Genomic DNA, 72089 nt, shown 5'->3' with positions numbered 1-72089 from the left:
GGTGGGTGTTTGCATTTGCATGTGTTTCACTACTCCCCTCCTTAGCCTTCCCTACTACCCTCTGTACCCCATCTTAAATACCTCAATTTAGTAGTAAGTACTTCACATATTCCAGTCAGTCCCCCAAGCTCCTCGCATATTCACTGCTATAACACATACCTTTGTAAGAAAAGACCTCTGCAGCCGGGACGGAGGACCCCCACATAAAAATTATAGTAGAGGAAGAGGTCTCTGCCATGTGGTTTCTGAACAGCATTTGGAGTATTTGAGGAGTACTTTTGTAGTACTGCTAAATATATTACTAAGTGGAGTTTATGGATAAGAGCCAAAATGCTGATAGCATGACCATGCTAAAAATTAATATGTACTTGCTACAAAAGGTTTATGCTTTGACAGAAAAAAGTGGTGTATTGTGAGAAGTTTCAGACATAGACATCATTTCTGAACCTGTGTGTGATGCCTCGGCTGATAAAAAAAGATTACAATATCCAGTAAACATTTTTGTACCTTCACTGTCCTCTGGAACAACACTTACTTACTGTACAAAAGAATAGAGGCTCTCATTATGACATTGGCAGTAAATCCCACTTACCGCCATGCTGACTGCAGCCAACATACCGCCGCCATTGCGGATGTCTGTTCACCATATTATGACACACACACACACCAATCCGTCAGTATTCAGCCACAGACACAAATCCTCTACACCTAAGGTCAGTGATAAACTGGTGGTATCCAAACCCACCGTGTTACACCAACAGAGCAACTCCCATCACACTATGACTCACGAATCACCACGGCAGACAATGGCAGTAAACCATTGGTGGTACATACCGCCACGCTTAAAATACACACACTAAAACAAAACAACACCACAATGGACAATTCAAACAACACACATCTGACACCCATACACACATCACTATCAAACCCCCTCCCATTACCCACAACCCTTTACGAATACAAACCATTGGCATGAGACAGACACCACGACTACAGACAAAACCAGAGCCACACATGAGGAGCTAAAATGGCGTCCGGGACGGTCGCTTGAACTGAGCGCTCCGTCCCGGGCTTCACCTAAACCATCCTGAAAGGTGCCCCTCAGGGCCTCGCGGCCGCGCTCGAGGCGGGGGTCAGCCCGGGACGGTCCGGCGCTCTTGCTGGGGGCCGGGCTCGGGCCCGTCAGGAGCTCGGAGCCGAAGACCGGCCAGGAAGGACTCGCCCTGAACAAGGCGATCGGGTGGAGTCGCTACGGCGGCTCTACCCGCACCTTCATTTTGCGCGGCCGGCGCCGCCCTGCTTCTGGAGCGATCGCGGGTGCCGTAGCACCGCGGTCGCGTTTAGTGACTTCGGGCCGCCGACCGGGCCCGGTACATTGCTGGCCGGGACCCGGGGGCGGCGCCTTGAGCCCTCGTGGCGCGGCGGTCGGCCGGCGCGGGGTGGGAGCAGGAGCTGTGGGATCAGGGCAACAGGTCATCGAGGCGGCATTTAAGGAATCCCTGCGGCGGCCCAGAAGGGGCTCATCTCGTTGGGCAGTAAGGGCACTCCTGCCCTGGATTAATTAAAAAAAAAAAAAAAAAAGAGAAAAAAGAAAAAACACAACGGCTGGAGGACTGCAGGGAAGTGAAGGAGCACATCTACAGGACAGTGTATTGCGGTAAGGGGGGTTGAGCTGGAGGGGGTAGCTTCATCTACGTGGCCGGGTCATTATTGAACCTCTGGGCACCCCCCTCCCCCCCCGAATTGTTGGCCCCACAACAGTCCTGTGACCCTTATAGTGGAGGCAAGCAGCGCCAGAGGGCTTATGCCCAGTGCGTGCCGCAGACCTTTGCAGACTCTGCCTAAGTAACTCGCACGGCGCCGTCGGCCGGCGCGCGCCTGGGCCCCACGGACTGTACTTGAACAGCAAGCATCTAACTCGCCAGCGCAGTGGCTGCCCGTGGTCCCGGGCATCGGCTCCCCTTGTCGAGCTTACCGGGTTGCGCTGCCCTGTGGGGCACGGCGGCGGTGGCGTCTACCACTGACCACGCCGCCACAGACACCACTCACGCAACAACAGAAATATCTCTTTCTCGCTCCTGTCGGATACTCTCACACTCCCAGCGCCAACGCTCACACCATATCGGGGACACAAAACAAAAGGCTAAGTAGTTAATCGAAAGCGCCCAACAGTGTGAAACAATTGCACGCAAGGTAATCCAGGGACAGCCAAAATGGCCGGCAGAGCCAAGTCAGCTAAGAACCAGGACCGTAGCACCCATGGATCAACACCTATAGACCAGCAGCCCAGCCCGTCCCTACAGTCACTGGAAAACACCCTCATACTGCACTCTGCTCAGTTTGAGAAAGTATTACAGGCGATTATGGACACTCTGGGGGTGATTTTGACCGCGGTGGACGGCGGTCGCCGCCCGCCAAGCGGTTCCCGCCGAAAGACCGCTCCGCGGTCAAAAGACCGCAGCAGTCATTCTGGCTTTCCCACTGGGCTGGCGGGCGACCGCCGAAAGTCCGCCCGCCAGCCCAGCGGGAAACACCCTTCCCACGAGGAAGCCGGCTCAGAATGGAGCCGGCGGAGTGGGAAGGTGCGACGGGTGCAGTTGCACCCGTCGCGAATTTCAGTGTCTGCAAAGCAGACACTGAAATTCTTTGTGGGGCCCTCTTACGGGGGCCCCTGCAGTGCCCATGCCATTGGCATGGGCACCGCAGGGGCCCCCAGGGGCCCCACGACACCCCTTACCGCCATCCTGTTCGTGGCGGGTGAACCGCCAGGAACAGGATGACGGTATGGGCTGTCAGAATCCCCATGGCGGATTCCCATGGGCAGCGGAAAGTCGGCGGTACACCGCCGGCTTTCCGCTTCTGGCCGCGGCTGTACCGCCGCGGTCAGAATGCCTGGCGGAGCACCGCCAGCCTGTTGGCGGGGCTACCGCCAACCTCCGCCATGGCGGTAATTACCGCCAGGGTCAGAATGACCCCCTAAATCATCGCTAGAACACAGAATTGACGTAGTTGCACAAGACTTAAATCTCCTGCGCGTAGACCATTGTAATTTAGCTGAGCGAGTGAAAACAACTGAGGACGAAATATCCGAATTAACCCCAATGGCCCAAGGTAACCAAAAACAGATTCAGCGCATGGACGCGGAACTGAAAGTGCTCTGGAGGAGATCGGAAGAAATGGAGAGCAGGGCGCGCCGCAATAACGTACGATTTTTGGGTTTCCCAGAAAGCATGCGGCAAACAGAATCGGAAATCCCCCTGGAGCAGTGGCTAATCAAGAATGTGTTAAATGGGGCTCCATCCAAGTTCTTCTCCGTGGAAAGGGCATATAGAATTCCGGGCAGACCCCCGGCTCCTGGTCAGCCAGCCAGACCGCTGATCGCCAGATTCCTGAATCATAGAGACCGGGATGCAATACATCAACAATTTCGCAATAAAGGCCCTTTCAAGTACGAAGACTCGACTATTAACGCATACCCCGACTACACTCAGGAGGTGCAGAACCAACGCAACTCCTACGTTAAAATCAAACAACGCTTGCGAGAACACAACATAAAATATGCCTTGCTCTTCCCGGCGAAACTACGGGTAGTGACGGAGGACCGTATCCATATATTCACCAATCCTGAAGATGCTTGGACATGGCTGCATGCCAAGGGCCTAGCTCGCCCGCGGGAAGAGGCGGAAGTGGATGAGGAATGGCAAACTTCTGCTTCAAGGAAGCGATCCAAGAGACGCGCTAGGGGCCAGCCCAATGACTGGCAGGCGGCAGAAGAAAGAGCAAGAGTGCTGAAAGAGAAGCCTCTACACATGCAAAGCAACCTTGCAACTGTCAGGACACCTCCAGAGCAGGGCTCGGAATCCGACACGGCCAGTTCCACATCTACATTAACCGGAGAGCTGGACGGGCCACGGGTCACCCCCAGGTCCGCAGACGAACTTTAAGTCGCATATGCCTACTCCGCTAGCCCGTTGGCTACAAAAATGCTCGAAGTTCGAAGACCTCCAGAGACTCTGAGGCGCTGCTGTAGACCGGAGTGAACATTCCCCAGGCATTGTGTATCTTTAATATAATAGCAAAGCTAAGTTATAGGGGTTGCGCGGGGGATAGACTGCGGGCGGCGGGCGGCGGGTGGCGGGCGGCGTTGGGGAGAGCGGTCTTACGTCCCGGGGGGCGCCTAATGTTATAAGCAGACTAAGTCTGCAGAAAGATGCGTGCCCCTTGTAAGAGCCACATCTGGAAGTTATGAGAATCCCAATATGCAAATCCAACCGGATATGGGTCAGTTTATGTGTGTTTACGTTTAGTAGTGTTACGCTAGTTGTAGGTAGCAATGGGGTTCTAGCGTGGGGAGTTGGGGATTGTAGTTTAGCAGTAATGCATGTATCGTAATCACTCAAAACACAAAATAAACAGCTGCACTTGCTATATCTAATAAATAGCAGCTGTAGAAGGGTAGTGGCCAGGTCGGCCAACACCAAAGTCCAGATCTTAAGCGCAGAGACTTATCCCCTAAACTACGTAGGATGCCTCCCGGGATTAACAATAAAAACCAGTATATCATAGTGACATGGAATGTTAGGGGACTGGGGGCACTGAGCAAGCGGACCAGAGTATATCCACGGCTAAAGCGACTAGGAGTGCACATTGCCATATTACAAGAGACACATATGCTAGAAGGGGACTTACGCGACTTGCGCACAAAATGGGGAGGCCTACTGATAGGCACAACGTACTCGGCCTATGCCAGAGGGGTGCTGGTCTGGATAGCGGCGGGAGTCCCATTCTTATTAACAGCACATAAAATAGACCAAGGCGGAAGGTACGTAGTAGTGGAGGGCAGACTAGATGGCAGGCAAATAGCAGTGGTTGGCATATACGCTCCAAACAGTGGTACTACGGGATTTCTCAGCACCCTCACTCCAACATTATTGTCTCACCCCATGGCCCTGGCCCTCTGTGGCGGTGACTTCAACAGCACACCATCTGCAATATTGGATAGATCCCGTACCCAAGCGAGCTCACCAGTAAATAGGAAACCCACAGGCCCCCAACAAGACTGGGCAAGCGTAATGAGTCTACACAACATATGGCGACTAGGTCACCCAAAGCAAAGGGAATACTCATTCTACTCAGCACCACACAACACCCACACTAGAATAGATATAATATGGGGCACCCGAGATATAGGGACACTGGTCAGCGAGTCGGAATATTTATCAAAAACTCTGTCAGATCACGCACCACTGAGAATAACACTGAACTGGGGTAGATCACGTCAGGCGATTCCCACCTGGCGGTTCCAAGCGGAAGCACTTCAGGACCAGGCATTCGCCGAAACATTGAAAGAATCTATAAGCCAATATTGGGATATTAATGCCATGTCTGCAACAACGCGTGCGACAGAGTGGGACGCCCATAAAGTGGTAGTACGCGGAGTATGCATATCCTCCACGTGGGGAGTGAGACACTCCTTGCAGGCGGAGATCGGCAAACTAGAGAAGAAACCCAGAGCAGCAGAAATAGAGGTAGCACTAGGAGAAATCCCTCATGCTGTCCTAAAAGAGAGGCGCTCAAAATATAAAGACGCCGATAGCAAACTCCGTTGCCATGACTATAACTATCACTTAATGAGGCTGCAAACAGAAGGGGACAGATCAAGCAGATTGTTAGCTTGGCTGCTCCGCGAGGACAGACAGCAATCTCCAATAGGGGCCATACGTGTGGGTGCTCAAGCTATGGCCACCACGCAGGCAGAGATAAACGAGGCATTTAGGAAATACTATTCAAACTTATACACCAAACGCACCTCATGCACTACTCCACAACTTGAGGCCTTTCTCGCTGACTCCCTAATGCCGCAATTATCACAAATAGACAGAGAAAAAATAGAAGCCCCCATGACAATGGATGAAATAGAATTAGCCCTTGCACAGCTGCCTAGAAATAAAGCGCCTGGCGCAGATGGCCTCCCGTCGGAATATTACAAAGCCCATCTAGCTTGCCTGAAACCTCATCTTTTAAGGGTGTTTGCAGAGGCGTGGACTAATGAATGCCTGCCCGCATCCCAAAGAGAAGCTATGATAGTGGTACTCCCTAAAAAAGACCGTGATCCCACTGATGTCAAATCCTATAGACCACTATCACTTCTAAACGTAGACTGTAAAATACTAGGCAAAATACTAGCCAACAGATTAGCCCCCCTCATGCACTCACTGATACATACAGACCAAAATGGCTTCATTCCGAGGCGCAACACCTTTCTAAATATTCGCAGACTACTGGGCATAATGGGGGATACTCCCTGTGACACACAAGAGGAAATAGTGCTTTCATTAGATATCGAAAAAGCCTTCGATACGCTCGAGTGAGATTACCTCTTGGCTACAATGGCCCGCATGGGATTTGGTCCCAACTATATCTGCTGGGTCCGGACATTGTACTCCAGCCCAAGCGCAAGGGTGAAGACGGGTGGGGTGATTTCCGACAGCTTTTCGATTTTCCGGGGTACGAGGCAGGGCTGCCCCTTATCCCCGCTACTGTTTGCTATGGCAATGGAACCTCTAGCGGCAAGATTACGCCTTATGGAACACGAATGGGGAATAACCAGGAACGGGCTCTATCACACGATCTCGCTATACGCAGACGATGCCTTAATATATATCCGAAATGGCCATGCACTCGTTCCCTCGGTGATATCCTTACTGGCTGAGTTTGGAGACCTGTCAGGCCTAGTGGTAAATTGGGAAAAGTCGTGCGCGTTTCCTCTGGCAGGGCGGTCACCCGCGAATCAGGATGCTCCTCAGATAGGGCGTCTAAAGTGGTGCCGGGAAACGTTCAAATACCTCGGGATAAACATATACCACAACACAGAAGACTTGAGAGATGGGAACCTGGGGAGGGCGCTGACCTCCATAAAAGGCTCACTGCAGTTCTGGAACAAACTCCTGCTCTCGCCGCCTGGCAAGGTGGCGATCGCAAACATGTTGATCCTACCCAGACTCCTATACTATTTTGCGGCCCTAACGATAACCGTTCCCAAAAGCTTTTTCCGAAACATAAACACAGCGCTGTTGCAGCTCATTTGGGGAGGAGGCAGAGCACGTGTGGCCCTAGCCACGCTACAACGGCCGGTAGACGCGGGCGGGCTGGGAGCCCCCAACTTCGAACGTTATTATGCAGCTGCACAGCTGCAATGGGTCCAAAACTGGATCCACAGGCCAGCGCAGGCAGAATCTACGGGCTTGGAGTCCTGGCTGAAGGGGACCCCCTTGATAGGATGGCTGACATCTAAACACCCTAAGTCGGAACACGTCAGCCCACTGCTCGCGGTGGCACACAAGTGCTGGGCTAAATACGTGCAAAGTGGAGCGGACACGCTCCCCTATTCCCCACACATACCATTGGACTACCTAATGGGGGGGATTACAGCTGCAATGCGGGCGCCGCGGGCATGGATGGAGATGGGAATACAGACAGTGGGCGACTGCTTTGAGGATGGCAAGCTTATGTCATTTGAGGCTCTTCAGGCCCTCACGGAGATAGGCCCCGGCCAGTTCCTGACATACCACGCCATATGCCACGCAATAAAAAAGATGTGGGGGGCAGGCACCTCGGAACCAGCGGTCTCCCCCGTGATACATCATCTTTTACAAAATAATGACCAAGTAAAAATAGTATCCAATCTGTACAAAATCCTAAACAAATCTCCTGAGCCACAAGCGGAGAAAGCCCGGGAGAGATGGAACGCTGTACTTCCCGCCCCAATCCTACAGGCGGACTGGCCAAAAGCCTTGTATCACGCCCGGGGCGTCTCAAGAAATCCAAGATTCAGGTACACTCAATTTAATTACACGCACCAAACATACTTATCCCCAGCCAGGTTAAAGCGAATGTTCCCTGGCTCTGAGCCAGTATGCCCCAGATGCAAAGCAGCGTCAGCATCCTTCTACCACATGGTATGGGACTGCCCCAACATACAAACAGCCTGGTTGGAGGTGGTACGGGAGATCTCCGAATTAACGGGGCTTGTGCTGATAGCAGACCCAGGGTCTTGTTTACTGGGATTAAGGGAGAGACCTAAAAAACAAAAACACTTGCACAAATTCGTTGACCTTGCCTGTTTAATGTATAAGAGATTGATAGCGATGCATTGGAAAGCCTCCAGTGCTCCTGATCGTAAATCTTGGTACATCCTAATACTGCGGTGGGCCCGCACCGAATACCAGGTACTAAAGAAACTGACGCGCGAGGGGCGGTATCACACAGGTTGTTCCACCTGGGACACCCTGGTATCTAAACTTGAAGCCAAAAACGACTATATGCCCCCATGAATCAGTGAATACACACCTGCAACACACACAATAGAAATCTCCCCACGTCTCCCATAATAGAGGCGCAGCCCGCAGGGTAGTCAGCCACAACGGCTCCAATATCTCCCTCCCCCTTTCCCACTGTATTCATGCCCCATCAGCTCTCTAATGTAGGATCACCAACAATGCACAGGGCGTGGTATCACTCTTGGGGCCTCCCACACCCACTAGCCTAAACTGGGCCCCTGGCAGAAGGCAAAATACATAGGCCCGGCAGCACTTGGTCCACGCTGGGCACTCGCGAACACCCCCCAAAGATAGTCCACACACGTCAAGCATCAGGCAATTGCAGCAAGAAATGATACTGTAGGATTGGTAGGATTCCAAGATGTATTCAATGGGGGGGGGGGTTTGTGGTTGTTGTTAAACGGTTAAACACTGTATAATGCTTTAAGTGATCCTGCTATTGATAATCGTAGTTTGTATTGCATACTTGAAACATACTGTAAAACCAATAAAAATATTTAAAAAAAAAAAAAACAGAGCCACACACTACCTACACCTATACACCACCCAAGCACCCCACATCACACACCCCAACACATCACCCTGCACACCCTCACCTACACAACACACACAACACCTATGGCACCACAAAGACACCCCCGATTCTCAGAGGAGGAGCTTAGGGTTATTGTGGAGGAAATCATCAGGGTAGAGCCACAGCTATTTGGAGGACAGGTACAGCATATATCTATAGCTAGGAAGTTGGAGCTGTGGCAGAGAATAGTGGACAGGGTCAACACCGTGGGACAGCACCCAAGACCAGGGTTGACATCAGGAAGAGGTGGAACGACCTATGGGGGAAGGTTCGTTCCATTGCAGCAAGACACCAACTCATTGTACAAAGGACTGGCGGTGGACCCCCACCTCCTCCAGCACCGCCACAACCAACAACTTGGGAGGGGCAAGTCTTAGCAATCATGCATCCTGAGGGCCTGACCGGAGTAGGAGGAGGGCTGGACTCTGGTAAGTCAACTCTCTACTACTACTACCCCCCTACCTGCATGCCATCACATACCCTCACCCTCATTCCCATCACCCCACCACCTCCCACACACCACACAATCACATCTCACTCATTCCAGTGCCAAGCCATGCATGCCCTACCAATGCATGGACATCACACACAGCCCTGCATGGACACCTATCACTAATGCATGCACACTGGAGAGAATCAGCTAGCCCACCACATACCAACTTACACAAGTGAAAGCTGCCAGGGCAAGTACAACCAAAGAGGGCAAGCCACTGATGCACAATATGTCACACACAGAAACAATAACACATAATTTACATCCCCACAGGTATCCCAGCCAATGTCACTGGAGAGGAGGTGCAAGCAATATCCAGTGTCCCAAATGAAGAGGCCGACAGAAAGGACAGCAACTCTGGTCACCTGAATCTGGATGACCAACCTGGCCCATCAGGGACCTCTGGACAGTCGGTTACCCAAGCCCTGTCACAGACACCACCACAGTACCCACCCAGCGTACCCACACTTCTCTGTCCATATGACAACGCAATCAGCAGTGTGTCCACCTTTACAGGGACCCCAGAGCACACCTCAAACCCATGACAATCAGGGACCTGGGATCAGTGGGCACATGGTTCAGGGGACAGAGGCACAGGAAAACAGGGAAACTGGGAGGAGTGCTGTGCACCAGGGGGAGGACAAACCCAGGGAACCGAATCTCCAGGAGGCACTTTCAGAGATACTGGGAGAACATCAACATTCCCAGGACACGATGGGCCAGATCCTGGACAATGTGCAGGAGAACAGGCGGCTGCAGGAGGGACAGTACTGGGGGATCAGGGAGGACTTGCAGGTTACCAACACCACCCTGGTCTCCATTGCAGGAGTGGTGGCAGACATGGCCAATATTATGAAGGAGTCAGTATCACAACAGCGGGCCCCTGCCACTAGCGAGACATCTGAACTGCCTTCCACCTCCGCTGCTGCTAGTGGACAGGAGGCCCCACCACAGGACTCACAGGCCACCAGCACCCTTCCCCTTGCAGAAGGAGAACCACCCTGCAAACGTTCCCTGCGATCCAGCCAGAAGCCAGAGACTATTGCCAAGACCCCTGCCAGGAAATGAGACTCTCCTGATTGTCACTCTTGTGTCCCACTCTGGCACCCTGTCTGCCTGGAACTGCCATTGCTCCCCTTACTATGTCCCCATGGACAATGCACCTGTGCTATAGACTGGAACTATACCCTGGAATTGCCTCCACCATCACCCCATCCCATTGCACTTGTCCCTCAATATCTTAGCACTTTAATAAACACCCTTGGAAAAAATTGAAGTATGGAGGATGTCACATTTTTTAAGCATGTATATGTTAAACCATGTACAAACATTTCAATTCAACTGTACAGTAAATTAGCATATATGATAGACCTGTGATCACACTAGGAGCTATTGTGAAGCACTAACATCTGTAAAATGAATTGCCAAAGGGTACAGTTATTGGGCATAGAAGTGGGAAATAACAGGATGCCAGTGCCAAAGAATTTAAAAAATAATGATAATAAAATGTGAAGTAACACTGTCTTACCTGTGTGTCATTGGAAGTACTGTCTGATCACTGCTGTTCTGTTGTCATCATCCTCATCCTCATCCTCAGCCTCCTCATCCTCACTGTCCACAGGGTCCACTGCTGCCACACGGGCATCTCCAGCCTCCTTCTCCTGCAGAAAAGGTACACGGCATCTCAGGGTATGGTTGTGCAACATGCAGCAAGCCACTATTATCTGGCAGACCATCTTGGGTGAGTAGCACAGGGATCCACCTGTGAGATGGAGGCACCAAAACCTCTCCTTCAGGAGGCCAAAGTTTCTTTCTATGATCCTTCTGGTTCGCTCAAGTGCCTCATTATAACGTTCTTCAGCCCTTGTCCTGGCATTCCTCACAGGGGTTAGTGACCATGATAGGGTGGGGTAACCAGAGTCACCTGCAGGTATTGAGGGACAACATTTAGCCATACACTATCCCATATGGTCCACACCATACCCATACACCAACATATACTGGGTGGGGACCAGGGCCCACCTATTAGCCACACCCTGTGCCTCTGTAGTATGGACATCACATTTTGGATGCTGCTATTCCTCAGGACAAAGGCATCATGCACCGACCCAGGATACTAAGCATTGACATGGGAGATGTACTGGTCCACCAATCACACCATCTGTACATTCATTGAGTGGAAACTCCTACGATTTCTGTACACCTGTTCATTTTGATGGGGGGGACAAATGCAATATGTGTTCCATCAATCGCACCAATTATGTTGGGGATATGTCCCATTGCATAGAAGTCAGCCTTCACTGTGGTCAAATTTTCCATCTGGGGAAATACAATGTAGCTGCACATGTGGCAGGGTGCACTATACCACAGGTGAGGGCATAGGTGAATGAGCACTATGCCCCTACAGTGTCTAAGCAAAACCTTAGACATTGTAAGTGCAGGGTAGCCATAAGAGTATATGGTCTGGGAGTCTGTCAAAAACGAACTCCACAGCTCCATAATGGCTACACTGAATACTGGGAAGTTTGGTATCAAACTTCTCAGAATAATAAACCCACACTGATGCCAGTGTTGGATTTAATAAAAAATGCACACAGAGTGCATCTTAGAGATGCCCCCTGTATTTTACCCAATTGTTCAGTGCATGACTGACTGGTCTGTGCCAGCCTGCTGCTGAGAGACGAGTTTCTGACCCCATGTGGTGAGAGCCTTGGTGCTCTCTGAGGACAGAAACAAAGCCTGCTCTGGGTGGAGGTGCTTCACACCTCCCCCCTGCAGGAACTGTAACACCTAGCGGTGAGCCTCAAAGGCTCAGGCTTCGTGTTACAATGCCTCAGGGCACTCCAGCTAGTGGAGATGCCCGCCCCCTGGACACAGCCCCCACTTTTGGCGGCAAGTCCAGGAGAGATAATGAGAAAAACAAGGAGGAGTCACTGGGCAGTCAGGACAGCCCCTAAGGTGTCCTGAGCTGAGGTGACTCTGACTTTTAGAAATCCTCCATCTTGCAGATGGAGGATTCCCCCAATAGGGATAGGAATGTGCCCCCCTCCCCTTGGGAGGAGGCACAAAGAGGGTGTACCCACCCTCAGGGCTAGTAGCCATTGGCTACTAACCCCCCAGACCTAAACACGCCCTTAAATTTAGTATTTAAGGGCTCCCCAGAACCAAGGAACCTAGATTCCTGCAACCTAAGAAGAAGAGGACTGCTGAGCTGAAAAACCCTGCAGAGAAGAATGAGACACCAACTGCTTTGGCCCCAGCTCTACCGGCCTGTCTCCCCCCTTCTAAAGACACTGCTCCAGCGACGCTTTCCCCAGGGACCAGCGACCTCTGAATCCTCAGAGGACTGCCCTGCTCTAGAAGGACCAAGAACTCCAGAGAACAGCGGCTCTGTTCACCCAAGACTGCAACTTTGTTTCCAAAGGAGCAACTTTAAAACAACTCCGTTTCCCGCCGGAAGCGTGAGACTTGCTACTCTGCACCCGACGCCCCCGGCTCGACTTGTGGAGAAACAACACTTCAGGGAGGACTCCCTGCCGACTACAAGACTGTGAGTAGCCAGAGTTGCCCCCCCCTGAGCCCCCACAGCGACGCCTGCAGAGGGAATCCCAAGGCTCCCCCTGACCACGACTGCCTGCTTCCCAGATCCCGACACCTGGTAAAGACTCTGCACCGCAGCCCCCAGGACCTGAAAGATCGGAACTCCAGTGCAGGAGTGACCCCCAGGAGGCCCTCTCCCTTGCCCAGGTGGTGGCTACCCCGAGGAGCCCCCCCCTTGCCTGGCTGCATCGCTGAAGAGACCCCTTGGTCTCCCATTGATTTCCATTGGAAACCCGACGTGTGTTTGCACACTGCACCCGGCCGCTCCCGTGCTGCTGAGGGTGTACTTTCTGTGCTAACTTGTGTCCCCCCCCGGTGCCCTACAAAACCCCCCTGGTCTGCCCTCCGAAGACGCGGGTACTTAGCTTCTGGCAGACTGGAACCGGGGCACCCCCTTCTCCATTGAAGCCTATGCGTTTTGGGCACCTCTTAGACCTCTGCACCTGACCGGCCCTGAGCTGCTGGTGTGGTAACTTTGGGGTTGCTCTGAACCCCTAACAGTGGGCTACCTTGGACCCAAACTTGAACCCCGTAGGTGGTTTACTTACCTGCAAGAACTAACAAATTCTTACTCCCCCTAGGAACTGTGAAAATTGCACTGTGTCTAGTTTTAAAATAGCTATATGTGATTTACTTGAAAACTGTGTATGCTATTTTGATTATTCAAAGTTCCTAAAGTACCTACCTGCAATACCTTTCATTTGAAGTATTACATGTAAATCTTGAACCTGTGGTTCTTAAAATAAACTAAGAAAATATATTTTTCTATACACAAACCTATTGGCCTGGAATTGTCTCTGAGTGTGTTTTCCTCATTTATTGCTTGTGTGTGTACAACAAATACTTAACACTACTCCTTTGATAAGCCTACTGCTCGACCACACTACCACAAAATAGAGCATTAGTATTATCTCTTTTTGCCACTATCTTACCTCTAAGTGCATACTATTCCTTACTTTGAAATAGTGCATACAGAGCCAACTTCCTACACTCATCCACTACCAGCATCAACACTACACCTAGCAGGACACACACCTCACTGGCAGACACCTCCACAACAGACATGCACACATCCCATGTGTCCTCTCGCACTGTGTCTGTCTCCCCCATCCTAAAGTACACAAACACAAGCACTCAGACACCCAACAGCCATCCACCTCACAACAGCATCCACCCCATGCACCTGCACCCAAAATCAGCAGACAGAAGCCTCCTACAACCGCTCTCTCTTCCTCTACTCCCAAATCTTCTCCCTCTTCCAGCCCCAATGTCCCTAAAAAGCTTTTCCCATCCACCATTGACCTCTTCCCTCCCCCTCCCCCATGTCCTGCACATCTGGCCAGGGTGGCAAAAACCCAGCCAAGCACCTGGGCCACCCAGTCCATGGGCCCAGTAGTCAACACACCCACTCATGGTGGGAAAGGATCCAGGGCACATACCTGATGGTGAAGGAGCCTGCACCAGGCAGCCTCAAGAGTAAGGAGCCTGAAGCAGCTGCTGCCAGGAAGACCAAGGAGCCTGCCCCAGCTGCTGCCAGGAAGACCAAGAAGCCTGCCCCAGCTGCTGCCAGGAAGACCAAGGAGCCAGCAGCAGGAAGGGCAACGGGCCTGGGGCAGGAACTGTGATGGAGCCCCCACCCCCAACCATGGTTGTGCAGCCATCCGAGGCAGCAGGGGTTGGGCTGGAGCCTCCCCCCACCAGCAGCACCACCACCACCAGTGGGTAGCTGTCCGAGGCTAGAGGGGATGAGCTGATGCCTCCCCCCACCAGCAGCACCACCAGTGGGCAGGCATCTGGGGCTGAAGGGGATGGGCAGGAGCCTCCCCTATCAGCAGCAGCACCACCACCACCACTGAGCAGCTGTCACCACCGGCAGACAGTATGTAGTCCTACCTCCATGGGCTGCTGTGCGGCCTACCCACTGAAAATCCACTGCACTCCCCCGGACCAAGCTCAGGCAATGTTGACCCCCCACCCTAGAGCATGTGGGCAAGTCACCCACTCGAGAGACTGTGGCCTTGCGCTCCCCAGGACCAAGCACAGGGCATGTTGCCCCCTCCAGAACCAGTGGTCTTGTTCCATCTCCCGGCTGAGGTGCCCCCCATCCCCCGTCCCCCTGAGGTGCCTGCCTATTTACCAGCTGATGCCCCTGCAGTGTTCTCTCTGTGTTGACACTGGTGATAAGTGGAGCCTTGGACTTTTGCCTGTGGCCATGTGGCCCACGCAAACTGGGGACTGGGCAGTGTCCCTTGAACTGTACAATTGTAAATATCTGTAACATTGGCTAAGGTATTTTTATATTGTGTTGATATTATTACACTCACTTTAGTAAATTCATTTTGTCCTTGCATTATTCAGCTGATTTAGGGGGAATAACTTGTTTTCTTGTGCATTTGGTTGTGAGTATGGTGGGTGTATGTAGGGTGTGTGTTGTGCGTGTGTGTGTCACTCTCTTTTTCGTCCCCCCTCCCTTGTGTGCTAGGCGGCTATACTCACCGTCGTCTTCTTCGCCGTTGTTGGTGTTCGTGGTGGAGCAGCACGTAGAACACCATGGGGGAGACATGCAGCTCGGGCTCCATGGCGGCGTGGTTGTTCCCTGTGTCTCCAATGGTGAGTCCTTTCCCTTCTGAGGTCTGCTTATGCCAGGCTTTTGATGTCATTGGTACCGCTCCTGAAAAGGTGGTGGATTGGCATGTCTTAATATGGTGGGCGGAACATTGACTTCCGTCTGGCTGTAGGCAGCTACCGACGTGGTGCCTGTTGTTTCCGCCCTAATGGTCGGTGTGGTAAAGTGGCTGTCTATCTGAGATCTATCCGCCATGGTCATAATTTGGTGGTAATTACCACCAGCCTGTTGGCAGTATTACTGCCACTTTTACACCAACCGCCAGGGTTGTAATGAGGGCCATAGTTTTCACACAAAGTACTTACTGCCCAAATGTTTATTGCAATTATCAGTAATCATTATTCCCATTTACAAGTATAGAATGTTACAATAATTTTATTTTATTTCTGAGCATGAAGCTAGCAGTTTGCAGTTGATCCTTTACAATGTTCGAAAAAAATGTTGCCATGATGAACTTTGGCTTTGAAGACAAAATGGTGGTGGTTTATGAGAAATAAATTACAACAGAAATGAATCAGAGAGAGATTGCTGGCTGCTGCCTTGTAAATGTCACTTTCACCTTGTGGCTGTTGACTTTCCTTCTGTGCTAATTCAACAGGAGTGTATAGCTTTTCATAATCAAGAACATGAAATGTGTCAGAGCCACCTTAATGATGGCTCCCAAAAGATTAATGACTCATCAAGTAATATTGTACAAAAGCAGAGGGACATCTGGTAGCAAACACGTTGTTTGAAAATGTGCTAATAAATTAAATAAGCACTTCCGTAACCAGTATTTTCCCAATCGATATCCCATGTTTGTTATTTTTAGTGCAACACAGTGCAGCCCTAAATTCTCTATAATGTGAAAGGCGGAGAAGGCAGCAGAGAGAGAAAGCTATATTTATAAAGATGGTCCATTAGCAAAGTACTGATAAGTACCATGTTGCCATGTACAACATTCTGCAATGGGGTACAGAGGCGTGTCTGATAGTATTTGCATTGAAAACATACCCTTCCACCATAAGGTAATCTAAAAACTTGATAAATAAAAAATACACACTTAAAGCATAGACCAACTTCAGGTCAGCCCTTTTCATTAATTGGTCATTACAACTGTCATTTATGTTTTACTTCTCCGCATTGAGTCATCCTACTTAAGTCATTAGTTATCTTCCACCATGAGCAACAACATTTTGAAAAGCAGATTGACCTAAAAGGGACTGCGCTTCAGTGCCAGGGAAGGTGGGCCATTGTGTTTTTATTCAATCATCTGTAGGTGTTTAAACTATGTCTTCAGGTTACTGTAGTTCAAAGTCAATATTACCTTTGGTTTGTACCAATAAAAATCATGCTATTCTTTGTTGTGTTTTTAAATAAGGTTTCTACACCTGTCCTAAGTTGATGCTTGTGATACACCCGTAATGGTCTGTTAAAATTATATGTGATGGCTATTCTTTTTACTTAAACGTTTTTATTGTAGGCATATGTCTTTTAATGTTTTTAATTTTTAAGGAATATACTTGAAATTAAAAAAATATATATATATCACTCCAGGCTTTGTCAAGAATTGTTGAACCTGGGGTGAATATGTGCATGGTCATAAGTGTAAGAATGGGTGCTATTGCATTACTTCCAGCATTTGCTTTTCTTGTCTTGACCCTCAATTATTCAGAAAGAACAGTCCAAATCGCCAGCTGCATGGGTGCTGCAATACGAAATAAGAGTCATCAGGACTGACTGACTGAATTAATAAATTAATTTGTAAAGTGCAAACTGTCACTCAAAAGAGAACATCCCTGCGCTGTGCTAAAAGTTCTGTGGGGGTCATTCTGACCCTGGCCGCGGAAGCACCGCCAACAGGCTGGCGGTGCTTCCTGGGCCATTCTGACCGCGGCGGTAAAGCCGCGGTCAGAAAAGGGGAACCGGCAGTTTCCCGCCGGTTTTCCCCTGGCCCAGGGAATCCTCCATGGCGGCGCTGCTTGCAGCGCCGCCATGGGGATTCCGACCCTCTTCCCGCCATCCCGTTCCTGGCGGTTTTTACCGCCAGGAACAGGATGGCGGGAACGGGTGTTGTGGGGCCCCTGGGGGACCCTGCACTGCCCATGCCACTGGCATGGGCAGTGCAGGGGCCCCTAACAGGGCCCCATAATGATTTTCAGTGTCTGCTTTGCAGACACTGAAAATCGCGACGGGTGCCACTGCACCCGTCGCACCCCAGCAACTCCGCCGGCTCCATTCGGAGCCGGCTTCATCGTTGCTGGGTCTTTCCAGCTGGGCCGGCGGGCGGCCTTTTGGCGGTCGCCCGCCCGCCCAGCGGGAAAGTCAGAATGACCGCCGGGGTCATTTGACCGCGGTGCGGTCTGTTGGCGGTCTCCGCCCGGCGGGCGGTGCCCGCCGCCCGTCGGGGTCGTAGTGACCCCCTGTGTGTTCCAAAAGACTAGATTAGAGACATTCAGAAAGAGTCAGTGGCCTGAAATAGCCAAGTTTTAAGTTATTTTTTCAATGCAAAATTCTGATCAAATACTATGCATCCTACTGGGAAAAAGATTCCAGGATTTAGAACCTAAAACTGCAAAAGCCTTTCCACCTCATGATCTTAGACGGAATGAGGGAGGCTTCAGAAAGTTCTCAGTGGAAGATCTTAAAGTTTGTTTGGGCAGATAAGGACAAAACCAGTCATTAAGATATTTTGGGCCAGAACAATTGGAAGCTCTGTAAACAAGCAGAATTTAAAAGACCCTTTTATGAATTGGAAGCCAGGGAAAATTGTTTAATGCGGTTGATGCAGAGTTTCTCTTATTCAATTGTAGAACCAGTCTAGCTTCTGAGCTCTGTAGCATCTGAAGTTTGTGAATGATAAGTTTAGTGCAGCCAGCATAAAGACTGTTGCAGTATTCCAATCTTGACAGGATTAATGCAAAGGCAACGGTTTTCCTGGCAGCCAGAGTCAGTAGATTGAAGAAGGATTTCAATGATTTTATGAGATTGAAACACATGCCACCAACTGCTAATGCTTGCAGGAGAAAAGAAAACTCAGTATCAAAGGTTAACCCAAAATCCTTTGCAACCATCACTGCGGCTGGGGAGAGGGATGCAGAATGTGGCCATGATTTCAAGGGAGAGAAACGGTTGAATTTTCCGAAGAGTTTTATTTCAGTCTTGTCAGATCTGCACTTAAGGTGGCTGTCTTGCATCTACTAAAAAGTGTCCATCCAGCAGTTTTGAAATTAGGTTTCTGACAAATGAATTTTTGTCTAAGGACCAGATCAATTGAGTATTGTTGGCATAAAGTGTAGTGGTGATCCCATAAGAAGTTAAAGAGATCAGATGGGTCATATGGATATTGAAAAGAGCTAGGTTTAGTGAAAAGCCCTGTGGCACTCTGTAGGAAAGTACCATCTTGCCTGGCATGTTACCCCCATTTTTACTGTATGTATGTTTGTTTTTGCCTGTGTGTCACTGGGACACTGCTAGGCAGGACCCCAGTGCTCATAATGTATGCCCTGTATTTGTTCCCTGTGTGGTGCCTAACTGTATCACTGAGGCTCTTCTAACCAGAACCTCAGTGTTTATGCTCTCTCTCTGCTTTAAAATTGTCACTGCAGGCAAGTGACAAATGTTACCAATTCTCATTGGCACACTGGAACACCCTTATAATTCCCTTGTATATGGTACCTAGGTACCCAGGGTATTGGGGTTCTAGGAGATCCCTATGGGCTGCAGCATTTCTTTTGCCACCCATAGGGAGCTCAGACAATTCTTACACAGGACTGCCTCTGCACGTCAACGTTATTTCACAGCCATTTTCACTGCACATAAGTAACTTATAAGTCACCTATATGTCTAACCCTCACTTGGTGAAGGTTAGGTGCCAAGTTACTTAGTGTGTGGCCACCCTGGCACTAACCAAGGGGCCCCCACATTGTTCAGGGCAAATTACCCGGACTTTGTGAGTGCGGGGACACCATTACATGTGTGCACTACATATAGGTCACTACCTATATGTGGCTTCACAATGGTAACTCCGAACATGGCCATGTAACATGTCTAGGATCATGGAATTGTTACCCCAATACCATTCTGGTATTGGGGGGACAATTCCATGCATCCCCGGGTCTCTAGCACAGAACCCGGGTACTGCCAAACTTGCTTTCCGGGGTCTCCACTGCAGCTGCTGCTGCCGCCAACCCCTCAGACAGGTTTCTGCCCCCCTGGGGCCTGGGCAGCCTGGTCCCAGGAAGGCAGAACAAAGAATTTCCTCTGAGAGAGGGTGTTACACCCTCTCCCTTTGGAAATAGGTGTGAAGGGCTGGGGAGGAGTAGCCTCCCCCAGCCTCTGAAAATGCTTTGATGGGCACAGATGGTGCCCATCTCTGCATAAGCCAGTCTAAACCGGTTTAGGGATCCCCCAGCCCTGCTCTGGCGTGAAACTGGACAAAGGAAAGGGGAGTGCCCAGAGCTCCTCCAGTGTATCCCAGATCTCGTCCATCTTGGATTCAGAGGTTTTGGGGCACAATGGACAGCTCTGAGTGGCCAGTGCCAGCAGGTGACGTCAGAGACCCCTCCTGATAGGTGCTTACCTCTCTCAGTAGCCAAGCCTCCTTTCTCAGTAGCCAATCCTCCTTTTTGGGCTATTTAGGGTCTCTCCTCTGGGCTATTCCTCAGATAACGAATGCAAGAGCTCACCAGAGTTCCTCTGCACTTCCCTCTTTGACTTCTGCCAAGGATTGACTGGTGACTGCTCCAGGACGCCTGCAAAACTGCAACAAAGTAGCAAGACAACTACCAGCAACATTGCAGCGCCTCATCCTGCAGGCTTTCTCATCTGTTTCCTGGTGGTGCATGCTCTAAGGGCTGTCTGCCTTCACCCTGCACTGGAAGCCAAGAAGAAATCTCCAGTGGGTCAACGGAATCTTCCCCCTGCCGAGGCAGGCACCAAACTTCTGCATCACTTGTCCTCTGGGTCCCCTCTCATTATGACGAGCGTGGTCCCTGGGACACAGGAGCTGGGTCCAAGTGTCTCCCACAGTCCAGTGGCCCTTCTGTCCAAATTTGGTGGAGGTAAGTCCTTGCATCCCCACACCAGACAGTAATCCTGTATACTGCTTGATCAGCAGCTGCTCCAACTTCTGTGCACTTTTCCAAGGATTCCTTTGTGCACAGCCTAGCCTGGGTCCCCAGCACTCCGTCCTGCATTGCCCAACTCACTGAGTTGGACTCCGACATCATGGGACCCTCCTTTGTGACTCTGTGCCAACCGCGGTCCTCAGATCTTGTAAGTGCCTGTTCTGGTACTTCTACGGGTGCTCCCTGCTTCTGTGGGAGCTCTCTGAGTTCCTGAGCGCCTCCTCTGTCTCCTCCTTGAAGGAGAGACATCCTGGTCCTTCCTGGGCCCCAGCAGCACCCAAAATCCTCAACTGCAACTCTTGCAGCTAGCAAGGCTCGTGTGACAGACCGAACAAGATGAGGACAACTGAAACAAGAAGTTGTGGTGCTCAGGTAAGTGTTTTATTGTTCTCTAAACAAAAGGATAAATCAAGTGTGAGTCCGTTCTGCTGTTACTCTTAGTCTCTCGTGAAGTTCTTCTTGGAAATTATGTATCTTTCCCCTTTCTTCTCTTTAGGTGGAGGCACTGTCAGTCTCTCGGACGTCCCATGTGGATATCAGGAAAAGAAAAAAGGAAAACGAGGGTAAGTGGGACGTTAAGAGATACGTCTTTCTTATTAAATTTATCAGGCTGGGGTAGACAACACAGGGGAGGGGGTGGTGTCTGTGTGGAACAGAGGGAAGTGCTTATTACTAATTTACTAGCGTGTTATTGTGCGCCTAGTGTTTCTTTGTGCCCTCCCACCTCTTTTCCCCATCCACACTCTACCCCTTCCCTAGTTCCCTTCCCCAGTCCCCTTCCCTGCCGTGCGCCCTTTATTGGCCCAGAAGGACCGTACCTTCGTAAGCCACGACCCTCCGGGGCCATGGCTGGCGTTGAGGTGGTCCTCCCTGAGGTAGGTTTCAACACGGCTTCCTGGCTCCAGTTCTCCGTCCTCCAGGTGGTGTTCCCTCTCTTGGTCTCTCGTCGCGCTTGCCGTCGGATCCCTTGCCTCGGTCTCCCTCCGTTCTTCGTCGTCTCCATCTTCTTCCTCCTCGTCTCCGTCTCCTTCCTCCTCCTCCTTCTCTCTCTCTCTCCTTGCCGGCTCCACCGGCTTTTCATGGGCGACGTCTCTCCGTGGCCAATCCGTGGCCGGGAAACCTATCCAGGTTTCCCTGGCAACGTCCTGACGCCGGCCTCCATCGGGACGCGTCTCCCCGGTAACAGGGAGACGCGGAGATGACGTGTTAGAGGAGTCCGATACGTCATTTCCGGCCTCCCTTCTCGCGGTGATCGGGTTTACCCCGTCACATACCCCTTCCCACGACAGGTCCTGCTCCAGGACCGAATCGGAAACAGGGAAGCGAGAGAGATAATCAGCAGGGACTTGCAAACTCCCAGCAACATGTCGGACCTGAAAGGAGAATGGTTGAAGTTCAAGGAACCATCTGAGAATCCGGGCATTCGTATCTTTATGAGCGGCAAGCCAAGTGAGGGGGGCGTGATCCGTAAAAAGTACAAAAGGCCGGCCCAACAGGTAATACTGTAGACAATCCACGGCCCATTTAATGGCCAAACACTCCCTTTCTATTATGGGGAAACGACGTTCCCGAAGGCCCAGTTTGCGGCTGATATACACAACGGGATGATCGAGTCCCTCTGCTCCAGGCTGCGTCAGAACCCCCCCGAGCCCCACATCGGAGGCATCAGTGTAAAGGTGAAAGGGTTTCGAAAAATCTGGGCATAACAATATGGGTTCTTTGGTTAAAGAGTTCCTCAAGCGTTCAAAACTAGAAGTTTGAATAGCAGAGAAAGGTAATAGTTGATTTGGATGTGATTTGGACAGGAGGTCCGTAAGGGGAGCGGCTAGAGTGGAATAGTGAGGTATGAAACGCCGATAATATCCTACTAGGCCCAAGAAAGAGCGCAAGTCTTTTTTAGTTTTCGGGAGAGGGGCATGTAAGATCGCGTCCACCTTCTGAGCTTGGGGTTGAAGTGTTCCCTGACTGATTCTGTATCCCAGATATGAAATGTCGGTTTTCCCGATAACGCATTTCTTGGGATTGGCTGTCAAACCAGCCTCGGTGAGTGCATTAAAAACTTGGCTTAGATGGTCTAAATGGTTTACCCAGGTATCGCTAAAAACAACTACATCATCTAAGTAGGCTGCTGAAAAAGCAGGGTATGGTTTTAATATATTATCCATTAACCTTTGGAAAGTGGCTGGTGCACCATGTAGTCCAAAAGGTAATACAGTAAAATGATACAGCCCGGACTGGGTAGAAAATGCCGTTTTTTCTTTATCTTCGGGGGCTAAGGGTATTTGCCAATATCCTTTGGTTAAATCTATTGTGGACATAAATTTCGCCTTTCCTAGCTTCTCTAGGACATCGTCCACCCTAGGGATTGGATACGTGTCAAATAATGAATTCTCATTAAGTTTTCGGAAGTCTATGCAAAACCTGACTGTACCGTCAGGTTTTGGTACAAGAACTACGGGCAAACACCAGGGACTGGTAGAGGGCTCTATTACTCCTAGGGCCAACATTTTCTGTATTTCATCTTCTATAACCTGCTTCCTTGCTGCTGGGATGCGATAGGGTCTGACCCGGACTACTGTGTCGGGGTTTGTTCGTATTTTATGACGGATTAGTGTGGTTCTACCGGGGTCTTCTGAAAACAATTGGTGGTATTGCTGCAACAAGCGGTATACCTGCCTCTTTTCCGCTTCCGTTAATGCTTCGTCTATAGTGGGTAGGGTTGTCCCCTTGGCTAGTGTGGTAGGGCAAAATTCAATCTACAATTCCTTACTCGGGCACAGGAGGCTAACCAATCTTGGGGCAGTGTCGGGTGTCTCGGGTGTCCCCCACTTCTTTAAAAGATTTACATGATATATTTGGGTTTTCCTGGGGTTGGTCGTTATTTCCACTAGGTAAGTTACAGGGGAGACGGCTCGGATGATTCTATGGGGGCCTTGCCATTTCGCAAGCAATTTATGTTCGGATGTGGGTCGCATGATTAAGACCTGTTCATCGGGTTGGAAAACTCTTAACTTACTCCCCTTATCATAATAATGCTTTTGGGTTCTTTGAGCCTGTTCCATATTGTCTCGTACTTCGTCCCATAATCCCTGTAAATGCGTTCTCAAGTTATGAGCATATTCCAACAATGGAGTCCCTCCCTCCATGGCTTCTTCCTCCCAGGCCTCCACTGCCATGTCCAGAAGGGAACGCGGTTGTCGCCCGAACACTAGCTCGAATGGACTATGCCCCGTGGAAGCCTGTTCGTGCGTTCGGATCGCGTATAACACCAATGGTAATTTCTGATCCCAGTCTCTCCCTGTGTCGTGCACAATTTTTCGAAGTAACGTTTTGATAGTACGATTATATCGTTCGACCAAACCATCCGTTTGAGGATGGTAAACGGATGTTTTGATCTGAGATATGCCTAAAGTTTTACACACTTGTTTCATCAAGGTGGACGTAAAGGGAGTACCCTGATCGGTGAGTATTTCCTGAGGGAATCCCAGACGCGAAAACACCGTTATCATCGCCTGGGCTACGGTCTTTGTTGTCATACTGGTCAGGGGAATAGCCTCGGGGTATCGGGTAGCATAATCAACTATGACCAGTATGTAAGTGTGTCCTTTTGAAGAAGGAACCAAGGGTCCAACCAAATCCATCCCTATCCGTCTAAACGGAATATCTATAATGGGGAGGGGTATGAGTGGTGCTTTTTTTGGTTTACCTGGTTCAGTCAGTTGACACCTGGGACATTGGGCACAATATTTTCTTATGTTGGCAAAGACACCGGGCCAATAAAATCGCCTGAGGAGATATTGTTCTGTTTTGTCCCTCCCAAAGTGTCCCCCTCCCGGATGATTATGAGCGAGCGTAAGGATGTGATCCCTATAGTATTCAGGTACTATGAGTTGTTTTCTTTTTTCCCCTGTACGTGTGGTGTTTACCCGATATAGGAGATTATTTTTGATTAGGAAGTAGGGACCCACCTCATCCATTTCCTCTGACACTGCAGCTCTCCAGGCGTGAGACAGGGAGGGATCTTCTCTCTGTTGTTGAGCAAAACTGACAGGTGCTTCGTGGATTTCTGCTACCAATCCTCTTATGGTGTTCTGGCTAGTACTATTTCGGAACTGTTCTCTTTCTATTCTTTTGTCCCTTCGGGTCAGTTTTCTACGGGTTATTGGACATTCAATTGTACTTTCTGAAAACGGGGCTTCACCCCACCAGTCCTGTGAGATTTTAGAGTCTCTAACCTGATCTAATAGTTCTTGAAAATGAAGGTAATCTGTTCCCACGATACAATCCTCGATCAATTTTGGCATTATCCCCATCGGGAGACTATCCCGGTAGGGCCCCCATTCTATCTGTAGTATTTTTAACGGGTATTGCTCCTTGTCCCCGTGAATACAACAAATATGTACCCACTGTCTTGTCTCTGAACCCAAAGTGGTTATCAGGTCTTCTCTTATCACGGACTGGCTGCACCCGGAGTCGACGAGGGCACACACATAACGTCCATTGATTTTTACAGTCTGCTTGAACTTGTGGTTACCCTTCCCTGTACATAGGACCCTACGCCTTGTAACCCCTATTTCCATCGGCTCACCTCCTTCGTGTTTCTGAGGACACATACGGGCGATATGTCCCCATTCCCCGCAGTGGTAACATTGGGGTCCCTGTACAGGGGGGCCTTCCGGTATTCTACGGGAAACTGTATTGTCCAGTGGATTCTTTGGGAGGGTTTTTATAGGTGGCAAGACAGGTTTTATGTTGGGCCGTGGTGGTATATTTCTTATGTCGGTGGAGCGGTGATACGCGCAGGCCAAATCAATTGCCGTGTTAGTGTCTACTTTCGGATGCTGCCGTATCCAGTGTTTTGTGGCTAAGGGTAGAGCATCCAAGTATTGTTCCAGTATAATTATTTGTATCACTTCTTCACGGCTATCGCCAATAGGCCCCAACCATTTTAAGGCCAAATCTTTTACCCGGAAATAAAATGTACGGGGGTCCTCATTTGGTCCCCACTTGACCTTGCGGAATTTCACCCGGTAGTATTCAGTATCATGCCCGACACGTTCCAAAATACTGGATTTTATATCCTTGTAGGGTATGAGAACTCCGGGATTAGCAGCCTGATAGGCTGCTTGTAAGAGGCCAGTCAGTAACGGAGCAACATATTGTCCCCAGCGGTCTTCAGGCCATTGAGCTGACGACGCCACCCTTTCAAAGTTAGTAAAGAAAGACTCCGGGTCTTCTCCCTCTTGATATTTCTGCAATACTGAGCTGGGAACGTTCGGGTGGACTTTACTAGCGGCAATGGTCTCGGTTAATTTTGTCATGCCCGTTTCGTGTACCAGCTGGTTATTTGCAAGAATGGTGGCCTGGCTTTTCAAGGCCGATTGTAAAGCTTCTCTGTCCTCTTTTGCTTCCCGTTGGTGAGCCTCCCATACCAGCTGCAAATGTCTTTGTCCTTCTGCTAGCTGTTTGATCATATCCTCGAGGGAAGGGTTGTCACTCATTGTGTACCCTGTTCGGTTGTCGTAGGGCCCCTAAGGATCCCACTTCTGACACCACTGTGACAGACCGAACAAGATGAGGACAACTGAAACAAGAAGTTGTGGTGCTCAGGTAAGTGTTTTATTGTTCTCTAAACAAAAGGATAAATCAAGTGTGAGTCCGTTCTGCTGTTACTCTTAGTCTCTCGTGAAGTTCTTCTTGGAAATGATGTATCTTTCCCCTTTCTTCTCTTTAGGTGGAGGCACTGTCAGTCTCTCGGACGTCCCATGTGGATATCAGGAAAAGAAATAAGGAAAACGAGGGTAAGTGGGACGTTAAGAGATACGTCTTTCTTATTAAATTTATCAGGCTGGGGTAGACAACACAGGGGAGGGGGTGGTGTCTGTGTGGAACAGAGGGAAGTGCTTATTACTAATTTACTAGCGTGTTATTGTGTCCCTAGTGTTTCTTTGTGCCCTCCCACCTCTTTTCCCCATCCACACTCTACCCCTTCCCTAGTTCCCTTCCCCAGTCCCCTTCCCTGCCGTGCGCCCTTTATTGGCCCAGAAGGACCGTACCTTCGTAAGCCACGACCCTCCGGGGCCGTGGCTGGCGTTGAGGTGGTCCTCCCTGAGGTAGGTTTCAACACGGCTTCCTGGCTCCAGTTCTCCGTCCTCCAGGTGGTGTTCCCTCTCTTGGTCTCTCGTCGCGCTTGCTGTCGGATCCCTTGCCTCGGTCTCCCTCCGTTCTTCGTCGTCTCCGTCTTCTTCCTCCTCGTCTCCGTCTCCTTCCTCCTCCTCCTTCTCTCTCTCTCTCCTTGCCGGCTCCACCGGCTTTTCATGGGCGACGTCTCTCCGTGTCCAATCCGTGGCCGGGAAACCTATCCAGGTTTCCCTGGCAACGTCCTGACGCCGGCCTCCATCGGGACGCGTCTCCCCGGTAACAGGGAGACGCGGAGATGACGTGTTAGAGGAGTCCGATACGTCATTTCCGGCCTCCCGTCTCGCGGTGATCGGGTTTACCCCGTCACAGCTCGTTTGTGGTATTTCTGCATGGAAACACTTCTGCATCGTCCAGCACGCCGTGGGACATCTTCTGACCAAAGCAGAAGTTCCTGGCATCTTCTGTTGTTGCAGAATCTTTGGCTTCTTTCACCTGGAGGCAGCCCTTTTGTATCTTCATCCGGGGTTTAGTGGGCTCCTGCCCCACCTGGACACTTGTGTGACTCTTGGACTTGGTCCCCTTCCTTTACAGGTCATCAGGTCCAGGAATCCATCTTCAGTGCTTTGGTAGCAGTTGTGGTTCTTGCAGAATCCCCTATCTTGACTATACTGTCTTTCTGGGGCAGTAGGGTAACTTTACTCCTACTTTTCAGGGTCTTGGGGTGGGTTATTTTGGACACCCTCACTGTTTTCTTACAGTACCAGCGACCCTCTGCAACCTTCCATAGGCCTGGGGTCCATTTGTGATTCGCATTTCACTTTTGGAGTATATTGTTTGTGTTGCCCCAGGCCTATGTCTACCTATTGCATCCTATTGTGATTCTACATTGCTTGCACTGCTTTTCTTACTGTTACTTATCTGATTTTGGTTTGTGTACATAAACGTTGTGAATATTACTTACCTCCTAAGTGAGGGTATCCTCTGAGATACTTTTGGCATACTGTCACTAAAATAAAGTACCTTTATTTTTAGTAACTCTGAGTATTGTGTTTTCTTGTGATGTTGTGCTATATGATATAAGTGGTATAGCAGGAGCTTTGCATGTCTCCTAGTTCAGCCTAAGCTGCTTTGCCATAGCTACCTCTAACAGCCTTAGCTGCTAGAAACACCTCTATTCTACTAATAAGGGATAACTGGACCTGGCACAAGGTGTAAGTACCACAAGGTACCCACTATAAGCCAGGCCAGCCTCCTACACACTCCCATTGCCACTTTTCTTTCCTGTGACTCAAATAGTCCAAGGGAGACCATTTGCCTTCTGTTGGTCAGAAAAGAGTTGAGCCATGCTAAGGCGGTGTGTGAGATTCTGATGTTCTGAATTCACTGCAAAAATATGACATGGGAGATGGTATCAAATTCAGCGGAAAGGTCCTATAAAATCAGCATCACATTTTTCCCTGCATAGAGGGTAAATTTAATCATTTCTGAGACTTCAAGGACTGCTGATTCTGTAGAGTACTTGGGCCTAACACCTGATTGCTGAGAGCGAAGATCGGATTGCTCAAGAAAGGTCATAAATTGTTGGTTAACAATCTTTTCCAAGACCTTAATTAGCATTTGGAAGTGGGAACTGGGCCTTAAGTTGGACTAGGTGGTCGGGTCTGCCGGAGGTTTCTTTTGTAGTGGCTTGACATTTGCCATTTTCCACTCAGCAGGCCCTATTGCTACCTCCAGGGAAGTGTTCATGATGTTATTTATGATGGAATTTACCACAGCAATGGCAGCATGTAGAATAGATGGAGGGCAGGGATCAAGTGGAGATTCTGATTTGCATGCTTAGGAGACCTTTTGAAACTTTGTTAGTCTAGCTTTGAAGTTATGTTACCTGCGGGGACAGACAGGCCATTTGCTAAGGTGTTGCTTAGAACTGGACTGAAACCCTGTTGGATAGTGGAAATGTTATCTTCAAAAAAATCTGAGATTTTATTGCAAATACCCTGGGAGGGAGGAATTTCTAGAATAAGTGCTTTTGATTGTAGAAATTATTTAACAACATTGAGTCAAACCGATTGTTGATTCCACACAGTCTTCTCTATGTTGTGGCAGCTTTACTACCATTCTCCTAAGAAGCACCAACCTACAGTTACAGAGTTACCTCAAAAACCATACAAAATGCCTGTCATCGTCCATTATTAGTGGGATTTAGGGCCATATGTACAAACACATTTCCCCATAGACACAGAATGGGTTAAACTGTTTGGTACATCTGGTCCTTACTGTCAGTAGTTGGGCTGAGGCAGTGACCCAAGTCATAACATGTCCTGAATCTGACAAGATTACTTAAATTCTCACGGAACCTCAGCCTGTCTGAGAATCTATGTGATGCCTGGTCTCTATAACTGCATGTCAATATCTGCTTGTTTACCAGTCCTTAACAAACAAACTAACTTCCTATATAACTACAAGTTGATATTGAAAGGTAAAAGTAAAGTAAAAAATTAATTACAAGCATTGGCAAAGTTAATATGTGCAATTGTTATTGGCTTTATCAATATGTTTTAGCCATGTTGTACAGCAGCATGGCTTCTGTTCAGCATCACCAAAAGTTAGCGAGGTAAAGCAGAGTGGTGTAGAGTGGAGTGTCATAAAGTAGAGTAGAGTAGAGTAAAATGGAGTTGCGAAGAGTGGTGTAGAGTTGAGTGTTGTAGAGTGGTGTAAAGTGAAGTGTCATGGTGTTTTGTTGAGTGGAGTAGGTGTTATGGAGTGTCATGGGGAGTAGAGTAGAGGGCTTAGAGTGGAGTACAGATGAGGGGAGTTGACTGTCAGAGTGGAGTAGAGGGTTGTAGAATAGAGTGTTGTAGAGTGGATTACAGTGTCCTAAAGCGGGGTGGCATAGAGTGGAGTAGTGTAGGAGAGCAGAACAGCATAGAGTAGAGTACAGTGTTGTAAAATCCAGTGGCATAGAGTGGAGTAGAAAGGAGTAGTGAAGTGGAGTAGAATGATGTAGTGTGTTTTAGAATAGAGTGGATTAAAATGGCATGGAGTTGCATAGAGGCAGCTGCATAGAGGGTTCTTGAGAGGAGTAATGGTGCAGAGTGGCTTACAGTGGCATAGAGTGGAGTTGAGTTATGTAGAGTAGAGTGGCATACGGAGTACAGTGTCAGAGTGAAGTAGAGTTTTAAGGAGTAGAGCATCATAGTGTGGAGTACTGTATAGTGTATTGTCATAGAGTTGTGTCGTAGAGTGGAGTAGAGTGGCCTGGAGAGAAGTGATGGAAAGTACAGTGGTGCAGAGTAGATTGGCATAGAGTGTAGTGGTATTAGATTGCATTGGGTTTGAGTAAAGTGGTGTGGAGTGCATAGGTGTAGAGTCCAGTGATGTAGGGTAGAGTGGTGTAAAATGGCACTGAGTAGATTGCAGTGCATAGAGTACAGTGCTGTAGTGTGGATTGTTTCAGAGTAGAGTGAAGTGACATAGAGTGGAGTGGTGAAGAGTAGAGTGCAGAAGTGAAGAATAGAGAGGTGTAGAGTTCAGTGGCATAGAGTAGAGTGGTGTAGAGTGCAGTGCCATGGACTGCAGTGATTCAGAATAGCTTACATTGGTGTAGTGGCATCGAGTGTAGGGGTGTAGAGTGTTTTGGCATAGAGTGCAGTAGAGTTGTGCAGAGTTGAACGGTGCAGAGTAGAGTGCAATGGCATGGAGTGCAGTGGATTTGTGTAAAATATAGTGCTGCAGAGTAGAGTGGTGCTAAGAGCAGTGGTGCAGATTACAATAGTGCAGAGTACAATGGAGTGGCACAGAGTGTAGTCATGTAGAGTGCAACTGTATACAGTGGAGTAGCATACAGTGGCATAGAGTGCAGTGATGCAGAGTAGAGTTCTTTTGAGTTCAGTAGCACAGAGTGCAGTATTATAAAGTAGAGCACTGAGGTGTAGCGTGCAGTGGCATAGAGTACCATAGTCCAGAGTGGAGTGGTGCAGAGAGCAGTGGCAGAGAGTACAGTGGTGCGCAGTAGAATAAAGTGGCATAGAGCGCAGTGTCATAGAGCACAATGGTGGAGAGTGGTGTATAATGCAAGGTGTACAGTGCAGTGGTGTAGAGCGTTGCAGAGCAGAGTATGGGGCATAGAGTGCAGTGATACAGATTAGTTCACATAGAGTGCAGTGGCATTGTTTTAGAGTAAAGTGGTGTTGAGTGATTTGGTGCAATGTAGATTGTTTCATGGTAGAGTGAAGTCACGTAGAGTGGAGTGGTGCAGGGGAGAGTGGAGTGGTGCAAGGTAGGCAGCAGAAGTATAGATTAGAGTGGCATAGAATAGAGTGGTGTAGAATGCAGTGGCATGGACTGCAGTGGTAAAGAAGAGATTACAGTGGCTTGGAGTGATTCAGAGTGTGGTGGCATATGGTCAGATGTATGAAGCTATTTTACTGGCCACAAAAGGCCCATCAGGCCATTTGTGTCCGGTAAAAGGCTTTTTGCCAAGTACCATTCCTATTCTGCAAGTCAGTAACCTATTACTGACTTGTAAAAAAGGGTTTGTGAGTCGCTATTAGGAAAAGGTGTGCCAAGGGCGTCCCTTCCTTATAGTGAGTCGCAGCGGAATTGTAAAAATGTCTTGTGACCGGGAATGTGGTCACAAAACATTTGCAGGTACCACCAACGTCAAGTGTTGCAGAGTTGAGTATAGTGACAAAGACTGCAGTGGTGCAGACTACATTAGCATAGATCACAGTGGAATGGAGTGCATTGATTTTGAGTAAACTGTTGTAGAGAGCATTTGCATAGAGTGCAATACTGCATAGTAGAGTGAAGTGGTGCAGATTAGAGTGGAGTGGTGCAGGGTAGATTGCAGTGGTGTGTAGTATAGTAGAGTGATGTAGAGTACATTGGCATAGAGCACAGTGGCATAGAGTGGTGCGGAATAGAGTGACATTTAGAGCAGTGGCACAGAATAAAGTGGTGCAGAGCAGAATAGAGTGGCATAGAGTGCAGTGATGTAGATTACAAAGGGATAGAGTGCAGGAGTGTGTTGATCAGTGGTGTAAAGTGTTCCAGAGTAGAGTATAGTGGTATAAAGTGCAGTGGTGCAGAGTAGGTTGGCATAAAGTGCTGTGGTGTAGAGTGCATTGGTTCTGAGTAAAGTGCATTGGTTTTGAGTAAAGTGTTATACAGTGCATTGGCTAGAGTGCAGCAATGCACAGTAGAGTACAATGGTGTTGAGCATAGTGAAGTGGAGTGGTGCTGAGTCAGTGGCTCCAAGTGTAGTGGTGCAGAGTGCAGTGAGGTAGGGTAGAGTGAAGTTGCACACTGTAAAGTACAGTAGTGTAGAGCATAGTGGCACATAATGCAGAGTAGATTACAGTGGTGTGGATTGGATTGGCATGGAGTGCACTGACATAGAGTAGAGTGGTAAAGAGTAGAGAGCATTGGTGTAGAGTGCAGTGTTGCAAAATAGAGTGCCATAGAACAGACTGGTGCAGAGTGGAGTGATATAGACTGCAGTGGAGAAGAGTGCAGTGGTGCATAGTAGAGTAGTGTGGGGTATTGACAATTCACATGAAGTCGAGTGGTTAAATTGAACTGGCATACAAAGGAGTGGTGCAGAGCAAAGTGCAGTAATGCAGTGTGGAGTAGCATGGAGTGGAGTGACATACTGTAGTGTGGAGTGTTGCAGAGTAGACTGCTGTGGTGTGGAGTGGTGCAAAGTACAACACAGTGGAGTAAATTGAAGTATGCATGGTGTGGGACCATACTGCCATTACAGACACACCATTACATTTGGATAGACATGCAGTAATACTGATAAATGTACACAGAGCAGAAACAATAATGTGTGGAAGTGTCATCACCTAGTGTGTTGAGTTGCTTTGAGTGTAATAAAATATGTATTTTCAGCACACTTCAGTATTACAAAAAATGCACTCAATTTGTGCTTTTCTAATTCTGATATATTCTGAAATATCTGCACAATCAATTTCCACATTGAAATTTTGTTGTGTGCTGGAATAAAATCACGTTGTACAGCCATCCTCAAACACACCCTCAGTAGCCAGCATGATTGTCACATAAATCCTCTCACTTTCAAGTCAGAGATTCCTAGAGAAGCTTTCTGGATGTTCCCAAGGTGTAGTTAGCAAACGAGACAGCTGTGATGTCTGGTAGGCTTTCACCTAAAAAGGGTTATTGGATCCTTTGACACCTTAGATTGCCTACTCTGGATATTAAAGACAAAGAACCCTATTCGCAAACAAAGAAGTAAAAACATGAGTAAAGATTTAAATCTCTACTGAAATGTACTTTTATGTTTTGGGGAATTCCTAAACATTTCAAGAAGTACTCCTGGAAAGCTCTGCCATAGTTTAAATTATGTTGTAGGAGGCTGGCCTGGCTTGTAGTGGGTACCAAAGGTGCTTACACCCTGTGCCAGGTTCAGTTATCCCTTATTAGTAGAATAGAGGTGTTTCTAGCATCTTAGGCTGATAGAAGGTAGCTATGGCAAAGCAGCTTAGACTGAACTAGGAGATATGCAAAGCTCCTACTATACCACTTATATCATATGCACAATATCATAAGAAAACACAATACACAGAGTTACTAAAAATAAAGGTACTTTATTTTTATGACAATATGCCAAAAGAATCTCAGTCAGTACCCTCAGTAAGAAGGTAAATAATATACACAAGTTATATGTACACAAACCCAAAACAGGTAAGCAAGAGTCAGAAAAGTAATGCAAACAGTGTAGGATTACAATAGGTTGCAATAGGTGAACATAGGTCTAGGGGCAACACAAACCATATTCTCCAAAAGTGTAATGTGAATCACAAATGGACCCCAGACCGGTGGGAGTTTGTAGAGGGTTGCTGGGACTGTAGGAAAACAGTCAGGGTGTCTCAGATACCTCACCCCAAGACTCTGAAAAGTTGGAGTAAAGTACACCTACTACCCCAAAAGTTCACAATAGGCGTGGTAGGGGATTCTGCAAGAACAACAAACACCAGCAAAGCACTGAAGATGGATTCCTGGACCTGAGGACCTGCAAGTCCAAGAGTTGCAATAGTGGCCAGGGGGGGCAGGAGCCCAAAAAACCCCGGATGAAGGTGCAAGGAAGCTTCCCCCAGATGGAAGACGCTTGGAATTCTGCAACAACGAAGAGGACTAGGAACTTCTCCTTTGGATGGAAGATGTCCTATGTCGTGCTGAAGGTTGCAGAAGTGTTCCCACACAGAAATACCGCAAACAAGCCTTGCTAGCTGCAAGGGTCACGGTAGAGGTTTTTGGGTGCTGCTGGGGACCAGGAAGGACCAGGATGTCGCCCCTAGGAGGAGGAGACAGAGGAGGCACTCAGCAACTCAGAGAGCCCCGACAGAAGCAGGCAGCACCCGCAGAAGTACCCAAACAGGCACTTAGAAGATTTGTGAACCAGAGTCCACGCAGAGTTAAAAGGAGGGGCCAACTCAGAGGGTTGGGCACTGCAGGACAGAGTGCTGGGGACCCAGGCTAGGCTGCACATGAAGGAAATCCTGGAAGAGTGCACAGGAACCGGAGCAGCTGCAGATCACGCAGTATACAGGTCTGCAGTCTAGCGTGGGGAGGCAAGGACTTACCTCCACCAAACTTGGACTGAAGGATCACTGGACTGTGGGAGTCACTTGGATAGAGTTCCTGTGTTCCAGGGACCACGCTCGTCAGGATGAGAGGGGACCCAAAGGACCGGTGATGCAGTCTTTTGGTGCCTGCGTTAGCAGGGGGAAGATTCCGTCGACCCACAGGAGATTTCTTCTTGGCTTCTGGTGCAGGGTGAAGGCAGGTGACCCCCAGAGCATGCACAACCAGGAAACAGTCAAGAAAGCTGGCATGATGAGGTGCTACAATGTTTCTGGTAGTCGTCTTGCTACTTTGTTGCTGTTTTGCAGGCGTCCTGGAGCAGTCAGCGGTCGATCCTTGGTAGAAGTCGTAGAGGGAGATGCAGAGGCACTCTGGTGAGCTCTTGCATTCTTTATCTGAAGAATTCCCCAGAGGAGAGACCCTAAAAAGCCAGAAAAGGAGGTTTGGCTACCAAGAAAGGAGGATTGGCTACCAAGAAAGGTAAGAGCCTATCAGAGGGAGTCTCTGACGTCACCTGCTGGCACTGGCCACTCAGAGCAGTCCAGTGTGCCCCCAACACCTCTGTTTCCAAGATGGCAGAGGTCTGGGACACACTGGAGGAGCTCTGGGCACCTCCCCTGGGAGGTACTGGTCAGGGGAGTGGTCACTCCCCTTTCCTTTGTCCAGTTTCACGCCAGAGCAGGGCTGGGGGATCCCTGAACTGGTGTAGACTGGCTTATGCAGAGATGGGCACCATCTGTGCCCATCAAAGCATTTCCAGAGGCTGGGGGAGGCTACTCCTCCCCAGCCCTTCAAACCTATTTCCAAAGGGAGAGGGTGTAACACCCTCTCTCAGAGGAAATCCTTTGTTCTGCCTTCCTGGGCCAGGGCTGCCTGGAACCCAGGAGGGCAGAATCCTGTCTGAGGGGCTGGCAGCAGCAGCAGCTGCAGTGGAAACCCCGGAAAGGCAGTTTGGCAGTACCCGGGTTCTGTGCTAGAGACCCGGGGGATCATGGAATTGTCCCCCCAATACCAGAATGGTATTGGGGTGACAATTCCATGATGGTAGACATGTTACATGGCCATTTTCGGAGTTACCATTGTGACGCTATACATAGGTAGTGACCTATATATAGTGCACGCGTGTAATGGTGTCCCCACACTCACAAAGTCCGGGGAATTTGCCATGAACGATGTGGGGGCACCTTGGCTAGTGCCAGGGTGCCCACACACTAAGTAACTTGGCACCCAACCTTCACCAGGTGAAGGTTAGACATATAGGTGACTTATAAGTTACTGATGTGCAGTGTAAAATGGCTGTGAAATAACGTGGACATTATTTCACTCAGGCTGCAGTGGCAGGCCTGTGTAAGAATTGTCTGAGCTCCCTATGGGTGGCAAGATAAATGCTGCAGCCCATGGGGATCTCCTGGAACCCCAATACCCTGGGTACCTCAGTACCATATACAAGGGAATTATATGGGTATACCCGTGTGCCTATGAGAATTGGTAAATTTAGTTACTAGCCTGCAGTGACAAATTTAGAAAGAAGAGAGAGCATAAACACTGAGGTTCTGGTTAGCAGAGCCTCAGTGATACAGTTAGGCACCACACAGGGAACACATATAGGCCACAAACTTATGAGCACTGGGGTCCTGGCTAGCAGGATCCCAGTGACACATAAACGCACTGGCAACATAGGGTTTTCACTATGAGCACTGGGCCCTGGCTAGCAGGATCCCAGTGAGACAGTGAAAACACTCTGACATATACTCACAAACAGGCCAAAAGTGGGGGTAACAAGGCTAGAAAGAGGCTACCTTTCTCCATATGTTAACAACTGAATTATCAAAATTTTACTCAAAATTGTACTCAAATTCTCAAAAGTTGCTCATGGCACATTCTCCAGGTCAAGTACCTCCTAGACATTTCAAAATTATGGGACTTAGTTCTATAATGCTAATTGTCTATTGTAATACCTCTCTTAGCATCTCATTTTTCAGTCTCAAATATAGTGACATAATTTGTGTTTCCATTTTAACTTTAATTAATGTGAACCAACTATTGTATCAAAGGAGTAAACCTGTTTTTCAAAGCATGGAAACATAGCACCCCAACCAAGGTAAGTATTTTCAATTGATCAGAAATGATCTTTGATTGGTCATACTTGTAACCTTATTTATACATTATTATAATTTAATATGACATATTTATTTTGATTGTACAGCTAAATTTGAAAAAATGATACTTCATTGTTAACCTATTTAAAACTCAAATATCTATCCATCTATCTGTCTATCTATCTATCTATCTATCTATCTATCTATCTATCTATCTATCTATCTATCTATCTGTCTCTCCTTATTGCATATCTCCATCTCCATTATTTTGACAAATACCATATGTGAAACTTGTACCTTTCCAGGGTCAGGAAAAATGTGGGCTCTAGGTCACAGAAATCTCCTTCATAATAGGGTCTGACATGACTTAAAAGATTTCTGCAATGCAATTTTTTAAAACTAATTTTATTAGATTTTGCATTGTGTATTAACTTTAGCCCTATAAACAGACAGGATACATTGAAAAATCACATTATTTATAGCGATTTGCATCTTTATACAGAGCAGTCAAATCCTATGACTTACTGAGAAGATTAACACAAGCAATGCATGAGTCCCATTGCTGACCCAGCGGAGGTGCAGCAGTGGGTTGGGGGAGAAGGGAAGGAGGGGGAGTGGGAAGAATGTGCTTGGTGAGGGAGGCGTGCCAGTGACACCTCTGACTTCCGGTCAGCATTTGTTGCTATCCCCAACTCTTACTGCTGTTGCTGCTTCTGCCTTTGGGATCGAACTGAGAGCCTGCCTAACTGTCAGTTCGAGGTCCTCCTCCACCCGCAGGTTCCTGCCTGCACCTCATCCCTGGTGGCCTAGTGGCCACCTACAAGTAAGTATCTTCTGTCTCTCTTTGTTCTCTCCTTACTCCTGGTTTACACTCTTGCCTTTTATCTCTGCTTTTACTTGGTTTTTCTATTTTTTCCTTTTTTCTGTTTCCTCTCTTCTTTTCTGGCTCTGATGTTCCCTCTCCCTCCTGCGCCGGTGCCCCTGTGGCCCCACCCCTCTCCCCGCAAAGCACTGTTCCCACCCTCCCATCTCCCAAATGACCGGAGCCCCGCCTCCCTCCCCTTCTTAATGGCAGCTGCAGGGCGGCAAGTCCGTCTGCGCCTGTCCACGGCTGGACCGCGCTTAGTGCAGGAACCCCGAATCTCTGATGAACAATTCCCTGGTCACCCTCCATTATGACGCCAAGACCCTCCACCGCCTTAACACCAGACATCTCAGTGTCTGCTGCACTGCATGTACTTAGGACACCCATTGACCTTTTTCCTGGTGGAACTGCAACTTCAGTTTCAGCCACAACAAAAAGCTGGAACACCCCAAACCCAAAACCACTGACGCCCGCCACAACCTCATCAACTGCCTCCTTCTGAACATACGCTCCCGCCATAAGCACACCACCGAACTTTGGGACCTGATCAACTCCACGCTTCCAGACATTGCATTCCTAACCGAGACCGGAACCAACCCGCCCTTTGGACCAAACATTGCAATCCTGGATGGCTACAGTATTCTAAGGAAGAACCAACCTCCCGTCTGGGTAGAGGGCTGGCCATCGTACACAAGTCCTCGGTTCGCATCACAGTCAATATGGAGGAACAATGCACCACAATGGAACACCTTCACTTCCTGATTCATGCCAGTCACAACTCCTCCCTCTGAGGCACCCTGATCTACAGACCGGCTAGCCCCCACCCAGCATTCATTGATGCCATTGTAGACATCACTCCCCCCTACGCCCTGAGATTGACTGACTACCTCCTCATCAGCGGCTTGAATTTCCATTTGAGGACTGCAAAAACCGAAACACCACTTCCCGACTCGACAATCTTGCCACTCTCGGCCTCAGGCAACTGATTACCGTGCCCACGCATGCTGCAGGACAAACACTAGACCGCATTTCCACCTCAAGCAACCGGTTTACCATCAAGGACATCTCCACTCTGGACTGGACCGACCATCACTGCATACACTTCACCATCACCACACCCAACAGCAGCCTCCGCGTCCCCAAGGCCCCCCTCAGGAAATGGAACAAAATCACAGACGAGCAACTCACCACGACCCTTGCCAAATCACCCCCGCATCCAACTGATGATGCAAACACTGCAGCATGCAACCTTAATGCCTGGATCAACGAACGCGCCAACTCCTTAGCTCCCCTCCACTCAACTTCAGTCAAGCGCATCCCAAAAAAAGCCACCTGGTTCACCACTGAATTCCAAGAATCCAAGCGCACCTGCAGGGACCTAGAGAAGAAATGGAAAAACAGCAAAACCAGTGAAGACCTCACCTCCTTCAGAGCCGCCACTGCCACCCACTACCGATGCATTAAGAATGCAAAAAGAGGGAGTGGTCTGGCCATGGGAATGGTGGCTGCCTGAGCACTAAACTCAGCGGCCAGGTGCAACCATGGGGGTGACAGCAGAGCCGGTGGGCAATTGGGGGACTCTTACCCCTCCTCTCACACCCCCAGGGGCCTGGACAGCTGCCCGGAAGCCCCCTCAATGAGCCTGTGGTGTGCCATCTTAGCCCGTGGCCTGCAGATTGGGAGACAGCTGCGGGCTCGATTTGAAGGTGGGTGAGGCCTCAGCTGTGCGCGGCGGGGACCCGATGAGGGCGGCATGAGCACGACCACTGTGCCGCACAAGGGGAAGGAGGAGACCATGGTCTGTAATGAGGAAGTGACCGCGGGCTCGAGTAAAATGCAGGAAGTACCTTGGCAGCACACAGCGGTGACCTGGAGGAGGGGTCTCGCACACAGCTGCCACATCCTCAGGGACGTTGGTAGAGCCCGGAGTCAGCAAAGAGAACAGCAACTGCAGGCTCAATTAAGGAGCCTACAGAGACTTAAAGGCGTGCAGTGCTGACTTGTGAGAGAGGTCTTGTATGGAACTGTCAAAACCTTTAGGACAGGAGTGGAGACCATGGCCTACAGCGAAGACAGCAGCCACAGGCTTGATTGCATTACCGTGTATAAGGAGCCTTGGCAGCATGCAGCGGAGAACCGGGGGAGAGGCCCCACTGGCGACTGCCGCAGCTTTCAGAACAGCAGGGGGACAGCGGCCAGCAACGGGGGGACATTCGTGGGCATGATTTGCTCTAATCCCATGTTAAAACTGGACCCTGATACCACGCCGATTGCAGTCAGTCTGTGCCTCAATAGCTGCAGCACTTCTGGCAGCATGCACTACCGGTGATGAGGCGAAGAGGTCTTAAGAACGGCTTATGCACTCTAGGGACCCTGGGTTATTGGAGGAGCCCGCTATTTATCCTGTGGGGTGTGGCCCCAAGCCCGATCCCTACCACCAATCTCTATCAAGGTTGCCAACATGGACAACATCCCCAGGGCTTTGTGAATACTGCAGGCTTTACAGGCCAGGTAGGGCCCGCCGCCCCTTGCAAGACTGTGCTGCGACCAAGGCTAACTAGGATGCTTCATTACCTCATCACCATCTTCTCACCCCTCCCACTGTGGGCCACAGAAGACAATGGATTATCAGGCTGACCACGCAGAGCCTGCCTACCACGGCCCTGAGTCAACCAGGGGCATGCAGAATATTCCTCCGACAGCCCTGACGGTCTGTTTGGGAGATCAACCACCTCACGATCCATACCCAGTGGGGTATTGCTAGCCCTGTCCCTACCCACCACCCACAGGAGAAGGTGCTGACCTCTGCTGGCCTCTAGGAGAGCCAAGGGTGCCCGCTCTCCACCCGCAACTATCTCTCCATCACTGACCTCTGGAACAATGCCCTCTTTATCCATAATCTGGAGCCACTACTCTCTCCCAGCCATATATGTGATCTACAGTTCTGGTGGGACACCATATTCAGCCACTGAAAGGTGGGACATGCCCGATGGGGAGGTACAGCGGGGCACAGGGCACGTTAGCAGAGGTAAAGCTGTGTTACCTAATCAGACCCAGGATCCACCCCCCATAGAGACTGCGGCCCCTGCGACACTGGACAACTGGTTCTGTGCTCCACCTGCCCTAGTAGAGCTCTTAATCCTTTTACCTTTGAGGAGCTGTCCCCCAGCAAATCATCTGGCAAATCGAAGGCAAGCCTACGTTCCAACTGCTCTTCCCAGAAGCTGTTTCGCAACTGCAGTCAATATCTTCATCTGTCCTCACTACTGATCTCAGTTCCACGGACACCTCAGAGAACCCCCGGCCGGAGACCGTCATGGAGGGAATCCTACAGGAAATCTCTGCAGTAGGCCACCACCTGGCCTAGAAGCAATGGACTCTAAAATCAAGAACCTCTCAGCTGACTCTAAGTCGATCTGAGCGAACATTGCTGGCTTCAGGATAAAGTCACGGTTTTTGATCATCGCCTGCATACCGTCAAAAATAAGGTGGCGGCATTTTTGGATAACAAATCGGAACTGCAATTTCTCTGCAACAAACTCACAGACCTAGAAGACAGAAGCCATAGAGACAATGTCCGCTTTTTTGGTGTGCAGGAAGAAACAGAGGGTGCGGATATGAGGGCCTTCCTTTGAGACTTCATTACTGCAATCACATGACTCACTTTTTCTCCCACTGTGGAATTCCAACGAGCCTACAGAATTGGCCCCCTCCACAAAAATACTGCTGAGAAGCCCAGTCCCGTAATAGTATGCTTTCTACGCCATAAACAGGTCCGTCAAATGTTGACATCTGTGAGGACCCATGGCCCATACCGCCATAATGGTCAGGAGATTTGTATTGCTGCGGACTTCTCCCGAGAAACAAATGAAAAAAGAAAGGTGGTCCTCGCACTCAGATCCCAATTGCGCCATCTAAATATTAAATTTGGACTCTTTGAGCCGGCCAGAATGTGGGTAACGATGGATGGTAAATCTAGAGACTTCTTTGACCCTACGGACCTGCACCCTTGTTTAGACTGCCTTTCTGCCCAATGTACGGATCAGGACCTTGTGGCCTTTATGACAAGCCCCTACGACAAGCTCCTCCTTGACACATGATTCTCTTCTACACGCGGAAGCTGACCCTAGCGACTTCTGCACCCATTCTGTGATACATAAAAAAGGGGAGGATTCCTGGACAGCCCACAGATATCTAAAGAGAGAAGTGCCCTTCAGGCAAAGGCAGATATCACCAAGGGGCCGCTCAGAGACAGAGACAAATCATGCTCTCCTTGAAATCAACGCCCCTGCTGACTGACTGATTGCCTGGCATACTCTGTGGGGGTACCTGCTGGAATTTCTACTGCCCCTCAATGGGTAACCAGACTGATCATCGGTAGAGCGCTAAGGGGTTAATTTATAATTTCTGTGTGACAAATTTGTGTCTTTTTTTACGCAAATTCGGTGAAAAACGAACTCCATATTTATACTTGGGCGCTAAATTTATGGAGTTAAAGTCAATTTTTGGATGTGGAAACCTACTTTGTGTCAATGAGATGCAAAGTAGGCAGTCCTGTGCTAAAAATGACTGTATGGCCTTAGCACCATATTTATCCCTCATGCTAAAATCATACACGGGAGGGAGGAAGGGTAATAAAACGGTCAAAGCTTGCTTTGCACCATTTTTTAACGCCTGGGTCAGGGCAGGCGTTAGGGGACCTGCCGGCTTATTTTCATGGTGGAACACCATGGAATACGCCCACAGGTGCCCTCCCCAGGCCCCAGAGACACCCTTACCAACACCAGAGGGGCAGCAGAGGATGGGGGACACCATCCCAGGTAAGTATAGGTAAGTACAGGTAAGTATTATTATTATTTTTTTAATTGCCATTTGTGGGTCTGACATGGTCCGCCTTACATGGCACTGGGTGCAATGGCCATGCCCAGGGGACCCTGCTCCCCTGTGCTGGCCAGTGAGGTGGTGGCCATGACTCCTGTCTTTTCTAAGACAGGAGTCATGTGGTATGGATGGTTTTGCATCAGAAAATAACTCTTGGAAGGTTAGAGTAATTGTTTTTTACTCTAACCTGCCTAACGCCATTTTTTGGTGCCAAACCCCTTTCTTCCATACCACCAGCTTCACCCGACTAATTTAATTTATTTTTACGCTGGCCTACCTTTTGCACCGGCTTGCACCATTCCATAATATGGTGCCCAGCTGGTGCACAGAAATGGTGCAAGCCGGTGCTAAACCTTTTGGTGCAAAACTTTGTTAGTGCAGTTTTGCACCAAAAAGTATAAATCAGGGCCTAAGTACCACACATGTTTACCTCTCTGCCATTATCATAGCATACCATATCATTGTTACTTTTGTTCTCATTGTTGCTGTTGTTATTGTTGGTATAGCCATAACACTTATCAGACTGAGGATGCCCCCCATGACTCCATCCTTGCAGTTCTCGGATCCAGCACTTAGAGGCTATAGTGGGTCCATCATCTCATACAATACAACCCCACTGTTTATTATTGCAGCATGGTTCTGCCTTCATATCCGTGTTGAACAATTCTATGATCAAGGTCCTACTCTACTCAGTTAGGGGGGAGGGAACCCAAACTCATACCAAAAAACAACAACAAAAGCATAACCAAACACGAAAGCAAATATAGAAAATAACAAATGAAGCATAACAAGATAGTTCCCCCCACACTGTTCACCCCTGTTGGGATTGTAGTGTGGTTAGTTTTACGTATTCATTGCGCTTTAGCTTCAAGCTTTAGGCCTTTGTGCACTTTGCCCTGAATATATTTAATTCCTTTGCTGACAGCTTAGAGCCTCTGTGTACTTTGCTCTACATGCTTTTTATTAGGCTTAGTACTGTTATTTTTCGAATAGCCAGTTCTACGGTGTTGTTTTTTATTCATATCACACTGTTTTGCCTACTTCAGCACTGGAGTTCTCCATAACATATTTACTCTGTGCTTCAGTCAAGGATACAGTCTGGTACATTGCCGATAGACGTGGTAAGAGTTTAGACTTGGCATTCCTGCCTAGGGACATTTTGTGACACGATGACATGTTAGTTATAAAATCACTTCCTTGTCCCAATACACGCAAGAGGGAGATTCCGACCAGGGAACCACAACTTGACGCTGACTGCCTCGTTGCAGATGCTGAACCAAGATCACAGGTCTTTGCTCAGGTATGAGGGCTGATGTCTCCACGGTGATTCTAATAGGCAAGCTAGAAGCTTAACATGCTGTGCTCTAGATAGAACAAGCAGAGGGAGAGTAGAAACTGTTTGACAATATGATAGCTTTGTTTTTATGTTTTACTCTCCTGGTAACTATTACAATCCTACTGTGTTGTATCGTTCTGGTTATTGCGGCTCACGCCTTAATATCTAAAATACAGTCGTTTTATTAAAACATTATATAAAACTTATACTGTCTTTGTCATTTGTATATGAGATCATATTGGAAATAAGAGAGTTGGTTTGGATCTGAGTAACCACGACTTCCCTGAGAAGTTCCAAAGATGTCATGCGCTCGGCTGCCAAATCATTCCTTCCACATGGGAGAAATGAGGCACTGCTAGTTAGCCGGAGCAAAAACCGGATTTAGGGTGACAGAGTTCTTTACACGTGGGTCAGACTCAGTCCCCCACACCGTCATAGATCCTGCTACCTAGAAATCCAGTAGTCTCATTTAGAATAATGAGAGCCCACGCGACATGGCGCCGCCAACGTTTGGTCTGGCTCTAATGATTAGGTCCGACTGACTCTCTTGGTCTCATATATTTTTTGACTCCTCGGTTCCGTATACGGAGACGTCCGTGGGGCTGAGGGTTTCCGCCGCCACGGCATTGGTGCTTCCTGTTGCTTAGTGGTTGGTTGTTCAAGCTTGAACTTTGAAAGGAAAAACCCCGATATTGGTGTGCCTTCTCTGACCTGAAGCCGTTTTTTATAAAATGGCGAATCCTAATGTAGTGAACATAGCAATTAATATGCGACATCCGCTCATGGGACATCTGTTGACACATGGACTGACAGTCCAGGGGGGTCCAGTCACTTTTGTGGTGGACGCCCATGCAGCCTATAGGACGAAACTTTTTTATTCTTGGGTCGGATTTCCAGCAGTGGATGGGGGAACAAATACTTTTCACAAATACACAGTTGCGAATGTCCCTGGACAATACAGGGCTTACGCTTATTTAGAAATACCTCTATCTTATCAAGAACACCATAATTGGCTTGATGGCGCCCTCCCACACACAGTAGCACAAGTTAGGTTGGGTCCACTGAGTAATGATGGTCCTACCTGGCCTTTATTGGCTACATATACACCACATCCTGCGGTTGCTCAATTGGCGGTGGTTGAAGTTCGTCGTTTATATACAGAATTAACGGCTACATATAGACGATTAGTTCAGTTTGTCATGCAGTCACTAAATACGAATGCAGCGCGTGCTGCTCCAGCGCACCCACAGGCTGTGGTTCCGGGTATTAATCCGGCCACTGTGCACTCAGTAATGGGTAAGGTGCCGGCTAAACGAGAGGAGACTCCATTTTGGCTGGCGCAAAAAATTAATACGCTGGAAGCAGTATTTCCCCAGACGGGACCTCAGGATAAACATAGAATTTTGACGATGTGTTTGCCGTACGGGATGGTTCCTCCGGAGGACCTTTGTAATACCTGGGGCACGGTGTTTGCCGCGCTCTACACTACGGCACACGGTACACCGACATTAGCTAATTTACCGGACGTACTTAAAAAGATTCAGGATGAATATGGGGCTGCCCCTGCCTTGGATTTGGGCATGCAGTTGCTGGGCAATTTTGCCACAGTTTCTTCTATTATTTTGAGTAATCTCAAAGGAGAGGCGGTAGCACTAGCGGTGCGAATGCGTCTTCGGGATGTTCTGCTGCTTAATCAGGAGCGGGAGCTTCCGAGAATAATAGCGGAAACATATTCTAGTATTGGTCGTGATAGCCTAGGGGCTAGACCACAAAAACCCCAGTTACAGGGTAAAAATAATAAAGATAATGCTAAACAGCAACAACCTGAAGGTTCGAAAAAGCACTGGGAAAAGAAACAGCAAACACCTAAGAAAGATGGTGGACAGTCTCCGCAACCGGAGACACCACAGAATAAGTATAATCTCAGGAATAGGGATACTTTGAAGACACCTGATAGATATCAATACACTGATACACGCCAATCTCGTTCCTTTCAGGACTCCTCGGAAAAGAGAAGTGAGAGAGGTGGGCGGTCAGAGCGGAGGACGGAGTACGTGAAACCGAGACAGGATTCACAACGCTCTGCGGAGGTTTCTATTAAACAAGAAGAGAAACCACTGCAACAAAAACAGCAATTTAAGAAGAAGAAAGTGGCAGCTGTCTCAGTCAGACATGCCGCTCAAGAAAAGAGTTCTCTTGACGAACAAGACATGGGCATTAGCACTGTTAGACAGCGCGGCAGAGGTCACAATAGTTCGCCGGAGTCTTCTAGAGCATCTGGAGGTGAAAGCAACTGATGACTTCATACAAGTCGAGACGGCGGATATGCGAGTCTCTGATCCTGATAGAGTATATGAAGTGACTCTGCGATTGGAAGGGGACATTGACCCTATTATAAACGCCATTTTTTGGGACCATGTGGTAAAATCATATGATGTTCTGTTGGCCGAACAAGATTGGCCACCTGACTTTGTTCACGACTGTCCAGTTGGGGAGGAGGTTATTAAACCTTCCTTCTCACCACTTGTTCCGAGAGAACTCGCGGAGTCCTATAGTAAATCATGGGCTCTAGCACAGGCTCCCGCCTTGTATAGAAATAATGTGGGGTGGGACAGACAATCACCTTATCATGTAATTCCAATAAAAGACGAACCTCAGCCACAACCGCAATATCCTATCAAATTTGAAGCTAGGGCATCGGTTAGAAAAATTCTTACACAATTGGAGTATCAGGGTGTAATTGAGCCCTGTGTCTCGCTGATGAATAATCCCTTGTTTCCGGTTGCTAAACCGGACCATTCATATAGGATAGTGGTGGATTACCGACATTTGAATAGTCATACACGCACATATGCAATACAGAATTCACACAGCGCAGCGCTTATGAATAATATAGTGCGTAAAAAATACAAGACAACATTAGATATCTCGAATGGATTTTTCTGCCAGAATATAGCGCCCGAGAGTCGGGACTATACCTGTTTCAGTGCATTTGGCTCTCAGAAAATTTTTTGTCGTTTGCCTCAGGGGTATAAGAATAGCCCAGGACTGTTCTCGGCTCGTGTAACTAAAATGCTGCATGAGTTCGACCCTGAAGCATTATCATATGTTGATGACAGATATCTGACAGATGATGAGATTCTGCAACATCTAAGGCGCGTATCGCGCATTGTTGTGGGGTTTGCTGATATTGGCTATAAGTTTAATTTTAAGAAATCAAAGATTGCCTTCCTCAGCGTCATTTTCCTGGGATATGAGTTGTCGAGTGAGGGCAAGAGCCTAGCGCCACATTTTTTGGAGAAATGTGCTTTATTGCAGCCTCCTAATATGGTTCGGAAGCTCCAGTCATTGTTGGGGTTTCTGAATTTTGGCAGAACTTACATTCCTGATTATGCAACGCATATAAAACCCTTATACGAGTTGATTCGCCCAAATTTTTCGAGTACATTTTGGACGATTGAACATACACACATACTGCGAGAATTACAGAGTGATCTCTTAGCAGTTAAACACTTACACACACGGGACAATAAGACACATTTAGTGATCAGGGTGATACCTGGGGCTGTTGGGTTTACTTATGTCACCTTTAATGAAGGGGAGACAGTCCCGATTGCATACAAGTCTCACTTGTATTCTGCTGCAGAGCAACATTTTGCACAAACTGAGAAAATTCTCACTGCAGTACAGATGGCTGTTATTAAAGAAAGACCGCTGGCCCAGGGTCAACGTATAGTTGTTGTTTCCCCAGTTCGGCCTTAGAGGCTGTTACAAAAGCGAGTGTTCCTAATTCGAAAGCTTTACACCTGCGATGGATACAATGGGCTACGTCTTTGACAGCCACTGATGTAGATTATGTATTTGACCCTAAACCGCAGACTCAAGAATTTCTTCAATACGAAATAGAATACCCTGTTCCTGCTGGTACGTTGCCTATTGACCAATATGAAGTGGTCATGTATACTGATGGCTCTGCGCAACCAGCGGTTGGGACTAAACAACAGTATTCTGCTGCATGTGCAGTGGTGAGCGGCACTATGGAGGGGGAAGTGTTCTGCCCCCGACATACTTATACTAAAACCTTGGGAGATTGCACGGCACAGCTGGCTGAGCTCAAAGCTCTATTGTTAGCGTTGGAGCACGCGGATCCGGCGCTTTTAACCTTGCTGGTCTGTGACTTCTACTACTGTGTGCAGTCTTTCAACGAATATCTACACTATTGGAAGATGAATGGGTTCAGAGATTCTAAAGGCAACACCATTAAACATAAAATGTTGTGGGGTAAGGTTGCAGATCTGAAGGAAGCGCTTCCTAACGTCCATGTTGTGCATACACTTGGACACCAGCGCGTTGGAATACATGTTGCTGGGAATACTTTGGCTGATGAAGCAGCGAAATCGGCAGTGGCTGTCGCCACTGTGGCCGCAGTGACTCGTTCGAGTTTCAAACCAGACACAGAAATTTCGGCTGCCATAAAGGCTACGGCTGCTGGCATGCCCTTTCCTAAAGGATTTCCTTCTAAATATAGTTACTGCTTGAATGGTGCGCTGAATGCTACTGTTACAATTCCAGGCATTGGTGTACGTGAAATTCCCAATAAGATTGAGAGACCTCGATTGATTTCTGCAGCACATGAGGGGGTGGCTTCTGCACATGCTGGGGTGGCTGCCACGATTTCACTTTTACAGGCTCGTTACTGGTGGCCTGGTCTCTATAAAGAGACGAAGCAATATGTCCTTTGTTGTGACGTTTGTCAACAAATTAAAGCGTCATCGGCTAGACGCCTGCAGCAGACGCCCCTTCTGATTTCAAATAAACCATTACAGTGTGTGTACTTGGATCATTGTGGTCCGCTGACACCAGATAGTGCATACAAATATATATTGGTTGCTGTAGATTCGTGCTCCAGATTTGTATGGGTATGGCCACAACGCTCGGCTGACGCTTGCACTGTTATTAAAGATTTGCGCATCTTTGTCGATATATTTGCAGTTGCGGCTTTTCATTCGGACCAGGGCCCTGCTTTTGCCTCTAAGGCATTCAGGGACACCATGGCTTCGTTGGGGGTCCAACTCCAATTCTCGTCTCCATTTCATCCCGAGGGAAATTCTGTTGTGGAGCGTTTAAATCGTGATTTAAAGCAGTCCTTAACGGCCAGAGTTATAGGTACGGGTCGTGGTTGGCTAGCCCACCTATATGGAGTACAGAGAGCACTTAATAACTTGCCTAGAAGGTCACTGGGGGGTCGTACTTCATATGAGTGCCTGTTTGGAACACAAATGTATGTTCCTGATCTAGATGGTCCTGGTGTGGAGGCGGCAGATACGCCCTTTGACATAAATGATCGTGTCACTGTTTTGCAGGATTTACAACAATTCCGTGAAGATAACTCTTCTGCCAGTGCTGCCTCCTCAGGAATTAAGGATGAGCCAGTAACACCTACTGGTTGGATACCCAGGATTGGGGATCTAGTGCGTGAAAAGGTCGCAGTTAAAAAAGAATTTGGTCCTTCTTATCGAGAACCTGTCCCTGTGTTGGGGGTAAGCGGCACGAGAACTGTGATTTTTCTGCCGCTGCGAGGGGCCAAAGGAAATCGCTTTGTTTCCATTGATAATGTCAAGTTACAACATGTGGCCGATTCTGCATAGCAGACCAAGAGGGACACCCAGTAGTTCCGGAATCCCTCTCACTACTGGGGAAGAAGTCCCACTGCAGGTGATTTTCACCGACACTGTTTCCTCTCCGAGCTTGGGGAGGGTGGATGATGATCTTGCGATTGTTCCACCGACGGCGATTAATATGGAATCTTGTGATCAAATTGCTGTACGTTCTACTGACGTTTCTGAACATGTGGTTTATAGCGTGCCACGGCGAGAGCCTCCATCTGCTTCTTCGTTCAGAGTTGCACCTTTTGCTAGAACTGCTTCTGGCTGCTTCAACGACGCTGATAATGATGGGTGCGGCTCCTCGTCCTCGATGTCTTCTGTCCACGGTCCACGACGGCTGCTGGGTTGGCTTAAACGCACATATTTTGTTTTTCCTTGGAACTATTTTTGGATGTTTTTGGCCGTGATGACTATTTTTTTATGGTTGGGATTTGTGGTTACTTTTTTTCTGATCATACATGGTCATTTTCTTCCTGATCGATCAGACATTGAGCACGTGGAGACTGTGTTAAAACCGCATTTTTCGTCTCATATGGTTCGAAGAGACTTGTCCACAGTAAACATTTCTGCTATACCAGTTCCGGATGGACTTGTGTGGGATAAAGTAATGTTTGATATATATGGTCCCACTGAATTGATTCAAATACCGTATGTCCTCAAATTATCAATGAATGATATTGTTATACCTGGCATTGTTTCTGATGATTGGGATGTGAAGACAGTAGATTCTATGCTAACGGATTTGCAATACTATACTGTCTATGACGATGAAGATGCTTACCAGTTTAGAGATAATCATGGTGACATGTTTTGTTATAACTATTATGGACACCACTTTATTCATAAAGCTAGTAGCCCTAAGCCCATGTTTAATTATGTGCAATGGGAACATTGCTCGACTCCTCCACAAGGGAGTTCGAAAACGTATTATGATAAATTTGCATATTTTTCTGGGCATGATCAACGAAATGCTAAGTCCTACTATTTTAAAGTTGCACCGTATTCGAATAAGCAAATGTTATTGATCGATACTAAATTACTGTATTCCAATTCGTTTGTATCTAAACTTTCGGTCGAGGGATATGAATACTGGTTTAAAACTGTTGACTTGAAAAGTGTTTGGGGTTCGAAAAATTGGCACATGCAAGGCAGGGACACGCTATTTAGAGCATGCATTATCCCTGTGCAGATGATTTTCCTCAATGACACAGTACAACAGACTAGCTGTTTGGGCTTCGCCACAATTAGGGAGTAGACTTTGCCTAGTATACCTGTCCCTTCTAAATAAAAAAAATGGCAGCACTATGTGAATGCTACTTTTAGTGACTTTACACATTGGGTCCAGAATGGTACGCTTAACACTTCATCGTTACATCCTGGCGGGTGGTTATTATGGCCTGTGGACACTAATATGTGTCATCAACGTTTTGTCACCTCTTCAGGGGGGTTCAGGACTAGTAGGGCAGACCCTCGTTACGTTTCACCAGAACATGCTGATATTATAACTACATACAGTGTGGGGAAGCTTTGTCAGCAATGGTTGAAGTCATCCACGCTGGATGCAGTTAAGTCACATCTCACGTTACTGTCTAATGATACTGATTTACAAGATTTTTTGTCAGGACCCAAAGTACCACGAAAGAAAAGGTTCTTATACGAGGTTTATAATGAGATTTGGAAGCTTTCACAACAGGAGGCTGCAGCCCGGTTGAGGCAGATTGATCAAGAAAATCTGATGCAGACTTTGTCTGTTGTTGATAATGGCATGCATACCCTTTCTGACCGTGTTTACACGATTGACAGCATTGTTTCCTCTGCCATTGACATTATTAAATCAGACATGTCTTCTTTATATCATGGGCAGAGTCAGATGCGGTCCATCATGCAGCTGGGTTGGACTCTTCAGACCTTGAAGGCGGGTCGCGTTCCATGGCAGCACGTTCGTGCCAGAGAGATCTTTATCTCTTTTAATTTGACTCGTCAACAACAACTGATGGCTAAAAAGGAAGCGACATATGTTATGTTAAATATTGAGAAATTAGAGAAACTGCCTTTCACGGTGGCTGAGATTCCGTCAGCTGAATGGTTGATTCATGGGGTTATTATTAATTTGCCTATCTCTACTTTGCAATTTACTTCGTGTTTGAAGCACATTCCGGTGGGAAGATATGAACTATTGGGAGACAGTTACATACACGAGGTGTGGGACCTTCCCTTTCAGTACAGATGCGTTAATGGTTTGAAGGAGGTTTTTCTTAGCGGCAGCGAATGCGAAGCTTCTGTCAGCCATTCAATGGTTTGTAAACAGCTGTCCTTGCACGGGGCGTGTAACGCTTCGATTGCTAACTTAGCTTGTTATCTGAAGGGAGTTCCAGTCCCGGTTATTAAAAACTCTTTCCAGGTGCTTTCTAACGGCAGTTACATTGTTCTTAACAGCGAACGCTGCTGTGGCATGCGTGCCGGAATAGTTTACATCGTCGTTGTCAACAAGGCCGTTACGTGCTGCGGGAATGTGTTGTTTCCCCCCACTCAAATTAGGGAGGTAGCGGACATCTGGCCTCATATTGCTAATTCCGAGGTTGATTTCGACAAGTTGAGTCGGCTAAAAGCTTTATTGTTTCGAAAGCATGTGGCCCTTACATCTGCTAGCGAGACCTACGCACTTCAGGTGGCAAGGTCATCGGCGGAGATACAGTCCCTTTTGAATACTAACTTTCCAAATCATTTCGGTGAACTTGTGGGACGTATATTTAATGCATCCAGCACTGCTGGTATTGCACATTTTTTCAAAGTCGTTGGTGTTGGTTTTGCTCATAACTTCTCTTCCATATTCGGTTTGATACCTTCGGCTATACATTCTATTTTCGGAAGCATTTTTGGGGGTTTTCCGATTATTTTGGCTTTATTGGCTGGAGTTCTGCTGTTGTTGCTATTTTTTCGCAATGGCTGTCCCGTCACGACGAGATGCTGTACTGCTGCTCCCATCAGCGCAGCTGTGTCGTGAACGCATGATGCAGCATTTTGGAGCGACACTCCTGGGACATTTGGAGTGCGACTGGTCTCTGTCATTCAGACCGGTTTTGGATTGTGTGCAACACGTGTTTCGATGCCTTTGGTGCTCGTTTCAACATACACTGTCTCTCTGTCTCTCATTGCAGCGCCCTCCAATGGTCGATACTGATCTGTTGATGTTCCCGATTAGGGCTCATCCCAGACTTGTGCACTATGGATGCGTTTGCTTCGTGAGGCAGTTTATGAGATTCCCTTCCTGGAGGAAGATGGTATTGTCTCTTTCATAGGCCCTGCACGGGGTGCCGCCCTGAATGGTTTTGGGGCTTTGGATCACACCTGCTCCATGGTACTTTGTGACGTGGATCTTCCGATATTGACATATATCGAAGTGGAGGAACTCCTGCGTTCTATTGCTTCTATCTGACAATTGGATTTCTTACGAAATTGACACTATATTGAATTTGGCTTTATGATCACGTTACCTAAATTTATGACTTTGTTGTCTCCTCACCTTGTCCAAATATTTTTTTTTAGGTATTGTTTATATTTAGGGCATCCTTTTATATTATTGGAACCACTTGCTACCGACAAAGGGAGGGTGTAGTGTGGTTAGTTTTACGTATTCATTGCGCTTTAGCTTCAGGCTTTAGGCCTTTGTGCACTTTGCCCTGAATATATTTTATTCCTTTGCTGACAGCTTAGAGCCTCTGTGTACTTTGCTCTACATGCTTTTTATTAGGCTTCGTACTGTTATTTTTCGAATAGCCAGTTCTACGGTGTTGTTTTTTATTCATATCACACTGTTTTGCCTACTTCAGCACTGGAGTTCTCCATAACATATTTACTCTGTGCTTCAGTCAAGGATACAGTCTGGTACATTGCCGATAGACGTGGTAAGAGTTTAGACTTGGCATTCCTGCGTAGGGACATTTTGTGACACGATGACATGTTAGTTATAAAATCACTTCCTTGTCCCAATACACGCAAGAGGGAGATTCCGACCAGGGAACCAAAACTTGACACTGACTGCCTCGTTGCAGATGCTGAACCAAGATCACAGGTCTTTGCTCAGGTATGAGGGCTGATGTCTCCACGGTGATTCTAATAGGCAAGCTAGAAGCTTAACATGCTGTGCTCTAGATAGAACAAGCAGAGGGAGAGTAGAAACTGTTTGACAATATGATAGCTTTGTTTTTATGTTTTACTCTCCTGGTAACTATTACAATCCTACTGTGTTGTATCGTTCTGGTTATTGCGGCTCACGCCTTAATATTTATAATACAGTCGTTTTATTAAAACATTATATAAAACTTATACTGTCTTTGTCATTTGTATATGAGATCATATTGGAAATAAGAGAGTTGGTTTGGATCTGAGTAACCACGACTTCCCTGAGAAGTTCCAAAGATGTCATGCGTTCGGCTGCCAAATCATTCCTTCCACATGGGAGAAATGAGGCACTGCTAGTTAGCCGGAGCAAAAACCGGATTTAGGGTGACAGAGTTCTTTACACGTGGGTCAGACTCAGTCCCCCACACCGTCATAGATCCTGCTACCTAGAAATCCATTGGTCTCATTTAGAATAATGTGAGCCCAAGCGACATGGCGCCGCCAACGTTTGGTCTGGCTCTAATGATTAGGTCCGACTGACTCTCTTGGTCTCATATATTTTTTGACTCCTCGGTTCCATATACGGAGACGTCCGTGGGGCTGAGGGTTTCCGCCGCCACGGCATTGGTGCTTCCTGTTGCTTAGTGGTTGGTTGTTCAAGCTTGAACTTTGAAATGAAAAACCCCGATATTGGTGTGCCTTCTCTGACCTGAAGCCGTTTTTTATAAAATGGCGAATCCTAATGTAGTGAACATAGCAATTAATATGCGACATCCGCTCATGGGACATCTGTTGACACATGGACTGACAGTACAGGGGGGTCCAGTCACTTTTGTGGTGGACGCCCATGCAGCCTATAGGAAGGAACTTTTTTATTCTTGGGTCGGATTTCCAGCAGTGGATGGGGGAACAAATACTTTTCACGAATACACAGTTGCGAATGTCCCTGGACAATACAGGGCTTACGCTTATTTAGAAATACCTCTATCTTATCAAGAACACCATATTTGGCTTGATGGCGTCCTCCCACACACAGTAGCACAAGTTAGGTTGGGTCCACTGAGTAATGATGGTCCTACCTGGCCTTTATTGGCTACATATACACCACATCCTGCGGTTGCCTAATTGGCGGTGGTTGAAGTTCGTCGTTTATATACAGAATTAACGGCTACATATAGACGATTAGTTCAGTTTGTCATGCAGTCACTAAATACGAATGCAGTGCGTGCTGCTCCAGCGCACCCACAGGCTGTGGTTCCGGGTATTAATCCGGCCACTGTGCACTCGGTAATGGGTAAGGTGCCGGCTAAACGAGAGGAGACTCCATTTTGGCTGGCGCAAAAAATTAATACGCTGGAAGCAGTATTTCCCCATACGGGACCTCAGGATAAACATAGAATTTTGACGATGTGTTTGCCGTACGGGATGGTTCCTCTGGTGGACCTTTGTAATACCTGGGGCACAGTGTTTGCCGCGCTCTACACTACGGCACACGGTACACCGACATTAGCTAATTTACCGGACGTACTTAAACAGATTCAGGATGAATATGGGGCTGCCCCTGCCTTGGTTTTGGGCATGCAGTTGCTGGGCAATTTGGCCACAGTTTCTTCTATTATTTTGAGTAATCTCAAAGGAGAGGCGGTAGCACTAGCGGTGCGAATGCGTCTTCGGGATGTTCCGCTGCTTAATCAGGAGCGGGAGCTTCCGAGAATAATAGCGGAAACATATTCTAGTATTGGTCGTGATAGCCTAGGGGCTAGACCACAAAAACCCCAGTTGCAGGGTAAAAATAATAAAGATAATGCTAAACAGCAACAACCTGAAGGTTCGAAAAAGCGCTGGGAAAAGAAACAGCAAACACCTAAGAAAGATGGTGGACAGTCTCCGCAACCGGAGACACCACAGAATAAGTATAATCTCAGGAATAGGGATACTTTGAAGACGCCTGATAGATATCAATACACTGATACACGCCAATCTTGTTCCTTTCAGGACTCCTCGGAAAAGAGAAGTGAGAGAGGTGGGCGGTCAGAGCGGAGGACGGAGTACGTGAAACCGAGACAGGATTCACAACGCTCTGCGGAGGTTTCTATTAAACAAGAAGAGAAACCACTGCAACAAAAACAGCAATTTAAGAAGAAGAAAGTGGCAGCTGTCTCAGTCAGACATGCCGCTCAAGAAGAGAGTTCTCTTGACGAACAAGACATGGGCATTAGCACTGTTAGACAGCGCGGCAGAGGTCACAATAGTTCGCCAGAGTCTTCTAGAACATCTGGAGGTGAAAGCAACTGATGACTTCATACAAGTCGAGACGGCGGATATGCGAGTCTCTGATCCTGATAGAGTATATGAAGTGACTCTGCGATTGGAAGGGGACATTGACCGTATTATAAACGCCATTTTTTGGGACCATGTGGTAAAATCATATGATGTTCTGTTGGCCGAACAAGATTGGCCACCTGACTTTGTTCGCGACTGTCCAATTGGGGAGGAGGTTATTAAATCTTCCTTCTCACCACTTGTTCCGAGAGAACTCGCGGAGTCCTATAGTAAATCATGGGCTCTAGCACAGGCTCCCGCCTTGTATAGAAATAATGTGGGGTGGGACAGACAATCACCTTATCATGTAATTCCTATAAAAGACGAACCTCAGCCACAACCGCAATATCCTATCAAATTTGAAGCTAGGGCATCGGTTAGAAAAATTCTTACACAATTGGAGTATCAGGGTGTAATTGAGCCCTGTGTCCCGCCGATGAATAATCCCTTGTTTCCGGTTGCTAAACCGGACCATTCATATAGGATAGTGGTGGATTACCGACATTTGAATAGTCATACACGCACATATGCAATACAGAATTCACACAGCGCAGCGCTTATGAATAATATAGTGCGTAAAAAATACAAGACAACATTAGATATCTCGAATGGATTTTTCTGCCAGAATATAGCGCCCAAGAGTCGGGACTATACCTGTTTCAGTGCGTTTGGCTCTCAGAAATTTTTTTGTCGTTTGCCTCAGGGGTATAAGAATAGCCCAGGACTGTTCTCGGCTCGTGTAACTGAAATGCTGCATGAGTTCGACCCTGAAGCATTATCATATGTTGATGACATATATCTGATAGATGATGAGATTCTGCAACATCTAAGGCGCGTATCGCGCATTGTTGTGGGGTTTGCTGATATTGGCTATAAGTTTAATTTTAAGAAATCAAAGATTGCCTTCCTCAGCGTCATTTTCCTGGGATATGAGTTGTCGAGTGAGGGCAAGAGCCTAGCGCCACATTTTTTGGAGAAATGTGCTTTATTGCAGCCTCCTAATACGGTTTGGAAGCTCCAGTCATTGTTGGGGTTTCTGAATTTTGGCAGAACTTACATTCCTGATTATGCAACGCGTATAAAACCCTTATACGAGTTGATTCGCCCGAATTTTTCGAGTAAATTTTGGACGATTGAACATACACACATACTGCGAGAATTACAGAGTGATCTCTTAGCAGTTAAACACTTACACACACGGGACAATAAGACACATTTAGTGATCAGGGTGATACCTGGGGCTGTTGGGTTTACTTATGTCACCTTTAATGAAGGGGAGACAGTCCCGATTGCATGCAAGTCTCACTTGTATTCTGCTGCAGAGCAACGTTTTGCACAAACTGAGAAAATTCTCACTGCAGTACAGATGGCTGTTATTAAAGAAAGACCGCTGGCCCAGGGTCAACGCATAGTTGTCATTTCCCCAGTTCCGGCCTTAGAGGCTGTTACAAAAGCGAGTGTTCCTAATTCGAAAGCTTTACACCCGCGATGGATACAATGGGCTATGTCTTTGACAGCCACTGATGTAGATTATGTATTTGACCCTAAACTGCAGACTCAAGAATTTCTTCAATACGAAATAGAATACCCTGTTCCTGCTGGTACGTTGCCTATTGACCAATATGAAGTGGTCATGTATACTGATGGCTCTGCGCAACCAGCGGTTGGGACTAAACAACAGTATTCTGCTGCATGTGCAGTGGTGAGCGGCACTATGGAGGGGGAAGTGTTCTGCCCCCGACATACTTATAATAAAACCTTGGGAGATTGCACGGCACAGCTGGCTGAGCTCAAAGCTCTATTGTTAGCGTTGGAGCACGCGGATCCGGCGCTTTTAACCTTGCTGGTCTGTGACTCCTACTACTGTGTGCAGTCTTTCAACGAATATCTACACTATTGGAAGATGAATGGGTTCAGAGATTCTAAAGGCAACACCATTAAACATAAAATGTTGTGGGGTAAGGTTGCGGATCTGAAGGAAACGCTTCCTAACGTCCATGTTGTGCATACACTTGGACACCAGCGCGTTGGAATACACGTTGCTGGGAATACTTTGGCTGATGAAGCTGCGAAATCGGCACTGGCTGTCGCCACTGTGGCCGCAGTGACTCGTTCGAGTTTCAAACCAGACACAGAAATTTCAGCTGCCATAAAGGCTACGGCTGGTGGCACGCCCTTTCCTAAAGGATTTCCTTCTAAATATAGTTACTGCTTGAATGGTGCGCTGAATGCTACAGTTACAATTCCAGGCATTGGTGTACGTGAAATTCCCAATGAGATTGAGAGACCTCGATTGATTTCTGCAGCACATGTGGGGGTGGATTCTGCACATGCTGGGGTGGCTGCCACGATTTCACTTTTACAGGCTCGTTACTGGTGGCCTGGTCTCTATAAAGAGACGAAGCAATATGTCCTTTGTTGTGAGTTTTGTCAACAAATTAAAGCGTCGTCGGCTAGACGCCCGCAGCAGACACCCCTTCTGATTTCAAATAAACCATTACAGTGTGTGTACTTGGATCATTGTGGTCCGCTGACACCAGATAGTGCATACAAATATATATTGGTTGCTGTAGATTCGTGCTCCAGATTTGTATGGGTATGGCCACAACGCTCGGCTGGCGCTCGCACTGTTATTAAAGATTTGCGCATCTTTGTCGATATATTTGCAGTTGCGGCTTTTCATTCGGACCAGGGCCCTGCTTTTGCCTCTAAGGCATTCAGGGACACCATGGCTTCGTTGGGGGTCCAACTCCAATTCTCGTCTCCATTTCATCCCGAGGGAAATTCTGTTGTGGAGAGTTTAAATCGTGATTTAAAGCAGTCCTTAACGGCCAGAGTTATAGGTACGGGTCGTGGTTGGCTAGCCCACCTATATGGAGTACAGAGAGCACTTAATAACTTGCCTAGAAGGTCACTGGGGGTCGTACTTCATATGAGTGCCTGTTTGGAACACGAATGTATGTTCCTGATCTAGATGGTCCTGGTGTGGAGGCGGCAGATACGCCCTTTGACATAAATGATCGTGTCACTGTTTTGCAGGATTTACAACAATTCCGTGAAGATAACTCTTCTGCCAGTGTTGACTCCTCAGGAATTAAGGATGAGCCAGTAACACCTACTGGTTGGATACCCAGGATTGGGGATCTAGTGCGTGAAAAGGTTGCAGTTAAAAAAGAATTTGGTCCTTCTTATCGAGAACCTGTCCCTGTGTTGGGGGTAAGCGGCACGAGAACTGTGATTTTACCGCCGCTGCGAGGGGCCAAAGGAAATCGCTTTGTTTCCATTGATAATGTCAAGTTACAACATGTGGCCGATTCTGCACAGCAGACCAAGAGGGACACCCAGTAGTTCCGGAATCCCTCTCACTACTGGGGAAGAAGTCCCGCTGCAGGTGATTTTCACCGAAACTGTTTCCTCTCCGAGCTTGGGGAGGGTGGATGATGATCTTGCGATTGTTCCACCGACGGCGATTAATATGGAATCTTGTGATCAAATTGCTGTACGTTCTACTGACGTTTCTCAACATGTGGTTTATAGCGTGCCACGGCGAGAGACTCCATCTGCTTCTTCGTTCAGAGTTGCACCTTTTGCTAGAACTGCTTCTGGCTGCTTCAACGACGCTGATAATGATGGGTGCGGCTCCTCGTCCTCGATGTCTTCTGTCCACGGTCCACGACGGCTGCTGGGTTGGCTTAAACGCACATATTTTGTTTTTCCTTGGAACTATTTTTGGCTGTTTTTGGCCGTGATGACTATTTTTTTATGGTTGGGATTTGTGGTTACTTTTTTTCTGATCATACATGGTCATTTTCTTCCTGATCGATCAGACATTGAGCACGTGGAGACTGTGTTAAAACCGCATTTTTTGTCTCATATCGTTCGAAGAGACTTGTCCACAGTAAACATTTCTGCTATACCAGTTCCGGATGGAATTGTGTGGGATAAAGTAATGTTTGATATATATGGTCCCACTGAATTGATTCAAATACCGTATGTCCTCAAATTATCAATGAATGATATTGTTATACCTGGCATTGTTTCTGATGATTGGGATGTGAAGACAGTAGATTCTATGCTAACGGATTTGCAATACTATACTGTCTATGACGATGAAGATGCTTACCAGTTTAGAGATAATCATGGTGACATGTTTTGTTATAACTATTATGGACACCACTTTATTCATAAAGCTAGTAGCCCTAAGCCCATGTTTAATTATGTGCAATGGGAACATTGCTCGACTCCTCCACAAGGGAGTTCGAAAACGTATTATGATAAATTTGCATATTTTTCTGGGCATGATCAACGAAATGCTAAGTCCTACTATTTTAAAGTTGCACCGTATTCTAATAAGCAAATGTTATTGACCGATACTAAATTACTGTATTCCAATTCGTTTGTATCTAAACTTTCGGTCGAGGGATATGAATACTGGTTTAAAACTGTTGACTTGAAAAGTGTTTGGGATTCGAAAAATTGGCACATGCAAGGCAGGGACACGCTATTTAGAGCATGCATTATCCCTGTGCAGATGATTTTCCTCAATGACACAGTACAACAGACTAGCTGTTTGGGCTTCGCGACAATTAGGGAGTTGACTTTGCCTAGTATACCTGTCCCTAATAAATTAAAAAATTGGCAGCACTATGTGAATGCTACTTTTAGTGACTTTACACATTGGGTCCAGAATGGTACGCTTAACACTTCATCGTTACATCCTGGCGGGTGGTTATTATGGCCTGTGGACACTAATATGTGTCATCAACGTTTTGTCACCTCTTCAGGGGGGTTCAGGACTAGTAGGGCAGACCCTCGTTACGTTTCACCAGAACATGCTGATATTATAACTACATACAGTGTGGGGAAGCTTTGTCAGCAATGGTTGAAGTCATCCACGCTGGATGCAGTTAAGTCACATCTCACGTTACTGTCTAATGATACTGATTTACAAGATTTTTTGTCAGGACCCAAAGTACCACGAAAGAAAAGGTTCTTATACGAGGTTTATAATGAGATTTGGAAGCTTTCAAACCAGGAGGCTGCAGCCCGGTTGAGGCAGATTGATCAAGAAAATCTGATGCAGACTTTAGGGGTCATTCTGACCCTGGCGGTAATTACCGCCATGACGGAGGTCGGCGGTAGCACCGCCAACAGGCTGGCGGTGCACCGCTGGGCATTCTGACTGCGGCAGTTCAGCCGCGGCCAGAAACGGAAAGTCGGCGGTGTCCCGCCGACTTTCCGCTGCCCTTGAGAATCCTCCATGGCGGCGGAGCGCGCTCCGCCGCCATGGGGATTCTGACACCCCCTACCGCCATCCAGTTCCTGGCGGTTCTCCCGCCGGGAACAGGATGGCGGTAGGGGGTGCCGCGGGGCCCCTGGGGGCCCCTGCAGTGCCCATGCCAAAGGGCACTGCAGGGGCCCCCGTAAGAGGGCCCCAAAAAGAATTTCAGTGTCTGCCTAGCAGACACTGAAATTCGCGACGGGTGCAACTGCACCCGTCGCACCTTCCCACACCGCCGGCTCAATTCTGAGCCGGCGTCCTCGTGGGAAGGGTGTTTCCTGCTGGGCTGGCGGGCGGACTTTCGGCGGTCGCCCGCCAGCCCAGTGGGAAAGCCAGAATGACCGCTGCGGTCTTTTGACTGCGGAGCGGTCTTTCGGCGGGAACCGCGTGGCGGGCGGCGACCGCCATCCGCCGCAGTCAGAATGACCCCCTTTGTCTGTTGTTGATAATGGCATGCATACCCTTTCTGACCGTGTTTACACGATTGACAGCATTGTTTCCTCTGCCATTGACATTATTAAATCAGACATGTCTTCTTTATATCATGGGCAGAGTCAGACGCGGTCCATCATGCAGCTGGGTTGGACTCTTCAGACCTTGAAGGCGGGTCGCGTTCCATGGCAGCACGTTCGTGCCAGATAGATCTTTATCTCTTTTAATTTGACTCGTCAACAACAACTGATGGCTAAAAAGGAAGCGACATATGTTATGTTAAATATTGAGAAATTAGAGAAACTGCCTTTCACGGTGGCTGAGATTCCGTCAGCTGAATGGTTGATTCATGGGGTTATTAATTTGCCTATCTCTACTTTGCAATTTACTTCGTGTTTGAAGCACATTCCGGTGGGAAGATATGAACTATTGGGAGACAGTTACATACACGAGGTGTGGGACCTTCCCTTTCAGTACAGATGCGTTAATGGTTTGAAGGAGGTTTTTCTTAGCGGCAGCGAATGCGAAGCTTCTGTCAGCCATTCAATGGTTTGTAAACAGCTGTCCTTGCACGGGGCGTGTAACGCTTCGATTGCTAACTTAGCTTGTTATCTGAAGGGAGTTCCAGTCCCGGTTATTAAAAACACTTTCCAGGTGCTTTCTAACGGCAGTTACATTGTTCTTAACAGCGAACGCTGCTGTGGCATGCGTGCCGGAATAGTTTACATCGTCGTTGTCAACAAGGCCGTTACGTGCTGCGGGAATGTGTTGTTTCCCCCCACTCAAATTAGGGAGGTAGCGGACATCTGGCCTCATATTGCTACTTCCGAGGTTGATTTCGACAAGTTGAGTCGGCTAAAAGCTTTATTGTTTCGAAAGCATGTGGCCCTTACATCTGCTAGCGAGACCTACGCACTTCAGGTGGCAAGGTCATCGGCGGAGATACAGGCCCATATTTATACTTTTTGACGCTAAACTGCGCTAACGCAGTTTAGCGTCAAAAAATTTAGCGCCGTCTAACGCCATTCTGAAGCGCCATGCGGGCGCCGTATTTATGGAATGGCGTTTGCCGGCGCTAGCAGACCGGCTCAGCCTGGTGTGCGTGGAAAAAAACAACGTAGACCAGGCAGCGCCGGCGTAGGGGGAAAATGGCGTTAGGGCGTTTTAAAATGGGGCAAGTCAGGTTGAGGCAAAAAAATCGCCTCAACCCGATTTGCGCCATTTTTTTCGACGCCCAGACGCCATTTAAATGACTCCTGTCTTAGTAAAGACAGGAGTCATGCCCCCTTGCCCAATGGCCATGCCCAGGGGACTTATGTCCCCTGGGCATGGTCATTGGGCATAGTGGCATGTAGGGGGGCACAAATAAGGCCCCCCTATGCCACCAAAAAAATTTAAAAAATATAAAAAATTATACTTACCTGAACTTACCTGAATGTCCCTGGGGTGGGTCCCTCCATCCTTGGGTGTCCTCCTGGGGTGGGCAGGGGTGGCAGGGGGGGTCCCTGGGGGCAGGGGAGGGCACCTGTGGGCTCATTTTGAGCCCACAGGCCCCTTAACGCCTACCCTGACCCAGGCGTTAAATAGTGGCGCAAATGCGGGGTTTTTTGACCCGCCAACTCCCGGGCGTGATTTTTGCCCAGGAGTATAAATACGACGCATTTGCGTCGCCGTCATTTTTTTAGACGGGAACGCCTTCCTTGCATCTCATTAACGCAAGGAAGGCGTTCACGCAAAAAAATGACGCTATTTGCCCATACTTTGGCGCTAGACGTGTCTAACGCCAAAATATAAATATGGCGTTAGTTTTGCGCCGAATTTGCGTCGAAAAAAACGACGCTAATTCGGCGCAAACGGAGTATAAATACGGGCCCCAGTCCCTTTTGAATACTAACTTTCCAAATCATTTCGGTGAACTTGTGGGACGTATATTTAATGCATCCAGCACTGCTGGTATTGCACATTTTTTCAAAGTCGTTGGTGTTGGTTTTGCTCATACCTTCTCTTCCATATTCGGTTTGATACCTTCGGCTATACATTCTATTTTCGGAAGCATTTTTGGGGGTTTCCCGATTACTTTGGCTTTATTGGCTGGAGGTTTGCTGTTGTTGCTATTTTTTCGCAATGGCTGTCCCGTCACGACGAGATCCTGTACTGCTGCTCCCATCAGCGCAGCTGTGTCGTGAACGCATGATGCAGCATTTTGGAGCGACACTCCTGGGACATTTGGAGTGCGACTGGTCTCTGTCATTCAGACCGGTTTTGGATTGTGTGCAACACGTGTTTCGATGCCTTTGGTGCTCGTTTGAACATGCACTGGCTATCTGTCTCTCATTGCAGCGCCCTCCAATGGTCGATACTGATCTGTTGATGTTCCCGATTAGGGCTCATTCCCAGACTTGTGCACTACGGATGCGTTTGCTTTGTGAGGCAGTTTATGAGATTCCCTTCCTGGAGGAAGATGGGATTGTCTCTTTCATAGGCCCTGCACGGGGTGCCGTCCTGAATGGTTTTGGGGCTTTGGATCACACCTGCTCCATGGTACTTTGTGGCGTGGATCTTCCGATATTGACATATATCGAAGTGGAGGAACTCCTGCGTTCTATTGCTTCTTTCTGACGATTGGATTTCTTACGAAATTGACACTATATTGAATTTGGCTTTATGATCACATGTTACCTAAATTTATGACTTTGTTGTCTTCTCACCTTGTCGAAATATTTTTTTTTAGGTATTGTTTATATTTAGGGCATCCTTTTATATTATTGGAACCACTTGCTACCGACAAGGGGAAGGTGTAGTGTGGTTAGTTTTACGTATTCATTGCGCTTTAGCTTCAGGCTTTAGGCCTTTGTGCACTTTGCCCTGAATATATTTTATTCCTTTGCTGACAGCTTAGAGCTTCTGTGTACTTTGCTCTACATGCTTTTTATTAGGCTTCGTACTGTTATTTTTCGAATAACCAGTTCTACGGTGTTGTTTTTTATTCATATCACACTGTTTTGCCTACTTCAGCACTGGAGTTCTCCATAACATATTTACTCTGTGCTTCAGTCAAGGATACAGTCTGGTACATTGCCGATAGACGTGGTAAGAGTTTAGACTTGGCATTCCTGCCTAGGGACATTTTGTGACACGATGACATGTTAGTTATAAAATCACTTCCTTGTCCCAATACACGCAAGAGGGAGATTCCGACCAGGGAACCACAACTTGACGCTGACTGCCTCGTTGCAGATGCTGAACCAAGATCACAGGTCTTTGCTCAGGTATGAGGGCTGATGTCTCCACAGTGATTCTAATAGGCAAGCTAGAAGCTTAACATGCTGTGCTCTAGATAGAACAAGCAGAGGGAGAGTAGAAACTGTTTGACAATATGATAGCTTTGTTTTTATGTTTTACTCTCCTGGTAACTATTACAATCCTACTGTGTTGTATCGTTCTGGTTATTGCGGCTCACGCCTTAATATCTAAAATACAGTCGTTTTATTAAAACATTATATAAAACTTATACTGTCTTTGTCATTTGTATATGAGATCATATTGGAAATAAGAGAGTTGGTTTGGATCTGAGTAACCACGACTTCCCTGAGAAGTTCCAAAGATGTCATGCGCTCGGCTGCCAAATCATTCCTTCCACATGGGAGAAATGAGGCACTGCTAGTTAGCCGGAGCAAAAACCGGATTTAGGGTGACAGAGTTCTTTACACGTGGGTCAGACTCAGTCCCCCACACCATCATAGATCCTGCTACCTAGAAATCCAGTAGTCGCATTTAGAATAATGAGAGCCCACGCGACAGGATGTGCCTCCCATTGTCATACCTGTCTGACGACCACTGAGAGCTCTTTACCTCCCCCCCATATCCCCGGTAGTCTACTTCCATAACCCCCTGCTGCCCCTGTCTACCGTCTTCATGGGTTTCCAAGCATTCACCTGCTACCTAGGGCGCACCTTTCGATACCCTTTCTTCTTTGTTATTGTCCAGGTCAGATATATCCTACATTATTGTCACCAAGTCCTAAGAGCACGTCTGTGCACGTGTCAGGATCCTCCCCATTAGCCCCTCCCCCCTCTCCATCCTGGGAATACTGTGTTCTAGTTTTCTCCCCGTCGGCTCTCTGCCTCGCCCCCCTTGGGCTCATCCGGCTGCAGAATCCACAGGTTTGGACCCGTGGTTTACAAAGTTAGGCTCACACAAGATATCCCTCTTGATCCTGTCACGGAACTGGACTATCTTCTCAATACTCCATTTTGCCCTATTCTTATTCTCTCTTCTTTTTGCTTTGCCTCTTCCTTCCTTCCTCCCCCCACCTCCCCTCTCCTCTCTCACTCTTCCTCTTTGCTTGGTTCTATGTTCATGAGAGTGACCCTGGCCCCCTCCAGCCCTCCCTCCCCTCCCCTTCACGTTCTCTCTACCTTGCACACCACCTTGACATAGATAGTTCGAATTGCTACGCCTCACCCCATAGATCTGGTAGTGCCAGTCTTGTCCTTGAACACCCATGTGTCAGTTCCAGACATTGGGACTGCCCACCCTTTAATGATAGTATCATGGAACATTGATGGCATCACACGCTATATCAAGAGGAAAAAAGTCCTATCTTACTTGCAATCCAAGTGTGCCGATATTGCCCTATTGAAAGAAACACACCTGTCTTCCTCAGAATCCAAAAAACGACATCGGGAATGGGTGCACTGAGTACTCTGTAGTAGCAGTCCACATCGGGAGGCTCCGGTTCAGCACACAAATGTGGGGTTGCAATCCTCCTCTTCCGTTCCTTACAATTCAAGGTGCTCAAAACATGGCTTGGTCCAAAGGGTCGATACATCCTCAACAAATTCAGACTCAGTGATCATACACTCTGCGTAGGGTCTGTCTAAGCCCCTACCGCCTCTAACCATACATTCTTTTTACATTTTAATTGTCTCCTGACAGAGATTAGAGCCTCTCACTACATTCTGGGAGACTACTGGAACTTGGCTTGAGATGCAGATTGAAGGGGCAGGTTAGATTTCGGTAACAATGCAGACAGAGCCCTTTGGGGGGATGTGCTGGTGGATCATGGGCTGGTGGACCACTGGCACCTCTCATACCCACTTGACCGGGAGTACACCTTTATCTCGCGGGTCTACGAAACACAGTCTTGGCTGGACTATTTCCTCATCTCTCATAAACTGATTCCCACAGTTCAGGTCGCCCTGATTCTGGAAGCAGCACTATCCGACCAGGCCCTGGTGCTTTTAGCATTAGAATTGGGCCTTGTTTCTCCAGCTGCAAACCATGGCTCTGAATGTATTACAGTATTGTACACCACAGTGCAAGTTTCAACTTCGTGCCCACGTCTCTACCTATGTGACTGATAACAAAGGCTCGGTCTCCTCCCCTCAGCTTTTCTGGGCTGAGGCAAAGGCAACAAGCAGAGGACAACTAATGGATACCCAGTCTCACAGCAGAGGACAGGGCTCTACTAGAGGGAGAGATTAGCAAAGAAGAGATCTTGCAGGTAATTTCCAATTTACCCTATCATAAGGCCCCCAGGGTGGATGGTTTTCTGCGGAATTTTACAAATAAACAGGATGGGAAACGGTGGACTCCCTATATGAAGCATTCTGGGGTGCTGAAAGGACAGGCTCTTTGAACCCTCTTTCCAATAGGGCATTCATAGCAGTCCTACCGAAACCAAGGAAGGATCCCTTACTATGTGGCAGCTACTGTCCCATATCCTCAATGGAGATGTCAAGATATTGGCTAGTATCTTGATGTCCCATCTCAAAAAGGTCATTCGGTCCTTTATTCATCACACTCAAGCAGGATTTGTACTGAGGCGATCATCAAGAAACCACCTTCGCACCCTAGCGCATATGCTTTGGACTACTTGAGATTCCAGAGAAGAGGCTGTGGCTCTCTCCCTTGATGCTGACAAAGCCTTCGAAAGAGTAGAATGGTGGCATCTCTTAAAAAAGTCAGCTGGCTGTATGACTCAAATTTATATGCAGATTCCCGTCCATAGCCGGCGTCACCATTCCGGGTGGCCACTCTGTGATCTATTTATATGCCAGCAACATACTACTTAAGCTCACTAACCTTGCTCCCTCCCTCCCAGCACTATGTGCTACCCTGACGGCATTTGAAGCACTATCGGGATATAAAATCAATTGGGACAAAAGCAGAACCCTACCTCTATCCCCAATGACTACGAGCGCAGCTATAACGGCCTTCCCCATCTCATGACTCAAGTACCTAGGAATTCTTATCAACAGGGGCCTGGACCAGATGGTACAAGATAATCTGGAACCCTTGTTAGCTTGCACCCAATGAGAATTTGCAAAATAGTCCCAATTGGGACTCTCCCTTTAGGGGAGGGTACAGGCCATTCATATGGTTACCTTCCCACGATGCATATACGTCCTTAGGATCTTACCACTGCTGGTACCTTTACCAGTGCTCAGGAAAGTAGATGCCTGTATACGTAAATACATTTGGGGTTCAATGCAACTTCGGCTTTCCAAAGCTTCACTCATGGCGAGAAGGGAATGCGGCGGCTTGGGACTGCCCTCTGTGGAACACTATGGGTTGGGGCTCCACCTGTCTCAGTTGACATTCCTGCTCCCGGTTACGCTAGGCCCATCACAGTGAGTACGGATGGAATGCACAATCTTGTGTAAGTCCAGAGGCCTGGATGTGGTTTACAGCATCAAAACTCCTCCACCCCTATCCGCGCACCCACTGTTGCAGGCCATGCTGTATTCATGGCGCTGGGCTGTCTGTCTTCTAAGGGTGGACCCTCAGATTCATACACATGTGCCACTCTGGAGCAATGCCGGCGCATTGATGTGGGGAGGCGGTTTACTGGGAAAGCTGGCGGGATAAGGGCATTATAACTATTGACCAACTCCTCGCTGACGGGATGCTAAAGTCGTTCCTAATGCTGCAGGCTAAATTCGGGCTCCATAGTCATTATTTTTGGCAGCATCAATAACTCTTACATTGTCTTCGTAGCCGCATGGGGACTTGTCCATGGACACTGCACCACTCACTGGTGCTTGATCATTTGCAAACCTGGGTCTCCTTCCGTGGAGTGACGTCAGGCCTGCACAAACTATTTGAGGGTAGAATATGATATGGAAGACTGGACTACTCTATTGGAGATGCGGGAACGAGGTGTCCGAGAGGCACACATGAAATTCAGCCTCTTTAAAACCCTGCACAACTGGTACTGGATGCCCCAGAAACTTAGATGAGTTGGACTATTGCCCCATGTGCAATGCTGGCGCTGTACCCACTCACATTGTGACCTGTTACATATACTATGTGACTGTCCAATTATACACCCATACTGGGAGGCAGTTGGGGCCAAGCTGAGGGCGGTATTACCACTACCGCCTTCTCTTCCAACATCCTTGCTTCTTCTGTATGATACTGGCAATGCCCAGGGTATGTCCCGAACACTCCACCTCTTACACAGCTTTAACCATGGCTAAGCCTCTGTATTCTATGACATTGGCAAGCAGCAACACCCCCCTTCCCATGATAAATGGCTGTCGACATTGTTCCAAACTGCTGCCCATGAATGCATTATCTATGCCATACAGGACATGACGGAAGTGTTTCAGCAAACTTGGGCCCCTTTCCTCCAGCTTTCAGATGACTGAACCCCATACGTGCCCCCTACCCATTCCCTCCTTCCCACCTTTCCCTCTTCCCCTTCTGCTCCTCCCCCCACAGTCATCCACTCTCTCCTTACCTACCTTAAACGTTCTCTCCCTTGCCCTCCTCCTCTTTCCTTTCCCCTCTCTCTCTTGTATTTCTTCTTCCTTCCCTTGCTCCCTCTGCTATCCTTTTCCCCTTACTCTCCTCATTCTTGCCCTCTCTCTCTTCTTCCCTCTCCCCTTTCTCTTTTCTCTTTTCCTTGCTCCCGGATCCTCCAACTCACCTCTACTCTACTTTCTGCATCTACACCTCTTTTCTCCCTCTCCACATAATCCTCACTCTCCCCTTTTTTGCTTCTGTTGTATGACATTTTCTCCTCCCGCCATCACAGGATATGAAAGTTCACTGGTAGCTACTGCCCTCTTACCTTACCCACCCCTTTCTCCATTCTGTTGCACGCAACTAAGAATCCCAACCACCAGCGGTCCTGGACCCATCAATGTCACCACCTTCCCATGGAAAGATAGACTAGTACCCTTGTGGCCCCTGTAGATAAAAGGCCTGGCGCTGAGCCCTACTTCCTCTCGATTGTTTAAGGCCATCACTGACATTCCTAAAGAGCCCTGCTCTCCCTTTCTCTAGATGGTAAAACGTGGGGCCTGGAAACACCGACACATGATGCTATGTGTCCATCGCCTAACTTTGTAAAAGTGTGATGTGTTACTTCATCAATGGGATCTTGGCTGTTGCAACAACCCTGGCTGTTATGTAATGTACTGACGGAGAAAACTTATTATGTTCTTCTGTATTATCAATACCATGCATGATGTTATTTCCCTGTTTATAATATTTTATAAAGAAATACGAAACCCAAAAAATTATAAAAAATGGATCAATACCTCCACACACAACATGAGAGAACTCTTCATGGTAATCAACAAATTCACCAATCTCCCCTCTGAAGCTACCAACATCCACCCGTCGCAAGACCTCTGCGACAAATGTACCACTTTTTTCTACTGCAAGATTAAGGACATTTATGATGGCTTCCTCCTACGAAACCCAACCAACATCAGAACCTATGACCAAACAAGCCCCCCAGAACCCACCCAAACCATCCACAGCTGGTCCACTCTCACCACAGAAAAGATTAAAAGCATCATGAACAGCATTCACTACGGAGCTCCCACAGGCCCCTGTTCTCACCATATCTACAACAGAGCGAGCGCATCCATCGCCCCCTAACTCCGCAAGATGCTGAACTGCTCTATCAATATAGCCACTTTCCCCTAACATTGGAAACACGGCAAAGTCCGCCCCCTCCTGAATAAACCCGTGGTCGACCCATCAAAGCTAAAGAATTTCCGACCCATTTCGCTACTACCCTACCTGGCCAAAGTACTGAAGAAAGCCATTAACTCACACCTGTGACAATTCATCAAAGACAACAACTCTCTGGATACCTCTCAGTTTGGCTTCCGCAGCAATCATAGCACGGACACAGCTCTTTTTGCAGCCACTGAGGACATCCACACACTCCTCAACAGCGGCTACACCACAGCACTTATACTCCTTGACCTCTCAGCAGCCTTCATCATGGTCTCCCACAACACCTTATGCACTGGACTCACCAATGCAGGAATCTGCGGAAAAGCCCTGCAATAGATTCACTCCTTTGTCTCTGAAAGAACACAGAGAGTCAGGCTCCCACCCTTCATATCCAAACAAAAAGAAGTCAGCTGCAGAGTCCCCCAGGGATCCTCTCTGAGCCCAACACTCTTCAACATATACATAGCCCCGCTTGCAGCCATCGTCAGGGGTCACAAAATGAACATTGTGTCATACGCAGATGACACATAACTCACCATATCCCTCACTGAAGACCCGTACAATGATGAGAGGAACTTTCACACCGGAATGGAAACCGTTACCGCCTGGATGAGGGAGAGCCGCCTCAAGCTCAACTCAGACAGGGCCGAGCTCATCATTTTCGGAAACTCCAGTTCAGTCTGCGATGACTCCTGGTGGCCCTCATCGCTCAGCACCCCACCTATTTTGACTGACCACGCCCGCAACCTAGGAATCATCCTTGACTCTTCCCTATCAATGACCTGACAGGTAAACGCAGTCACCTCTTCCTGATGGCACACCCTCCACCAACTCTGCAAAATCTTCAAATGGATTCCAGTGGACTGCCGCAAGACAGTCACCGACACCTTAGTCACAAGCAAGCTTGACTATGGCAATGCACTTTACGCCAGCACCACAACAAAGAACATCAGGAAACTACAACTCATCCAAAATGCCGCTGACAGATTTGTCCTGAACCTCTCCCATCAGGATCACCTGAGGATCCTCCATTGTATCCCAGTGGAAAAGCGAATCAACTGCAAACTACTCACCCACACCTACAAGGCCATTCACAACATCGGACCGGCCTACCTGAATCATTGCATATCTTTCCATAACCTCACCAGATCCCTTCGCTCCGCCACCATCCCACACAACCAGAAAACATCGCAGGAGGAAGATCCTTCCAGCTAAGAGCTTGGAGCTAAGAGCTGGAACAACCTGCCCACGCACCTCAGACAAAGCCCATCACTCACCATCTTCAGGAAGAACCCCAAGATATGGCTCTTTGAATGAGGCAGAGAACCACCACCACTGCCTTAAGACCCTCAAGGACGCATAGTTGCACTTTATAAGAACTGATTGATTGATTGAGTACTTAGACGTGTAGGGCAAGTTGACGTATGGCGCACCCAATCAGGACAATCCCTCATACTCCTTGGGGAGCCCTGAAGCGCAATCAGCATCCCAGTCTGCTCCTAAAGGTCACTGGAGTAGGCCCAGTATATCTTCAGGGTCAACACAGCTGCCTCCGACAAGCCCCATTGGATAGTCACCCTCCACCAGTACTCCACCTCAGAAAATGTTGAG

Source organism: Pleurodeles waltl, chromosome 8 (assembly GCF_031143425.1).
Source record: "Pleurodeles waltl isolate 20211129_DDA chromosome 8, aPleWal1.hap1.20221129, whole genome shotgun sequence".
In the NCBI taxonomy this organism is placed as follows: Eukaryota; Metazoa; Chordata; class Amphibia; order Caudata; family Salamandridae; genus Pleurodeles; species Pleurodeles waltl.
The sequence above is the reverse complement of the archived record's forward strand: the minus strand, read 5'-3'. Positions refer to the sequence as shown.